The 72,089-nt window shown below is 42.1% G+C and overlaps 1 protein-coding gene, 1 non-coding gene and 1 pseudogene across 4 annotated transcripts; 1 reads left to right on the forward strand and 2 right to left on the reverse strand.

The window, feature by feature from the left end:
- Positions 1-26,654: 26,654 nt before the first annotated feature.
- Positions 26,655-55,541, reverse strand: LOC135965573 (POTE ankyrin domain family member B-like). 3 transcript variants are annotated; one of them, XM_065522634.1, is made up of 13 exons: positions 55,295-55,541; positions 54,760-54,922; positions 50,236-50,350; positions 49,903-50,076; positions 46,966-47,072; positions 45,498-45,635; positions 42,987-43,057; positions 37,234-37,304; positions 35,817-35,861; positions 34,628-34,794; positions 27,613-27,733; positions 26,811-26,957; positions 26,655-26,702 (listed from the first exon to the last, which is right to left on the reverse strand). In XM_065522634.1, exons 1-13 carry the CDS (start codon positions 55,539-55,541, stop codon positions 26,655-26,657), a joined length of 1,614 nt encoding a protein of 537 aa, XP_065378706.1. The 3 variants fall into 3 exon arrangements, with proteins under 3 accessions (XP_065378706.1, XP_065378705.1, XP_065378704.1); XM_065522633.1 differs by having other exon boundaries at positions 54,760-54,885; positions 55,147-55,541; XM_065522632.1 differs by having other exon boundaries at positions 26,655-26,681; positions 26,781-26,957; positions 54,760-54,885; positions 55,147-55,541.
- LOC135965792 (U6 spliceosomal RNA) lies at positions 44,166-44,272 on the reverse strand. The gene has a single exon (XR_010578905.1). It is a non-coding gene; the product is annotated as a U6 spliceosomal RNA (small nuclear RNA).
- Positions 55,542-59,522: 3,981 nt separating the features above from the next.
- On the forward strand, positions 59,523-59,894 carry LOC135965356 (cyclin-dependent kinase 2-associated protein 2 pseudogene; annotated as a pseudogene).
- Positions 59,895-72,089: the final 12,195 nt, after the last annotated feature.

Consider the following 72,089-nt stretch of genomic DNA (forward strand, 5'->3'; position numbering starts at 1 on the left):
TACTCAAAGAAATAAAGAGTGCCAGGGAAGATATAAAGATATGTAGCCCAATTATTTTACATTGCTCTAAAGATCATGGATTGTCTAAATTTTTTTTTAAAAAAGAGTAACTTCACATCATGGAATTCATAATATTTGAGACTATAGTGCATGACATAAATAGTGTAAAGGAGTGAGGAAACAGAAATATACAATTTAAGGTTTTTATGCCATAGTTGATGTAATATAAACTGTAGGTTACTGTAATAAGCTAGAATAGGTATTGAACTCTCTAGAGAAACAATGAACATTTTTTTTTTTTTTGAGACGGAGTCTCGCTGTGTCGCCCAGGCTGGAGTACAGTGGCCGGATCTCAGCTCACTGCAAGCCCCACCTCCCGGGTTTACGCCATTCTCCTGCCTCAGCCTCCCGAGTAGCTGGGACTACAGGCGCCCGCCACCTCGCCCGGCTAGTTTTTTGTATTTTTTAGTAGAGATGGGGTTTCACCGTGTTAGCCAGGATGGTCTCGATCTCCTGACCTCGTGATCCGCCCGTCTCGGCCTCCCAAAGTGCTGGGATTACAGGCTTGAGCCACCGCGCCTGGCAACAATGAACATTTTTAAAAGATTATATGTGCATTAATGTTTTCATAGAACTTCTAGCTTTTATTATTTGTTTTTATTTTATTTATTTATTTATTTATTTATTTATTTATTTATTTTTGAGACGCAGTCTCGACCTGGAGTGCAATGGCGTGATCTCAGCTCACTACAACCTCCGCCTCCCGGATTCCAATGATTCTCCTGCCTCAGCCCCCCGAGTAGCTGGTATTACAGGTGCATAGTGTGTGGATATTTTCTTCCATTCTGTAGGCTGTCTGTTCAATCCCATGATAGTTTCTCATGCTGTGCAGAAGAAGCTATTTAGTTTAAATAAATCCCACTTGCCAGTTTTCATTTTTCTGGCAATTGCTTTTGAGTACTTACCCACAAATTCATTGCGAAGTGCAATGTCCAGAAGAATATTTCCTAGTTTTTCTTCCAAGATTTTTGTAGTCAGAGGATGTAATCTTATGCCAATGGGTCTTATTAATCAAATGACTCCACAGTGAGAATCATTACTCTGAAAAATCAATTTTGTTATAATGATGGAAATTTAAATACTTGAAAGTAAAAACAGATGCCACCTTATTGCTAGAATTCTACAAGGCAAATTGCTATTAGAGAGGCAGAGGATATATATATATATATCTCCAAAATATAATTTGCAGTGAAATAAATAGAAGCACATTATAAATAAACTTACCTGATTTTACAAACTAACCTGTAAAGGGATTTCTACTCATTTTTCTATTGCCTGCATTGAGCTTTCTTCTAGATCCAATTTATAATTTTGTACATCACCAATTTGTCTTCACCAGTGTGTTCTTTCCATAAGCATCTTAAGATTTAATATTTCTTCTTCCAACATATTTTTATCCTCCTCAAATTTTTTACATTCCTGTTGTACTTTTTTCATAGATAGTAACTCCCATTGAATAACTTGATTTTATTTAGTCAAATAGACATATTTTGAAGATACAGCTCCCAGCTGTGTTGTAATATCATCAAACTACATTAATAAAATAATACAGCTTGATAATGAAGGAGGCTTAGAATAATCTCATACAAAACCAGTAACAAAATTTGAAATATATTTACTTGCAATAAAATGTTATCTATAACATACATTCTTTAAATGTTAACCCTTAAATTACTCAGAAATTCAAGAACAAAGTAAAAGCCACCATGAGTCACAATCATATACTCTTTACTATCATCTTTGCCACAGAACTTCTGCACTTGATCTTTCTTTTATTTTTCTGATAATTTGTGTTTGTTCCTCCTTAAATGGCTCCAAGTTAACTCTTATTAGAAAGTTTTGAACCCCCTTCTCTCATCATCATGCCCCAAAATTTGTCAAAAAAAAGTTTCTGAGATATTATATTGAGTTATTTAGGCCAAAGTCAATAAATGGATCTTAGAATAAGACTTTGAAAATAATGTACTACTCTATGCTAGGCATGGTGGCTCATGCCTGTAATTCCAGCACTTTAGGAGGCTGTGGCAGAAAGATCACATTAGGTTGGGAATTTGAGACCAGCCAGAGCAACATAATGATACTATACTCTCAACAACAACAAAACCACATTTAAAAAACTAGCCAGGCATGGTGCCTTATGCTTGCAGCTCCAACTAATTGGGAGACCAAGGCAAAAGGATGGATTGGACTCAGAGTTCATGGCGGTGGTGAATTATGACAAAATTACTTCACTTCTGCCTGGATGAGAGACAAAGACCATATCTCAAAAAAACACAAAATAATCATATAAATAAGGATTCTAATGCCATAAGCCTTTTCCTAGGCTGTAAATGTTTTATGCTCATTTGAATTGCATTTTAAAACATGAAGTCCTCCTCAAGATGGCTTGTGGAGGTAACCAAGAAGCCCGCAGTGCCATACAAGCCCTGAGGCATGGACTGGAGCCCTAAAGCAAGTACACACCCTGCCACTGAGCCTGCTGCTCATTTCCTCTGTCTGGCTCCATTTGCAGCACAATTGTTGCACTGAGGCTTGTGCATACCTGGCAAGGCCAAGCTGGATCAAAGAGCAATGAGCCAAATCTGCAAGGGTGTGCCAGGAGCCGGTGGACCAGCACACCAACCTCACTCACTGCCGTTCAGGATACATCATTTCTTCTATCCTAGAGGTAGGGCTTCAGTGCCATCTGCTTTCCTCAGGCCTCTGCTCCAGCAGCCATCAGGTGGCAGACACTCAGGCTGTGGGAACCTGACCATCCCTGCTTCCTTCAGTGTGTGAGGTTGGTGACTGGTCCAACTGCTACACGCACACCCTTGCCAAGGTGGCAGGCTGTTCTTTGAACCAGCTTGGCCTTGCCTGTCATACACAGGCCCCAGCTACCCACGTACCGCTCTGAGTGAGTTGTCCTGCCTGAGGCCAAATTCTAAGTCTGGAAAGGGCCACAGAAAGCCTAGACCCCTGGATTGCAATCCTGGCTGCTTTCTTCACTTGAATAGAAAGTTCTCCTTCAGATGGCCTGTGGTCTGCTTCTTGACAACAAAGAAGCCCGCAGTGCATTCTGAGCCCTGGGGAATTGACTGGAGCCCTAAAGGCAGCGCACACCCTGCTCCTGAGCCTGCTGCTCCTTTCCTCTATATGGCCCCATTTGTAATACAATTGTTGCACTGAGGTATGTGCATGCCAGGCAAGACCGAGCTGGCTCAAAGAGCAACCAGCCAACTCTGCAAGGGTGTGCCAGGAGCCCGTGGACCAGCCACCAACCTCACTCGCTGCTGGTCAAGGTACATAATTTCTTCTACCCTAGTGGCAAGGCCTCAGTGTCATCTGCTTTTCCTCGGGCCTCTGCTCCATCAGCCATTGGGTGGCAGCCACTCAGTCTGTTGGAATCTGGCCATCCCTGCTTCCTTCAGTAGGTGAGGTTGCTGGCTGGTCCACCGGTTCCAGGTGCACCATTGCAGTGGTGGCTGGTTGTTCTTTGAGCCAGCTTGGCCTCACCTGGCATGCAGAGGCCCCAGCTACTGAAATGCTCCTCTGAGTGAGCTTGTCCTGCCTTGGGCCAAATTCTAAGTCTGGTCAAGGCCACTGAAGGCCGAGTCCCCTGGGTGGTAATCCTGGCTGCTTTCTGTTTTGGAACATGAAGTCCTTCTCAAGAAGGCCTGTGGTCTGCCTCTTTAAAACCAGAAGCCCGCAGTGCCATACGAGCCCTGAGGCATGGACTGGAGCCCCAAAGGCACTGCACACCCTGCTCCTAAGCCTGCTGCTCATTTCCTCTATATGGCTCCATTTGTAGCACAGTTATTGCACTGAGGCTTGTGCATGCGGGGCAAGGCCAAGCTGACTCTAAGAGAAACCAGCCACTTCTCCAAGGGTGTGCCAGGAGCTGGTGAACCAGCCACCAACCCCACTGACTGCCGGTCGGGTACATCAGTTCCTCTACCCTAGAGGTAGGGCCCCAGTGTCTTCCGATTTTCCTCAGGCCTCAGCTCCATCAGCCATCAGGTGGCAGACAGTCCGGCTGTTGGAACCTGGCCATCCTTACTTCCTTGAGTGGGTGAGGTAGGTGGCTACTGCAACTGATCCAGGTGCACCCTTGCAGAAGTGACTGGTTGCTCTTTGAGCCAGCTTGGTTTTCCCTGGAATGCACAGACCCCAGGCACCAACATGCTGCTCTGAGTGAGCTGGTCCTGCCTGGGGCCAAATTCTAAGTCTTGCCAGGGCCACAGAAGGCCTAGGCCCCTGGGTGGAAATCCTGGCTGCTTTCTGCACTTGAACATAAAGTCTTCCTCAAGATGGCCTGTCATCTGAGCCTTGGCAGGAAAGAAGCCCAGAATGCCATCTGAGCCCTGAGGAATTGAGTGGAGCCCTAAAGGCAGGGCACACCGTGCTCCTGAGCCTGCTGCTCATTTCCTCTATATGGCTCCATTTATAAGACAATTGTCACAATGAGGCTTGTGCATGCAGGACAAGGCCAAGCTGGCTCACGGAGCAACCAACCACCTCTGCAAGGGTGTGCCAGGAGCCCATGGACCAGCCACCAATCTCACTGCCAGTCAGGGTACATCATTTCTTCTACCCCAGGGGTAAGGCCTCAGTGCCATCTGCTTTTCCTCAGGTCTCTGCTCCATCAGCCATCAGGTGGCAGTCACTCAGGCTGTTGGAATCCGGCCATCCCTGCTTCCTTGAGTGGGTGAGGTTGATGGCTGCTCCACCTGTTCCGGGTGCACCCTTGCAGAGATGGCTGGTGGCCCTTTGAGCCAGCTTGGCCTTGCCTGGCATGCACAGACTGCAGGTACCAAAGTGCTGCTGTGAGAGAGCTTGTCCTGCCTGGGGCCAAATTCTAAGTCTGGCCAGGGCCACAGAAGGCCGAGTTCCTTGGGTGGAAATCCTGGCTGCTTTCTGCACTTGAACATAAAGTCCTCCTCAAGACGTCATGTGGTCTCCCTATTTGCAACCAAGAAGCCCGCAGTGCCATCTGAGCCCTGAGGAATTGACTGGAGCCCTAAAAGCAGTGCACACCCTGCTCCTGAGCCTGCTACTCCTCTACACTATACGGCTCCATTTGTAAGACAATTGTTGCACTGAGGCTTGTGCATGCCACACAAGGCCAAGCTGGCTCAAAGAGCAACCAGCCACCTCTGCAAGGGTGTGCCAGGAGCCAGTGGACCAGCCACAAACCTCACTCACTGCCGCTCATGGTACATCAGTTCTACCATAGAGGTAGGGCCCCAGTGCCATCTGCTTTTCCTCAGGCTTCTGCTCCATCAGCCATCAGGTGGCAGCCACTCAGGCTGTTGGAAACTGGCCATCCCTGCTTCCTTGAGTGGGTGAGGTTGGCAGCTGCTCCACCTGCTCCAGGTGAGCTTGTCCTGCCTGAGGCCAAACTCTAAGTCTGGTCAGGGCCACAGAAGACCTAGGCCCCTGGGTGGAAATTCTTTCTGCTTTCTGCACTTGAATATAATAAAGTCCTCCTCAAGATGGCCTGTGGTCTGCCTCTTGGCAAAGAAGAAGCCCGCAGTGCCATCTGAGCACTGAGGCATTGACTGGAGCCCTAAAGGCAGCTCATACCCTGCTCCTGAGCCTGCTGCTCTTTTCCTCAATATGGCTCCATTTGTAAGACAATTGTTGCACTGAGGCTTGTGCATGCCAGGCAAGGCCAAGCTGGCTCAAAGAGCAACCAGCCACCTCTGCAAGGGTGTGCCAGGAGCAGGTGGACCAGCCACCAACCTCACCCACTGCTGCTCGTGTACCTCATTTCTTCTACCCTAGAGGTAAGGCCTCAGTGCCATCTGCTTTTCCTCAGGCCTTTACTCCAACAGCCATCAAGTGGCAGCCAGTCTGGCTTTTGGGACCTGGCCATCCCTACTTCCTTGAGTGGGTGGGGTTGGCGGCTGGTGCAACTGCTCCTGGCACACCCTTGCAGAGGTGGCTGGTTGCTCTTTGAGCCAGGATGGCCTTGCCTTTCATGCACATGCCCCAGCTGCTCCGAGTGATCTTGTGCTGCCTGGGGCCAACTTTTAAATCTGCCCAGGGCCACAGAAGGCAGAGACCTCAGGCCTCTACTCCATCAGCACCTGCTCCAGGCGCACCCTTGCAGAGTTGGCTGGTTGCTTTTTGAGCCAGCTTGGCCTTGCCTGGCATGCACAGACCACAGACACCGATGTGCTGCTCTGAGTCAGCTTGTCTTGCCTGGGGTCAAATTCTAAGTCTGGCCAGGGCCACGGAATGCCTAGTCCCCTGGATTGCAATCCTGGCTGCTTTCTGCACTTGAACATAAAGTCTTCCTGAAGATGCCCTGTGGTCTGACTCTTGGCAACGAAGAAGCCCGCAGTGCCGTCTGAGCCCTGAGGAATTGACTGGAGTCTTAAATACAGCGCACACCCTGCTCCAGAGCTTGCTGCTCCTTTCCTCTATATGGCTCCCTTTGTAAGACAATTGTTGCACTGAGGCTTGTGCATGCCAGGCAAGGCCAAGCTGACTCAAAGAGCAACCAACCACCTCTGCAAGAGTGTGCCAGGAGAAGGTGGACCAGCCACCATCCTCACTCGCTGCCAGACATGGTAAATCCTTTCTTCTATCCTAAACGTAGGGCGACAGTGCCAACTGCTTTTCCTGAGCGCTCTGCTCCATCAGCCATCAGGTGGCAGTCACTCAGGCTGTCGGAACCTGGCCATCCCTGCTTTCTTGAGAGGGCGAAGTTGGTGGCTGAACCACCTGCTCCAGGCGCACCCTTGCAGAAGTGACTGGTTGCTCTTTGCGCCAGCCTGGACATGCCTGGCATGCACAGGCCCCAGAAACTGACACTGCTCTGTGTAAGCTTGTCCTGCCTGGGGCTAAATTCTAAGTCTGGCCAGGGCCACAGAAGGCCTAGGCCCCTGGGTGGAAATCCTGGCTGCTTTCTGCACTTGAATATAAAGTCCTCCTCAAGACGGCCTGTGGTCTACCTCTTCACAATGAAGAAGCCCGCAGTGCCATCTGAGCCCTGAGGAATTGACTGGAGCCCTAAAGGCAGCACACACCCTGCTCCTGAGCCTGCTGCTCATTTCCTCTATAGGACTCCAGTTGTAAGACAGTTGTTGCACTGAGGCTTGTGCATGCCAGGCAAGGCCAAGCTGGCTTGCAACCAGCCAACTCTGCAAGGGTGTGCCAGGAGCCGGTGGACCAGCCACCAACCTCACTCACTGATGGTCAGTGTACCTCATTTCTTCTACCCTAGAGGTAAGGCCTCAGTGCCACCTACTTTTCCTCAAGCCTCTGCTCTGTCAGCCATCAGGTGGCAGCCAGTCCGACTGTTGGGACCTGGCTATCCCTACTTCCTTGAGTGGGTGAGGTTGGTGGCTGGTGCAACTGCTCCAGGTGCAACCTTGCAGAGGTGGCTGGTTGGTCTTTGAGCCAGGATGGCCTTGCCTTGCATGCACGGGTCCCAGCTGCTCCAAGTGATCTTGTCCTTCCTAGGCCCAAATTCTAACTCTGACCAGGGCCACAGAAGGCTGAGTCCCTTGGGTTTAAATCCAAGCGCTTTCTGCGCTTGAACATAAAGTCCTCCTCAAGATGGCAGTGGTCTCCTCATTTGCAACAAGAAGCCCGCAGTGCCATCTGAGCCCTGAGGAATTGACTGGAGCCCTAAAGGGAGTACACACCCTGCTCCTGAGCCTGCTACTCCTTTCCTCTATATGGCTCCATGTGTAAGACAATTGTTGCACTGAGGCTTGTGTATGCCAGGCAAGGCCAAGCTGGCTCAAAGAGCAACCAGCCACCTGTACAAGGGTGTGCCAGGAGCCAGTGGAGCAGCCACCAACTTCACTCGCTGCCCCTCATGGTACATCAGTTCTACCCTAGATATAGAGCCCCAGTGCCATCTGCTTTTCCTCAGGCCTCTGCTCCTTCAGCCATCAGGTGGCAGTCACTCAGTCTGTTGGAATCTGGCCATCCCTGCTTCCTTGAGTGGGTGAGGTTGGTGGCTGTTCCTGCTGCTCTGGGCGCACACTTGCAGAGGTGGCTGGCTGCTCTTTGAGCCAGCTTGGCCTTGCCTGGTATTCAGAGAACGCAGGTACCAAAGTGCTGCTCTCAGTGAGCTTGTCCTGCCTGAGGCCAAATCCTAAGTCTGCCCAGGGCCACAGAAGGCCTAGGCCCCTGGGTGGAAATCCTTTCTGCTTTCTGCACTTGAACATAAAGTCCTCCTCAGGATGGCCTCTGGTCTGCCTCTTGGCAATGAAGAAGCCCGCAGTGCCATCTGAGCCCTGAGGAATTGACTGGAGCCCAAAAGCAGCCCACACGCGGCTCCTGAGCCTGCTGCTCTTTTCCTCAATATGGCTCCATTTGTAAGACAATTGTTGCACTGAGGCTTGTTCATGCCAGGCAAGGCCAACCTGGCTCAAAGAGCAACCAGCCACCTCTTCAAATGTGTGCCAGGAGCCAGTGGACCAGCCACCAACCTCACTTACTGCCGCTCATGGTACATCAGTTCTACCCTAGAGGTAGGGCCCCAGTGCCATCTACTTTTCCTCAGGTGTCTGCTCCACCAGTCATCAGGTGGCAGTCACTCAGTCTGTTGGAATCTGGCCATCTCTGCTTCCTTGAGTGGGTGAGGTTGGTGGCTGCTCCACCTGCTCTGGGCGCACCCTTGCAGAGGTGGCTGGTTGCTCTTTGAGGCAGCCTGGCCATGCCTGGCATGCACAGACTCCAGGTATGGACATTCTGCTCTGAGTGAACTTGTCCTGCCTGGGTCCAAATTTTACGCCTGGCCAGGGCAATAGAAATCCTAGGAACTTGGGTGGAAATCCTGGCTGCTTTCTGCACTTGAACATAAAGTCCTCCTCAAGACGGCCTGTGATCTGCCTCTTGGCAATGAAGAAGCCCGCAGTGCCATCTGAGCCCTGAGGAATTGACTGGAGCCCTAAAGGCAGCCCACACCCTACTCCTGAGCCTCCTGCTCCTTTTCTCTGTGTGGCTCCATTTGTAAGACAATTGTTTCACTGAGGCTTGTGCATGCCAGGCAAGGCCAAGCTGGCTCAAAGAGCAACCAGCCAACTCTGCAAGGGTGTGCCAGGAGCCGGTGGATCAGCCACCAACCTCACTTGCTGCCGGTCAAGGTACTTAATTTCTTCTACCCTAGTGGCAAGGCCTCAGTGTCATCTGCTTTTCCTCGGGCCTCTGTTCCATCTGACATCAGGTGGCAGCCACTCAGTCTGTTGGAATCTGGCCATCCCTGCTTCCTTGAGTGGGTGAGGTTGGTGGCTGCTCCACCTGCTCCAGGGGCACCCTTGCAGAGGTGGCTAGTTGCTCTTTGAGACAGCTTGGCCTTGCCTGGCATGCATAGAATGTAGGTACCAAAGTGCTGCTCTGAGTGAGCTTGTCCTTCCTGAGGCCAAATTCTAAGTCTGGCCAGGGCCACAGAAGGCCTAGGCCCCTGGGTGGAAATCCTGGCTGCTTTCTGCACTTGAATATAAAGTCCTCCTCAAGACGGCCTGTGGTCTACCTCTTCACAATGAAGAAGCCTGCAGTGCCATCTGAGCCCTGAGGAACTGACTGGAGCCCTAAAGACAGCGCACACCCTGCTCCTGAGCCTGCTGCTCATTTCCTCTATATGATTCCATTTGTAAGACCGTTGTTGCACTGAGGCTTGTGCATGCGGGACAAGGCCAAACTGGCTTGCAACCAGCCAACTCTGCAAGGGTGTGCCAGGAGCCAGTGGACCTGCCTCCAACCTTGCTCACTGTCGCTCGTGTACCTCATTTCTTCTACACTAGAGGTAAGGCCTCAGTGCCGTCTGCTTTTCCCCAGGCCTCTGCTCCATCAGCAATCAGGTGGCAGCCAGTCCGGCTTTTGGGACCTGGCCATCCCTACTTCCCTGAGTGGGTGAAGTTGTACGCTGGTGCAACTGCTCCAGGTGCACCGTTGCAGAGGTGGCTGGTTGCTCTTTGAGCCACCATGGCCTTGCCTTGCATGAACATGCCCCAGCTGCTCCGAGTGATCTTGTCCTGCCTGGGGCCAAATTTTAAATCTACCCAGGACCACAGAAGGCAGGGTCCTCAGGCCTCTGCTCCATCAGCACCTGCTCCAGGCGCACCCTTGCAGAGGTGGCTGGTTGCTCTTTGAGCCAACTTGGCCTTGCCTGGCATGCACAGACCCCAGGTACCGATGTGCTGCTCTGAGTGAGCTTGTCCTGCCTGTGGCCACATTCAAAGTCTGGCCAGGGCCACAGAATGCCTAGTCCCTGGATTGCAATCCTGGCTGCTTTCTGCACTTGAATATAAAGTCCTCCTCAAGACAGCCCGTGGTCTGCCTCTTGGCAATGAAGAAGCCCGCAGTACCATCTGAGCCCTGAGGAATTGACTGGTGTTTTAAAGGCAGCACACACCCTGCTCCTGAGATTGCTGCTCATTTCCTCTATATGTCTCCATTTGTAAGACAATTATTGCACTGAGGCTTGTGCACGCCGGGCAAGGCCAAGCTGGCTCAAAGAGCAACCAGACACCTCTGCAAGAATGTGCCAGGAGCCGGTGGACCAGCGACCAATCACACTCGCTGCTGGACAGGATATATCATTTCCTCTACCATAGAGTTAGGGCCTCAGTGTCATCTGCTTTTCCTTAGGCCTCTGCCACATCAGCCATCAGGAGACAGCCACTCAGGCTGGGGGAACACGGCCATCCCTGCTTCCTTCAGTGGGTGACATTGAAGGCTGGTCCAACTGCTACAGACGCACCATTGCAGAGATGGCTCGTTCCCCTTTGAACCAGGTTGGCTTTACCTGGCATGCACACACCCCAGCTACGGACATGCTGCTCTGAGTGACCTTGTCCTGCCTGGGGCCAAATTTTAAGTCTGGCCAGGGCCACAGAAGGCCAAGTCCCTTGGGTTTCAATCCTGGCTACTTTCTTCACTTGAACATAAAGCACAGGCCACCAACTTCACTCACTGCCGCTCATGGTACAGCAGTTCTACCCTAGAGGTAGGGCCCCAGTGCCATCTGCTCAGACCTCTGCTCCTTCAGCCATCAGGGGGCAGCCACTCAGGCTGTTGGAATCTGGCCATCCCTGCTTCCTTGAGCGGGTGAGGTTGGTGGCTGCTCCACCTGCTCCAGGGGCACCCTTGCAGAGGTGGCTGTTTGCTCTTTCAGCCAACTTGGCCTTGCCTGGCATGCACAGACCTCAGGTACCAAAGTGCTGCTCTGAGTGAGCTTGTCCTGCCTGAGGCCAAATTCTAACTCTCGTCAGGGCCACAGAAGGCCTAGGCCCCTGGGTGGAAATCCTTTCTGCTTTGTGCACTTGGATACAAAGTCTTCCACAAGATGGCCTGTGGTCTGCCTCTTGGCAATGAAGAAGCCCACAGTGCCATCTGAGCACTGAGGAATTGACTGGAGCCCTAAAGTCAGCGCATACCCTGCTCCTGAGCCTGTTCCTCTTTTTCTCAATATGGCTCCATTTGTAAGACAATTGTAGTACTGAGGCTTGTGCATGCCAGGCAAGGCCAAGCTGGCTCAAAGAGCAACCAGCCACCTCTGCAAGAGTGTGCCAGGAGCAGGTAGACCAGCCACCAACCTCACTCACTGCCACTCCTGTACCTCATTTCTTCTACCCTAGAGGTAAAGTCTCAGTGCCATCTGTTTTTCCTCAAGCCTCTGCTAAATCAGTCATCAGGTGGCAGTCACTCAGGCTGTTGGGATCCGGCCATCCCTACTTCCATGAGTGGGTGAGGTTGGTGGCTGGTGCAACTACTCCAGGCGCACCCTTGCAGAGGTGGCTGGTTGCTCTTTGAGCCAGCATGGCCTTGCATGGCATGCACATGCCCCAGCTGCTCCAAGTGATCTTGTCCTGCCTGGGGCCAAATTTTAAATCTGCCCAGGGCCACAGAAGGCAGAGTCCTCAAGCCTCTGCTCCATCAGCACCTGCTCCGGGTGCACCGTTGCAGAGGTGGGTGGATGCTCTTCGAGCCAGCTTGGCCTTGCCTGGCATGCACAGACCGCAGGTACCAACGTGCTGCTCTGAGTCAGCTTGTCCTGCCTGTGGCCATATTCATAGTCTGGTCAAGGCCACAGAATTCCTAGTCCCCTGGATTGCTATCCTGGCTGCTTTCTGCACTTGAACATAAAGTCCTCCTCAAAATGGCCTGTGGACTGCCTCTTGGCAACAAAGAAGCCCACAGTGCCATCTGAGCCCTGAGGAATTCACTGGAGTCTTAAAGGCAGCACACACCCCACTCTACAGCTTGCTGCTCATTTCCTCTAAATGGCTCCATTTGTAAGACAGTTGTTGCACTGACGCTTGTCTATGTCTGGCAAGGACAATCTGGCTCAAAAGCAACCAGCCAACTCTACAAGGGTGTGCCAGGAGCCTCAGGCCTCTGCTCCATCAGCCATCAGGTGGCAGCCACTCAGTCTGTTGAAATCTGGCCTTCCCTGCTTTCTTGAGTGGGTGCGGTTGGTGGCTGCTCCACCTGCTCCAGGCGCTCCCTTGCAGAGGTGGCTGGTTGCTCTTTGAGCCAGCTTGGACTTCCCTGGCAGGCACAGGCACAAGAATCCAACACTGATCCATGGGAGCTTGTCCTGCATGGGGCCAAATTCTAAGTCTGGCCATCCCTGCTTCCTTCTGTGGGTGAGGTTGAAGGCTGGTCCAACTGCTACAGGAGCTCCATTGCAGAGGTGGCAGGTTGCCCTTTGAGCCAGCTTGGCCTTGCCTGGCATGCACAGAATCGAGGTACCGACATGTTGCTCCGAGTGAGGTTGACCTGCCTTGGGCCAAATTCTAAGTCTGGCCAGGGCCACAGAAGGCCGAGTCTCTTGGGTATAAATCCTGGCTGCTTTCTGCACTTGAACATAAAGTCCTCCTTAAGACGGCCTGTAGTCTGCCTCTTGGCAACAAAGAAGTGCCATCTCAGCCCTGAGGAATTGACTGGAACCCTAAAGTCAGTGCAAACCCCGCTCCTGAGCCTGCTGCTCATTTCCTCTATGTGGCTCCATGTGTAAGACAGTTGTTGCACTGAGGCTTGTGCATGCCAGGCAAGGCCAAGCTGGCTCAAAGGGCAACCACCCACCTCTGCAAGTGTGTGCCAGGAGCCGGTGGACGAGCCACCAATCTCACTCACTGCTGGTCAGGGTATATATATCTTCTACACTAGAGATAAGGCCTCAGTGCCATCCGCTTTTCCTCAGGCCTATGCTACATCAGCCATCAGGAGGCAGCCATTCAGGCTGCAGGAACCTGGCCATCCCTGTTTCCTTCAGTGGATGACGTTGTCGGCTGGTCCAACTGCTACAGGCGCACCATTGCAGTGGTGGTTGTTTGCCCTTTGAGCCAGCTTGGCCTTGCCTGGCATGCACAGACCCCAGCTACTGACATTCTGCTCTGAGTGAGCTAGTCCTGCATGGGGCCAAATTGTAAGTCTGGCCAGGGCCACAGAAAGCCGAGTCCCCTGGGGGGAAATCCTGGCAGCTTTCTTCACTTCAACATAAAGTCCTCCTCAAGAGGGCCTGCGGTCTCCCTATTTGCAATCAAGAAGCCTGCAGTGCCATCTGAGCCCTGAGGAATTGACTGGAGCCCTAAAGGCAGCCCACATCCTGCTCCTGAGATTGCTACTCGTTTGCCCTATATGGCTCCATTTGTAAGCCAATTGTTGCACTGAGGTTTGTGCATACCAGGCAAGGCCAAGCTGGGTCAAAGAGTAACCAGCCACCTCTGCAAGGCTGTGCCAGGAGACAGTGGATGAGCAACCAACCTCATTCACTGCTGCTCATGATACATCAGTTCTACCCTAGAGGTAGGGCCCCAGTGCCATCTGCTTTTGCTCAGGCCTCTGCTCCATCAGCCATCAGGTGGCAGCCACACAGTCTGTTGGAATCTGGCCTTCCCTGCTTCCTTGAGTGAGTGAGGTTGGTGGCTGCTCCACCTGCTCCAGGGGCACCCTTGCAGAGGTGGCTGGTTGCTCTTTGAGCCAACTTGGCCTTGCCTGGCATGCACAGACCTCAGGTACCAAAGTGCTGCTCTGAGTGAGGTTGTCCTGCCTGAGGCCAAATCCTGAGCCTGGCCAGGGCCACAGAAGGCCTAGGCCCCTGGGCGCAAATCCTGGCTGCTTTCTGCACTTGAACATAAAGTCCTCCTCAAGACGGCCTCTGGTCTGCCTCTTGGCAATGAAGAAACCCGCAGTGCCATCTGAGCCCTGAGGAATTGACTGGAGCCTAAAGGCAGCCTACACGTGGCTCCTGAGCCTGCTGCTCTTTTCCTCAATATGACGCCATTTGTAAGACAATTGTAGCACTGAGGCTTGTGCATGCCAGGCAAGGCCAAGCTGACTCAAAGAGCAACCAGCCACCTCTGCAAGCGTGCCTCTGGAGCAGTTGGAGCAGCCACCAACTTCACTCGCTATCGCTCATGGTACATCAGTTCTACCGTAGAGGTAGGGCCCCAGTGCCATCTACGTTTGCTCAGGCCTCTGCTCCATCAGCCATCAGGTGGCAGCCACTCAGTATGTTGGAATCTGGCCATCCGTGCTTCCTTGAGTGGGTGAGATTGGTGGCTGCTCCACCTGCTCTGAGCGCACCCTTGCAGAGGTGGCTGGCTGCTCTTTGAGTCAGCTTGGCCTTGCCTGACATGCACAAGCCCCAGAAACAGACACTGCTGCATGTGAGCTTGTCCTGCGTGGGGCCAATTTCTAAGTCTGGCCATCCCTCCTTCCTTAAATGGGTGACGTTGAAGGCTGGTCCAACTGCTACAGGCGCACCCTTGCAGAGGTGGTTGGTTGCTCTTTGAGTCAGCTTGGCCTCGCTTGGCAATGCACAGACCCCAGCTATGGACATTCTGCTCCGAGTGAGCTTGTCCTGCCTTGGGCCAAATTCTAAGTCTGGCTAGGGCCACAGAAGACCGAGTCCCTTGGGTTCAAATCCTGGCTGCTTTCTGCACTTGAACATAAAGTCCTCCTCAAGATGGCCTGTGGTCTCCCTATTTGCAACCAAGAATCCTGCAGTGCCATCTGAGCCCTGAGGAATGGACTGGAGCCCTCAAGGCAGTGCACACCCCGCTCCTGAGCCTGCTGCTCATTTCCTCTATATGGCTCCATTTGTAAGACAATAATTATACTGAGGCTTGTTCAGGGTAGGCAAGGCCAAGCTGGCTCTAAGAGCAACCAACCACTTCTGCAAGGGTGTGCCAGGAGCCAGTAGACCAGCCGCCAACCTCACTCGGTGCTGCTCAGGGTACACCATTTCTTCTACCCTAGAGGTAGGGCCCCACTGCCATCTGCTTTTCCTCAGGACTCTGCTCCATCAGCCACCGGGCAGCAGCCACTCAGGCTGTTAGAATCTGGCCATCTCTGCTTCCTTAAGTGGGTGAGGTTGTCAGCTGGTCCAACTGCTACAGGTGCGCCCTTGCAGAGATGGCTGGCTGCTCTTTGAGTCAGCTTGGCCTTGCCTGGCATGCACAGACCCCAGCTACCAACATTCTGCTCCAAGTGAGCTTGTCCTGCCTTGGGCCAAATTCTAAGTCTGGCTAGGGCCACAGAAGACCAAGTGCCTTGGGTTCAAATCCTGGCTGCTTTCTGCACTTGAACATAAAGTGTTCCTCAAGATGGCCTGTGGTCTCCCTATTTGCAACCAAGAAGCCCGCAGTGACATCTGTGCCATGAGGAATTGACTGGAACCCTAAAGGCAGCGCACACCCTGCTCCTGAGCCTCCTGCTCATTTCCTCTATAAGGCTCCATTTGTAAGACAATTGTTGCACTGAGGCTTGTGCATGCCAGGCAAGGCCAAGCTGGCTCAAAGGGCAACCAGCCACCTCTGCAAGGGTGCGCCAGGAGCCGGTGGACCAGCCACCAATCTCACTCGCTGCCGGTCAGGGTACATAACTTCTTCTACCTGAGAAGTAAGGCCTCAGTGCCATCTGCTTTTCCTCGGGCCTCTGCTCCATCAGCCATCAGGCGGCAGCCACTCAGGCTGTTGGAATCTGGCCATCCCTGCTTCCTTCAGTAGGTGAGGTTTGTGGCTGGTCCACTGGTTCCAGGTGCACCCTTGCAGAGGTGGTTGGTTGCCCTTTGAGCCAGCTTGGCCTTGCCTGGCATGCACAGACCCCAGCTACTGACATTCTGCTCTGAGTGAGCTAGTCCTGCATGGGGCCAAATTGTTAAGTCTGGCCAGGGCCACAGAAAGCCGAGTCCCCTGGGGGGAAATCCTGGCAGCTTTCTTCACTTCAACATAAAGTCCTCCTCAAGAGGGCCTGCGGTCTCCCTATTTGCAATCAAGAAGCCTGCAGCGCCATCTGAGCCCTGAGGAATTGACTGGAGCCCTAAAGGCAGCACACATCCTGCTCCTGAGCTTGCTACTCCTTTGCTCTATATGGCTCCATTTGTAAGCCAATTGTTGCACTGAGGTTTGTGCATACCAGGCAAGGCCAAGCTGGGTCAAAGAGTAACCAGCCACCTCTGCAAGGCTGTGCCAGGAGACAGTGGATGAGCAACCAACCTCATTCACTGCTGCTCATGATACATCAGTTCTACCCTAGATGTAGGGCCCCAGTGCCATCTGCTTTTCCTCAGGCCTCTGCTCCATCAGCCATCAGGTGGCAGCCACACAGTCTGTTGGAATCTGGCCATCCCTGCTTCCTTGAGTGAGTGAGGTTGGTGGCTGCTCCACCTGCTCCAGGGGCACCCTTGCAGAGGTGGCTGGTTGCTCTTTGAGCCAACTTGGACTTGCCTGGCATGCACAGACCTCAGGTACCAAAGTGCTGCTCTGAGTGAGGTTGTCCTGCCTGAGGCCAAATTCTGAGCCTGGCCAGGGCCACAGAAGGCCTAGGCCCCTGGGCGCAAATCCTGGCTGCTTTCTGCACTTGAACATAAAGTCCTCCTCAAGACGGCCTCTGGTCTGCCTCTTGGCAATGAAGAAACCCGCAGTGCCATCTGAGCCCTGAGGAATTGACTGGAGCCTAAAGGCAGCCTACACGTGGCTCCTGAGCCTGCTGCTCTTTTCCTCAATATGACGCCATTTGTAAGACAATTGTAGCACTGAGGCTTGTGCATGCCAGGCAAGGCCAAGCTGACTCAAAGAGCAACCAGCCACCTCTGCAAGAGTGCCTCTGGAGCAGTTGGAGCAGCCACCAACTTCACTCACTATCGCTCATGGTACATCAGTTCTACCCTAGAGGTAGGGCCCCAGTGCCATCTACGTTTGCTCAGGCCTCTGCTCCATCAGCCATCAGGTGGCAGCCACTCAGTATGTTGGAATCTGGCCATCCGTGCTTCCTTGAGTGGGTGAGATTGGTGGCTGCTCCACCTGCTCTGAGCGCACCCTTGCAGAGGTGGCTGGCTGCTCTTTGAGCCAGCTTGGCCTTGCCTGGCATGCACAAGCCCCAGAAACAGACACTGCTGCATGTGAGCTTGTCCTGCGTGGGGCCAATTTCTAAGTCTGGCCATCCCTCCTTCCTTAAATGCGTGACGTTGAAGGCTGGTCCAACTGCTACAGGCGCACCCTTGCAGAGGTGGTTGGTTGCTCTTTGAGTCAGCTTGGCCTCGCTTGGCAATGCACAGACCCCAGCTACGGACATTCTGCTCCGAGTGAGCTTGTCCTGCCTTGGGCCAAATTCTAAGTCTGGCTAGGGCCACAGAAGACCGAGTGCCTTGGGTTCAAATCCTGGCTGCTTTCTGCACTTGAACATAAAGTCCTCCTCAAGATGGCCTGTGGTCTCCCTATTTGCAACCAAGAATCCTGCAGTGACATCTGTGCCATGAGGAATTGACTGGAACCCTAAAGGCAGTGCACACCCTGTTCCTGAGCCTGCTGCTCATTTCCTCTATATGGCTCCATGTGTAAGACAATTGTTGCACTGAGGCTTGTGCATGCCAGGCAAGGCCAAACTTGCTGAAAGAGCAACCAGCCACCACTGCAAGGGTGTGCCAGGAGCCGGTGGACCAGCCACCAACCTTACTCGATGCCGCTCATGGTACATCAGTTCTACCCTAGAGGTAGGGCCCCAGTGCCATCTGCTTTTCCTCATGCCTCTGTTCCACCAGACATCAGGTGGCAGTCACTCAGTCTGTTGGAAACTGGCCATCCCTGCTTCCTTGAGTGGGTGAGGTTGGTGGCTGCTACAGCTGCTCCAGGGGCACCCTTGCAGAGGTGGCTGGTTGCTCTTTGAGCCAGCTTGGCCTTGTCTTGCATGCACAGACCACAGGTACCAAAGTACTGCTCCGAGTGAGCTTGTCCTGCTTAGCCCCAAATTCTACGTCTGGCCAGGGTAACAGAAGGCCTAGGCCCCTGGGTGGAAATCCTGGCTGCTTTCTGAACTTGAGAAGAAAGTCCTCCTCAAGACAGCCTCTGGTCTCTCTCTTGGCAACAGAGAAGCCCACAGTGCCATATTAGCCCTGAGGAATTGACTGGATCCCAAAAGGCAGTGCACACCCTGCTCCTGAGCCTGCTGCTCCTTTCCTCTATGTGGCTCCATGTGTAAGACAGTTGTTGCACTGAGGCTTGTGCATGCCAGGCAAGGCCAAGCTGGCTCAAAAAGCAACCAACCACCTCTGCAAGGGTGTGCCAGGAGCTGGTGGACCAGCCACCAACCTCACTCTCTGCCGCTCATGGTACATCAGTTCTACCCTAGAGGTAGGGCCCCAGTGCCATCTGCTTCTCCTCAGGCCTCAGCTCCATCAGCCATCAGGTGGCAGCCAGTCTGGCTGTTGAAACCATCTCTGCTTCCTTGAGTGGGTGAGGTCAGTGGCTGTTCCACCTGTTCCAGCCACACCTTTGCAGATGTGGCTGCTTGCTCCTGGAGCTAGCTTGTCCTTGCCTGGCATGCATAGACCCCAGCTACCACCATGCTACTCTGAGTGAGCTTGTCCTGCCTCGGGTGAAATTCTAAATCTGGCCAGGGGCACAGAAGGCCGAGTCCACTGGGTGGAACTCCTGGCTGCTTTCTGCACTTGAACATAAAGTCCTCCTCAAGATGGCCTGTGGTCTCCCTCTTTGCAACGAAGAAGCCCACAGTGCCATCTGAGCCCTGAGGAATGGACTGGAACTCTGAAGGCAGCGCACACCCTGCACCTGATCCGGCTGCTGCTTTTCTCTGTGTGGCTCCATTTGAAGCACAGTTGTTGCACTACAGCTTGTGCATGCCAGGCAAGGCCAAGCTGGCTCAAAGAGCAACCAGCCATGTCTGCAGGGATCCGCCAGGAGCAGGTGGACCACTCGTCAACCTGACCCACTCAGGGAAGCCGGGAATGCGTGTTTGTACCATGCATTTCACTGCAAGTACCTTTCTCTGCAGTTGGTGACCTAGGTTTTCTTCTATAGGTTTTTTATGGTTTTAGGTTTTGCATTTAACTCTTTAATCCATCTTAATATAATTTTTGTATTAAGTGTAAGGGAATGGCCCAGTTTCAGTTTTCTGCATACGGCTAGCCAGTTTTCCCAACACCATTTATTGATAGGGAATCCTTTCCCCATTGCTTGTTTTTGTCAGGTTTGTTAAAGATCAGACAGTTTTAGTTGCATGGTGTCATTTCTGCGGTCTCTGTTCTGTTCCATTGGTCCATATATTTGGATTGATATGAGTACTACGCTCTTTTGGTTACTGCAGCCTTGTAGAATAGTTTGAAGTCAGGTACTGTGATGCCTCCAACTTTGTGCTTTTTGCTTAGGATTCTCTTGGCTGTGTGGGCTCTTTTCTGGTTCCATATGAAATTTAAAGCAGTTTTTCTAATTCTTTGAAGAAAGTCAGTGGTAGCGTGATGGGAATAGCACTGAATCTATAAATTACTTTAGGTGGTATGGCACTCAGGCACAGAAATGTCCTTGAGTAGGGCAATACCATTCAGGACATAGGCATGGACAAAGTCTTCATCACTAGAACACCAAAAGCAATGGCAACCAAAGCCAAAATTGACAAACGGGATCTAATTAAACTACTGTGTCTGCAGAGCAAAAGAAACAATCATCAGAGTGAACAGGCAACCCACAGGATGAGAGAAATTTATTGCAATCTCTCCATCTGACCAAGGGCTAATATACATAATCTACAAAGAACATAAACAAATTTACAAGAGAAAAACAAAGTACCCCATCAAAAAGTGGGCAAAGATATCAACAGACACTTCCCAAAGAAGACATTTATGCAACCAACAAACATGTGAAGCAAAGCACATCACCACTGGTCGTTAGAGAAATGGAAAGCAAAATCACAATGAGATACAATCTCATGCCAGTTGGAATGGCCATCATTAAAAAATCGGGAAACAATAGATGTTGGAGAGGATGTGGAGAAAGAGGAACACTTTTACACTGTTGCTGGGAGTATAAATTAGTTCAACAATTGTGGAAGACAGTGTGATGATTCCTCAAGGATCTATATAACTAGAAATAGCATTTGACCCAGCAATCCCATTACTGGGTATATACCCCCAAAAATATAAATCATTCTAATATAAAGACACATGCACACATATGTTTATTGAGGCACTGTTGACAACAGCACAGACTGGAACCAACCCAAATGCCCATCAAGGATAGACTTGATAAAGAAAATGTGGCATATATGCACCATGGTGTACTATGCAGCCACAATAATGGATGAGTTCATATCCTTTGCAGGGACATGGATGAAGCTGGAAACCATCATTCTCAGCAAACTAACACAAAAACAGAAAACCAAACATCACGCCTTCTCACTCATAAGTGGGAGTTGAACAATGGGAACACATGGACACAGGAAGGGGAACACCACACACCAGGGCCTGTCAGGGTGGGGAGCTAGGAGAGGGATGGCATTACCAGAAATTCATAATGTAGATCACGGACTGATGGATGCAGCAAGCCAGCATGGCATGTGTATACCCATAAAACAATCCTGCATGTTCTGCACATACACCACAGAACTTAAAGTATAATTTTAAAAAAAGGAAATTTGCTTTTAAGTAAACTTTTAATCATAGAACTTTAAAAAAAAAAATCCTTTTGAATCTTTTACTACCACATCATAGCTTGGACAAACTGCTGATATTTTAAAAGTAACACAAACATCAAACAGAAAGAACTAGACTTAGGAACCAAACTCAGGTTTCTGTAGTTAACAGGCAGAATCTTAACACTGGGTCACCAAGACTACTCCTTCAGCCTGGCCTTGGCTAGCAAAAGATGGCCTTGTTATGTAGGTGAGCCCGCTTATGTACAAACAAAAAAAATAAAAATAAAAAATATTTTCTGATAACTGGAATTTTTTTTTTTCATTTTTGCAGCCACAGGGCTTTTAGCCAATTCAGATGCCTTGCTCCCCACAATTTGGAACATTCCCTTGGATTTGACCAAGTCAGGAAGAGATGGGAGAAAAGTGAAACAACAACAATAAAACCCCAAACACAAACACACACAAAGAATTGAGCAAAACAAACAAATGCACCATTTATATGATTACTGAGTGTTCTCATGGTAAGGAGAAATTAAAAGTAGCTGGTGGATAATCTTAAATTTTAGTCATTAGAAAAAATTTTAAGACAAAAGTCTAATTCAGTTACTTACCTGGAAATAAGGCTCAGGCTGGTGATCGTTCTCTGCCATCTGAGAAGCTGGAAAAAACTGACACTCACCTTTCCTGTCAGAAGCAAGCCGAAACTCAGGAAAGGAGGTGCCTGCTCTCCATCGCCATGGAAGCAGGAAAATTTGCCTTCGTTGTTGGAAATGAGTAAAACTTCAGAAAAGGACTTGTACAGCAAAATCAACTTTAGATCTTAACCAAATTTTGGGAGATCAGGAACTCTCTGCAGGGGAGAAGCTCCCCAACCTCAGCAAATTATCCTATTGGTTTGGGCAATAAAGATAGCCCAGGTTGGTATCAATCAATAATGAGATTTATCAAAGGTCAGGACCACCTTTGTAATCTCCTTCTTTTTTTTTCTTTTCTTTGAGATGGAGTCTCGCTCAGTCACCCAGGATGGAGTGCAGTGGCACGATCCCAGCTCACTGCAAGCTCCAACTCCCAGGCTCAGGCCATTCTCCTGCCTCAGCCTCCCGAGTAGCTGGGACTACAAGCACCCGCCACGTGCCCGGCTAGTTTTTTGTATTTTTATTAGAGACGGGTTTTCATCGTCTTAGCCAGGATGGTCTTGATCTCCTGACCTCGAGATCTGCCCACCTCGGCCTCCCAAAGTGCTGGGATTACAGGCGTGAGCCACCGCGCCCGGCCCTTTCTTTTTTTATCTTTATTGCTATAGTTCGTTTGGTCAGGAACTAGGAGTGCAACACTTGCTTTTTTCTGTTTTCCATTTGATTGAAATATTTTTCTCCATTCTTTTATTTTGAGCTTATGTATGGCACTGTATGCAAGATGGGTTTCTTGAAGACAGCATACTCAAATGGGTCTTGGTTCTTTATCCAGCTTGCCCCCGTGTCTTTCAATTGGAGCATTTAGCCCATTTCCATTTAAGGTTAATCATGGTATGTGTGGATTTGATCCTGTCGTCATGCTGTCAGCTGGTTATTTTGCAGACTTGTGTATGTGGTTGGTTTTTGGCATCACTGGACTGTGTACTTCAGTGCGTTTTTGTACTGGATGGTGATGGTTTTTTCTTTCCATATTTAGTGCTTCCTTCAGGAGCTCTTGTAAGATAGATCTGGTGATAATGAATTCCCTTAGCATTTGTTTGTCTGAAAAGGATCTTATTTCTCCTTCACTTATGATGCTTCATTTTGCTGGACATGAAATTCTGGGTTGAAATTTCTTTTCTTTAAGAAGTTGAATATCTTTTCTGGTTTGTCGGGTTTCAGCTGAGAGGTCTGCTAAGTCTGATGGAATTCCCTTTGTAGGTGACCTTGCCTTTCTCCCCAGCTGCCTTTAACATGCTTTTTTTTCATTTTGACCTTGGAAAATCTGATGACTGTGTGTCTTGGGGATGATCTTCTCATGACATATCTTACTGAGGTTCTCTGGATTTCCTGAATTTGATTGTTGGCTGTCTGGTTAGGTTGGGGATATTCTCATGAATGATATTCTGAAGTACGTTTTCCAAGTTGGTTCCATTCTCCTCATCCCTTTCAGGTACATCAATTCGTCACAGATTTGGTCATTTATATCATCCCATATTTCTCGGATATTTTGTTCATTGCTTTTCATTCTTTTTTTTCCCCATTCTTGTCTGCCTGTTTTATTTCAGAAAGCCAGTTTTCAAGATCTGAGATTCTTTCCTCTGCTTCGTCTGTTCTGCTGGGTGGTTTTGCACATGAGATGGAGCTGGTGAGACCTCTGCCGTCCTTACTCTGTTTGCCTCTCCCAGGGCTCCAGCTTGGGCACACCTGCTTACAGGGCACTCTCGGGTGCCCACACACACTACAATAATTTTCATAATGCCATCACACACAATCACCATGTGACTGCATTATGAAAATTCTTGTAGTGTGATTTACAGCTCTATCAGGTCAGTTATGTTTTTCTCTGTACTGCCTATTTTGTCTGTCATCTCCTGTAGTGTTGTACAATGATTTTTAGCTTCCTTGTATTGGATGACAACGTACTTCTTTCACTCAGTGAACTTTATTCCTACCCATATCCTGAACTCTGCTTGTATCATTTCAGACATCTCAGCCTCAGCCCAGTTCTGAACACTTGCTGGAGAGCTGATGCAGTCATTTGGAGGGAAGGAGGCATGCTGACTTTCTGAGTTCTCAGTATTCTTGCACAGATCCTTTCTCATCTTTATGGGCTTATCCTCCTTCAGTCGTTGAGGTTGCTGACCTTTGGACAGGATATTTTTCTTTTATTATATCTGATGACCTTGAGGATTTGATTGTGGTGTAAGGCGGACTCAGCCAACTGGTTTTGTTTTTGGAGGATTTTAGGGGGCCAACATGCAGCTCCCAATTCCTGAACTGTGTGCTTTAACTCTGGGGAACGTGTATTGGGCCCCATCTTTGTTCTCTCGCTCCTCCAGGTTTGGAGTCCACTGCACTGAGGGGATCCAAGTGCGGCAGCTGCAGCGGAATGCTAGCGGATGCAGGAGTCCCTGCCTCCCTGAGAGCGTTGACAAGGGGGTGGAGGCAAGACAGCTGGGGTGTGGGCCAGGGGGCCCCTGCTGACTCTGTGTGCTGTTACACTGGAGGCAGTGCTGGTTCGGGGTGGACTGCTGGCCAGTGCACCTCTGGGTGCCTTCTCTGAGCCCCCCCTCCCCCAAAACAGCAGTGGTCGCTCAGGATATAAGAAGGTCCCTTTTTCTCTGCACAGCATTACCTCAAGGGTGAGATGTTGACAGGGATGGGGTTTTTGGCTCTGTTCCAACCACAGCTTCGTCTTCAGTGGCAGTTGGTGTGGGTTGGGGTGTGTGCTGCACTCCCATGTGCTATCAGGGCAAGTACAGAAAAACCCACCTGTGTAAACAGACACAGCAAAGGGATGTGAGAAGTTTCCATATAAAGGGCTGCAGTATGGAGAGGTGATGTGCAGGCTGGTTCATGGCTGTAGGGGCCACCTTGCTGCAGCTCTCCACTAATCAGGCACGGTCCACTGGTACAGAAGCTATGGTGTGTGCACCCGAGAGTGTCCTGTAAGCAGGTGTGGCCTGGCTGGGGTCCTGGGAGAGGCAAGCTGACTAAGGGGTGCTGAGGTCAGACCAGCCCCACCTGATGTGCAAAACTGCCTAGCAGAGATCAGGTCTCAGAGAACTCTCTCAAAAGTGAACCCCAGCACAGCACAACTGCTCTACACAAACATGGCCAGACTTCTTTTTTAAGCAACTCCCCTTTTTAAAGAAGGTAACTCTTAGACCTGATCTGTGCTGGGCAATCTTGCACATGAGACAGGGCTGGTCTGACCGCAGCACTCCTTAAGTGCTGGGATAAAGTGTCTCATAAGAGCAAGCAGAGCTAGAGAGATAGCTGTCCCTGCCCTCTGGGCTGCATATCATCTGACTTGTTGCTCTACAACTTTGTCTCCTGGAGGCTCCACCCGAGAGAGATGTAAGTTAGCAGTTACTTAATGTAATCACCCCAGGATGGAGGGTCTGTGCTGTGAGCCCAAGTCAGGGTTCCCTGTCTGGTGATGAACAGTGCAGGGTGTGTTATACCTGTGGTAAATGGACTGGTGTGTTCCTTGGGTCAACTGCAGCTTGTTGGAGGTGTCGATATGGCACTTAGGGTCTTTGCTCCCTTGATATTCTGAGGGAAGCAAGGGCAGTTCCACTGCAGAGGCAGCGGCAGAGAGGATTTCAGTTGCTCCTGGAAGCTCAGTCCAGGGAATTGCCAAGTTGCTATAGGCTTGATAGTTCCAGTGGGGGGCTGGCTGGAGACCCTGCCAGGGGGGCCTACCCATTGAGGAGATATGGAAATGGGCACCCACATAACAGTCTGGCCACTTTTCTGTGGGGCTGCTGTGGTATGCTGGGGGTCCACTCCAGTCCCCAATGGCCTCCTATTTTCCAGTGCCTGAAGGTATCAGCAGTGAAGTCTGCAAAAAGGCAAAGATGATAGCCTGCCCCTTCCTCTGGGAGCTCTGCACCTCGGAGGTATTAACCAGTTGCCAATCTGTACACACCTGTAGGATGTGGCTGGAGGCAAGTTGAGAAGTCCTGAACAGTCAGGAGGAACAGGAACAGGGACTTGCTTAAAAAAGAAGTCTGGTCACATTTTTGTAGAGTGGCTATGCTGTGCTGGGGGTTCACTTCAGCCCCTGGTTGCCTCAGACACTCTGAAACTTGAAGACTGAAATGGTTAAGTTGTCCAAACGGCAAAGATGACAGTCTGGTCCTTCCCCTGGAGCTCTGACTCAGGGAGGTCTGAAACCTCTGTCAGCCAGAGAACAGCAGTGAAGGTGGCTGGAGACCCTGGTTGAAAGCCTGCACCCAGTGTTTACAAATGTGGTCGGAGACTGACTTAAACACGAGTCTGGCCACATTTTTGGAGTGTGGCTGTGCTGCACTGAGACACCACTTCCACCCCTGGTCAGCTTGGGCTCTCCAAAGCCCATGGGCCAGAACGGCTAGGTACCCAAACAGCAAAGGTGGTGGCCCTCCCCTCTCTCTGGGAACTCTGTCCCAGGAAAGTTTCAAATCTCCGTTGGCCAGGGAACACTAGTGGGGGTAGCTAGAGGCCTCAGGTGGGAGGTCCTGTCCAGTGATGAGGAACAGGATCAGGGCCTGCTTACAGAAGCAGTCTGGCCATGATTTGGTAAAGCAGCTGTGCCGTGCCACAGGATCTCTTCTGCCCTTGATGGGTTTGTAGTCTCCAAAGCCCACACACTAGAATGACTAAGTTGTCTGAACAGGAAAGATGGGGGCCTGCCCCATCTTGTCTCTCAGAGTTTATCCTGTGTGATGCAGCTTAATGTTTAGGCTGTTAATTTTGCTGTCAACATTAGAGTTGTTCAGAAAGAATCTCACTGTTATCTTTTAGGTTAGATATATGAGAATTCATTTTTTTCCTGTAAATAAACCTGTTCATGTTTGTTCTCTGTAAAGAAGTCTCTTTCATCTATTTGACATTGATCACAGTCATGTAGGGCAGTAGTCAGTCTAAAACGACATGATAGGATTTCCATTTCCAGTGTTTCCTAGCTGTGTCTTACATTCTGCAGTTCAGAACTGAGCGTTCTCAGTGGTCAAAATGCTAAGCTGTCCACTCTACTGAAATACTGATTTTTACTCATGCTTCCTCATTCAATTTTACAGCCTTAAGAAGTTTATCATTATTCTCAGTTGTCAAAATGCTAAGCTGTCCACTGTACTTAAATGCTGACTTTTGTTAATGATCCTCCCTTAATTTTACAGCCTTTAGAAGTTTATCATTCTTTGCTTTCACACTTTGAATTTCCTCCAAAAGTTTCTTTTCCCTTAGCTGGCTCTGCTCTTTTATTTTGTCTACTTTCAGTCTCAGCATGGCAATTTCTTCCTGCAACATGCGATTTTCATGCAAGAGATCTTTTTCTTTCTTATTGGTAAGAGAAACCTAAGTAAACAAAGGGAACTTTTAATTAGCACTCAAGAGAATGACATATCATGATTTCTTCTGAAATTAAAGTATGACATTTATATTTGTATAAGGAAAGAATTCCCATAGTGGATATTTAACTGGAAAAAAGTTGGACAAAACTTCAAATCTAAAAATGTGTAAATTCCAAAAAGTTGAAATACTTATTTAAAGACCATGAAAAATAAGTCACTAGAGGATTTTTAGAATTTCAGAATTGGAAAAGCCTTTCTCTGAATTATAAAAAACACAAATGCATAAAATATAAGATTAATAGGCTTGAGTATATTTTTAAAATTGGGTTTATTCTCTGATATCTAATCTATCAACCACACCATTGTAAGAACCTTAGCTATGCATATATTTGGACAGAAGCAATTTCTTAAAGTTCTTTAAGTTCCTTTTTCTGAAGAAAGTTTTATCAATATACTACTTTTCTAATATTTTTACAGTCAGTTATAAGAATTGCATTTATTCATAACTGTTTAAGCATTGTACCCTTCCACAATGTACATGTAGGCATCTAAACATTGCACTTCTGTTTTAAAAATCCTGTGTGCTTTCCAAAATACATAAAGTTGTCTTTTAAATAAATACACATATTAAAACATTTGAAAATGACTAAAGAAAATACCTCAGAATTCATTTTCTTTTCAGCCACTTCCATCTGCTCTTTTTTACCAGTCAGAATCTCTTGTGATATTCCAGCATTCTGTTCTTCCGAAACTTGCTTCTGGGTATCATTTTGTTCATCACTAGAAGAAATTTTGATTTTCATGAAATACTGGAGGTGTCCCTAAAATGATCTACAGGGCAACATGGTGCCATCAGATGTCATTCACACAATGCATATCTGCACATTAATCCAAGACAAGGCAAAGGGGTCTCACATCTCTTAACCCAGCTCTCCCCAACCATGTTGGCACCAGGGACTGGTTTTGTGGAAGGTAATTTTTCTGTAGACCTGAGTTGGGGGATGGTTGCAGGATGATTCAAGCACATAACATTCATTGTGCATATTATTTCTATTATTACTTATATATAATGAAATAATTACATAGCTCACCATAATGTAGAATCAGTGGGAGCCTCAGCTTGTTTTCCTGCAACTAGATGGTCCCATCTGGGGGTGACAGTAGATGGTGACAGATCATAAAGCATTAGATTCTCATAAGGAGTGAACAACCTAGATACCCTGTGTAAGCAGCTTACAACAGGGTTTGAGTCACACTACTATGACAATCCAATGCCACCACTGATCTGACAGGAAGAGGAGCTCAGGCAGTAATGTGAGTGACAGAGAGTGGCTTTAAACAGATGTAACTTTGCTTGCTCACCTGCCACTAGCCTCCTGCTCTGTGGTCCAGGTCCTAACAGTCCAGGGACTGGTACTGGTCCATGGCCTGGGGATTGGGAAGCCCTGTGTTAACCCATACTTTTTATATTTATTTTTGGGAAACACTTTCCACTTATATTCTTGATTCCTCTGTATTTTATAGACAACTCAGAAATTCCTTTTGGAACAAGACAGGGTCTAATATTGTGTTTTTAACATACAACTTTGAATTAATTTTATCTGTGTATGTGACAGAGATGTGAAATAAAGTAATCATTAATCACTTTTGATTTTACTTTTATTTCATGCATGTTAAGAATAAAACTGGGAAGTCCTAGGCAGAGCAATTGGGCAAGAGAAATAAAGGACATCCAAATTGGAAAAAAGAAAGTCAAATTATCTCTTCACCAATGATATGATCTTATCCCTAGAAAACCCTAAAGACTCCTACAAAACACTCCTAGACTTGATAAATGAATTCAGTAAAGTCTCAGAGGCTACAAAATGTACAAATACCAATGAGTAGTACCACTATACACTACCTACAACCAAGTTGCGAGTCACGTCAAGAACCCAGTCCCTTTGACAATGGCTGCAAAAGAGTAAAATACCTAGGAAAATAACGTAACGAAGGAGGTGAGTCAACTATAAAAGGATAACTGGAAAACACCAATGAAGAAAATCAGAGATGACACAAATAAATGAACATACATCCTATGTTCCTGGACTGAAAGCATTGATATTGTGAAAATGATCATAGTGCCCAAAGAAGTCTACAGATCCAATACAATTTCTATCCAAGTACCAATGTCATTCTTCACAGAGTTATTTTAAAAAGCTGCCATTCATGTAGAACCACAACAGAGCCTGAATAGCAGCACACACACCAAGCAAAAGGAACAAACATGTTGGCATCACATGACCTGAAAACTGTAATTATTTTTAATGAGGTAAAAATGCATAAGAATATTACTGTTATTGTACAGAGAAGACAGTGAACAAGAAAAGGAATTTAAAAAGAGAATATCACTACCATATACATATATTAACTGACAAAGAGACTAAAATCTCCTACTGGAGTTTATGTTAGGACTTGAACAAAAGCTTCTAGAAATACCAATAACAGAAACAAGGCAATTAATTTTAAGGAATAAATTATGCAAAGAAATATGTATTTTAAAAAATGTAAATAGATCTTCCTGAGAGCTATTATTAACCAATTCATCGTGACCACAATTTTAAAATGAGGTCTAAAATTCTGGAATACAAAATAGTTTCATTTTGAACATAGTTAATTGAAGGCAACTTTTAAACAGAAAATGTTAGTTAAAGTTGAGTATAACTTAGGAAAGAAATGACCTGTACCAATGGTAACAAGAAGCCACCCAGAGCCAGTTTGAAATCTAATCAACCAATCAATGACCACTGGTCTTGCTCACCAACCAATACAGATGTGAGCAGCTTGCTTCTGAAATACAGCCAAGCAGCAGCACCTGCTCCATCAGAATAGCCAGTGCCGGAGCAGTATTCCTCTTACTATAGGAAGCAAAAAATTTCCAACTCTCTCATTTTATTTCAAATACCAAAGGTTCATAATCCCTTGAAAAGAATTTGTAAGTTCATTAAATGTGCCACCCCAATTTTTTTTTTTTTTAAAGCAGGTGGCCAGGTGCAGTGGCTCATGCCTGTAATCCTAGCACTTTGAAGGGCCAAAGTGGGTGGATCACCTGAGGTAAAGAGTTCGAGACCAGCCTGCCCAACAAGGTGAAATTAGTAGTCTCTACTAAAAATACACAAATTAGCCAGGTGTGGTGGCATGGCGCTGTAATCCCAGCTCCTCAGGAGACTAAGGCAGGAGAAATACATGAACCCAGGAGGCGGAGGGTGCAGTGAACTGAGACCCCACCACTGCACTCCAGCCTGGGTGATAGAGTGAGACTCTATCTCAAAAATCAAATCAAATAAAATACTAGTAAAGTTTGCAATTCCTCTGACTCAGTTTACCATAATTACAATTATGATTACAAATAAAAGAATAAATAATGAATAACCACAATATTGGGCTTTTCTCCCTAAATAAAAAAATTAATATAAAGAATGTAGCTTATTATAAAAAGCCAAAACAATAATTAAAATGCATATAATTACCAGACAAAACTAATAGAATGACCCATGTCAAAATTTTAAAGTGAGAATCAATCAAACAAATACCCAGGATAAACTCCATTCACTCATTTAATAACGATTTATTAGGTAGCTACATCCAATACGCTAGGCCTTTTTCTAGGCAGTGAGGATACAGTAGTGAAAAATAAAATCCTTATTCATGAGAGTGAGATAAACACACAATAACAACAGACAGAGAAGACAAAAGATACAGTATGTTAGAGGAGAAAAACTAAAGCAGGAAAATGAAACGTTTATGTGTTTGATGGGGAGGGTGGTAGGAAAGTTGGGATGGTCAGAAAAGTCTCTGCTGAGAAAGGGGATTTCTTTCTTTCTAATACAAAAAACCTTTTATTTGTATATCAAAGACTCTAAGAAATGATGATATAAGGTTAAGAGTGTTGATGTCAAGATACAAATGGATTTGAAGTTAGAGATGATAAATCACTTTGTTTCATTGAACCTTCCCTTGGTTACATTAGAGAGCCTCCCTGGTACACTCCCAGTTGAATCTTAAGCATGATGCATCTGGGTAGTACATGGTTCTTCCTCAGAAAGTGGTTGTTCCATAATGTGTTTCTTTTTACCCTTTTTCTACTTCTTAGCAGAAAGGAGGTTTTAAATAAAGAACTGAAGGAATGGAAAGAGTAAGCTAGGAGGATATCCGTGGAAAAAGCATTCCGGACAGAGGGAACTGCCAAGTACAGAGGTGTGCTTGGAGTCTTTAAGCACTAGGGGTAGAGAAGGGATGGCAAGAAGTTCAGTGTGGCTAAAGCAGAGCAAGGGAGATAATTAGGAGGAAATTTGATACATACTCAGAGTGAAATGGGAGGCAATCAGAAGGGCTGGGGCACAGGACTGACACAATTTGACTTATATTTTAGGTACATCCACTGAGTTAAGAATTGATGAAAAGGGAAGTTTTTAAAAGCCAGGACTATCAATTACCAGTCTATGACACTCATGTAGACTGCAGATGAGGGTGGCTCAGATGTAGAAGATATGACTGGCTTCTGGACATATTCTTCAGACAGACCTGACAAGATTTACTGAGAGAATAGATGTAAGGTGTGAGAGACGGAGAGAGAGATGAGTCAAGAATGACAACGAGATTTTTGGCAGAGCAACTGGAAGAGTTTCCCTTAACCAAAGTAGGAAAGAATACATGAGGGGTAGATTTCAGGAAGGCCATTAGTAGCCCAATTTTGGGTCTGACAAGTGTGTGATACCCAATAGCTAACCAAATAGAGATATCAAGTAGGCAGGCTCATATGGAAATCTGGAATTAGGGAGAGAGATCTGAGCCAGAGACATACATTTGGAAATCACTAGCATATACACGGTAGAAAAAGTCACGAGGGGCTGGGTGCAGTGGCTCATACTTGCAACCCCAACACTTTGTGAGGCCAAGGCAGAGAGATCACCTGAGGTCAGGAGTTTGAGACCAGGCTGGCCAACATAGGGAAATGCTGTCTCTACTAAAAATACAAAAATTAGCCGAGCATGGTGGCACAAACCTGTAATGCCAGCTACTCAGGAGGCTGAGGCAGGAGAATCACTTGAACCCAGGAGGTGGAGGTTGCAGTGAGCCGAGATCACACCACTGAACTCCAGCCTGGGTGACAGAGTGAAACTCTGTCTCAAAAAAAGAAAAAGTCATGAGAGAGAAGATTGAGGACTGAGCCCTCGGAAAAAACAATGTCCAAATGGAGAAAGATGAGGAGGAGCAAGCAAAAGAGGCCATGATGAATGGATTAGAAAGGCAGGAGGAAAAGCCTGAGGGACTGAGGTCCTGAAAGCCAAGTTGAAGACGCTGTTAGAGAGGAGATGTCCTCCATTGGCTCAAATTCTGCTAACAGATTAAATAAAATGAAGTGTACGAAAAATGCCTAGATTTATTACAGAAAAAAATTAGTGATAATTTTGAGGAAAAACAACGTTGGAGGAGTACTGAAACTGAAGACTTACTGGTGTGAGATCAAGAGAGAATGAAAAGAAAATTGAGTTCATGAGTGTAGACATGTTCTTTTAAGGACATCATACTTAGAAGTCATGGCTGAGAATGTTGTTATTTTCTTCCACAGTCATGGAAAATAATAGACAATTAATTTCAAATTTTATATAACAGGTGTAGTCTTCAAATTTTACATAACTATTATATATTTTAAAAGTTATAAAATTATACACATGTGGCATTAAAAATGCCAGACTGAGGTGTTAAATTCTTAAAAGTATAGAACTAAAAGTCACCTTAAACAATTCTAGATTCCATAAGCTGAATATCACTTTGTTCATGCTTATACATAAAGACCAAGAAACACTAAACGTTTCAAGGAGAGTATTTCTGGCTTGATAAAAATCAGCCAATTCTAGAACAGTTGATACTCATCAAATATACAAAGTAATTGATCACAGTAAACTACTGAGTTCTATTAACAGGAATAAAATGGCAGAAATGCAGAAAATATTCTTATGTTATAAATGAAATTTTAAAAATTATATGAAGTCACTGTGGAAAAATGTGGTGTGGTGAATACTGAAATATATCCTTTTCTAAAAGGAAGGATAATGTCACACATGCCGGACACTTTTATGAATAAGAGTTACTGCATTAGTAGCACCTTCCTTTTAGCACAAGGTCAGCACATTAGCACCTGTGGGCCAAATCCCACTGCCTGTTTTTGTAAGTCAAGTATCTTGGAACCCAGCCATGCTTATTCACTCTACAGTTCACAGAGTCAATTAGCTGGGTGTGATGTTGCACACCTGTGGTCCCAGCTAGCAGAGAGGCTGAGGTGGGAGGATCACTAGAGCCCAGAAAGTGGAGGCTGCAGTGAGCCATGATCACAAAACCGCACTCCAGCCTGGACAACAGAGACCCTGTCTCAAAAATATATATGCAGTCTGCAAAGCCTAAAATATTTACTAACTGACTCTTTGCAGAAAAATCTGACCAAATTCTGGTTTAGTAGATGAAAGATCCTTTGATACATTTTAATAAAAGTTTTACCCAATATACTGAAATGTTTATATTAAATATAGATTCCCATACAATCCCTTGGCAATATTCAGATTGAAGATCCAATATTTCAGCACTCAGGCACTGACAACAAAAATTTAATAACTAGCAATCAAGGTACAGTGTCAATGGAGCATGCAGCTTCCATTTGCAACACAGCAGATATTACAAGAATTCTAACAAAATTATCTTAAGATGTGTTATCAAAGTAAAGGTTTTAAATACATTTTAATTGTGAAATAATCCGTATACTCTAGCTCTAACCTCATTTGTAAAAAATGGTTCCATACTACATTATTTTCTGGGAATGAAAATTGAGCTATTTCCTATTGGTAAGGATTTACTTTTAATAATGATAAATTCCTACTGATAAGGATCCATCTTTTGATATAATGATGCTGTAATAAATGTTCTTATATGTAAGTATATACGTAACTAATCTATACAAGTATCCTTAACATACATATATAACCTTACTATGTTATATATGTGTGTGTGAATATGCTACTCAATTAATGTTCGAAATGCATTTACCAACAGTGTACGACATGTCTTTTTCAATGAGACCATTTACTTTGCAGCAACACAGATGGAGCTGGCGGCCACTATTCTAAGCAAACTAATGCAGAAACAGAAAATCAAATGCCACATATTCTTACTCATTTAGTGGAAACTAAACAATGAGAACTCATGGACACAAAGAGGAGAATAACAGGCAAAAGGGTCTACTTGAGGGTGGAGCATGGCTGGAGGGAGACGACCAAAAAACTACCTTTTGGGTATTTTGCTTATTATGTGGCTGATGAAATAATCTGTAGCCCAAACTTCCATGATACAGTTTACCTATATAACAAACTGCACATGTACCTCTGAAGCTAAAATAAAAGTTCACTAAAATGTAAAGAAATTCCTTTCCCCTCACATTTGCCAATACTCGTTATTTTTCAAATAAATTAATGACTGGAAAAAATGGTAACTCATTTTTTGCTGATTTTCATTTTTCTGATTACCAGGCAAGGCTGAATATCCTAGGAAAAATATAAAATTTTTAATCATGAATATTAGCCCAAATTAGGATTAGTTTGACAGCATATGGCTGTCTCCTATTAAATGTTGTCATAGGCTTACCTGTGATACTCTTCATTCTCAGTGTCAGGAAATTGCTGACTTTCAGGTGTTCTGCTCTTGCTTTGTGGAATTAATCCATCATCACCATTGCCAGCAGTGGCATCATTAGTCAGGTTTTCTGGTAATCCCATATTATTACTTCCGTGCTTCTTCATGTCTTCTTCAGCCTTGAGTGGAAGTTTGATATTAAGGATATTCACTTTATTGAATAAAAAGAACCTTTTTGATTGATTTTATCAATTGACTCAGTTTGTCATTATTGTAGTCATTAAAAATATTTCACACTTAAGTTTGATCATATATACAGAACAATTACCCTCTAATTTTAAGATGTAATTATCATATCATTGTAAAGTTTGCTTCATTTCTGCTTGACTGAATAAAACAGAATTTTTCAAAATTCAAAAAGGGCCCTCCTTCATTTTGTGCTTTTATTCCCAATGACTCTTCAGAATCTTATATATGTATTTATCCCATTTGACTCGTGGGAACACACAAATAAAAAGACAAAGATGCAAAATGTGTCTTCTTCTGTCTTTACCACCTAGATCTCACATTAAGCAGTCAGATTTAGAGGATGAGACACTGTGGGGCTTCAGGAATAGAAAGGAAGATTGCACTTTTCTGCACTGAGATATTCTTCTCCCCCACTGCCTTTGATCATTTTTTTTCATTTGGTCCCTGGGATATCAAAAACATGATGGTTCTCACTGAAACATGGGAACCAAAGTTCGCCACAACACAAGGAGCAGAGTGAAACTGCTGAGGTACAAGCGTGGATGCCCAGAAAATACGATGTTCCCCAAATTTCACATTCGATAGCCGTACAGTTTTCTAGCTGGAAGATACACAGAATAAGAAATTATCTTCTTTAGCCACATTAACTATTGATAATCAGACTAAAACCAAGAAAGATAAAATGATTGATCCAAAGCTCCTAAAGTCGCATGACCTAGCACTTTACGGCACCATTCAGGATTATTCCATAATAATGAAAGAATATTTCTAGGGTTTGTATCTCTTTAAAACTCAATCTACAGAATTCTTTCTGAGTTAAATATTAAATTTTTCACTGATGATTTATGCTACTTACATGATAGGATCATGTGTGCCTATACTTACAACACTTTATTAAACAACATAATGTAAAAATCTAATTCAACAGAAACATTTGAATATAATGGTATACCTCTCTATCACAATCCTTGTTTATTTCTGGTTCTTGAGACATTTCCTGCAAATGCAAAAATAGAAGGTTAATTTGCTTGTTGTATTTCTGTGATGTTTCCTCTTTTGGAATGCATGTTTTAAAAATAATTTTATTTTAAGTAATCAAGTATAGACAATGAAAAATTAGAAAATAATTAAAATTAAAATTTAACTGTTAAAATAAATAATTAATTAAAATTAAAAATTAACTTTTTAATCTACGTTCAGCTACTGCCACATCACTGGCTTCTGACTAACATGAGAAAAATAATTCACCTTAGCCAACGGGAGAAGATAAACATGAACCAGCAAACTTAAGTTTGTCACCATTTGTTTGGACTCCACTTAATTTATTACGTGTTAAATCTGCCAAAAATGCATCAGCGGATGATTTGTAGTGTTGCAAAGTCTTCCTCACTTGAAAAGAGTTTACCTCACCAAACCCTAACCAGTGAGCCTCTACAGATTACTAACTGAATTGTAGGCATGCTTTCAGTTATTAGGAGCTGAAATCAACACCAAACAGAAAGAAATGCAAATTCTTAAATTTTAATTGAAATTATATGTCGTAATATGATAGTGTTATGTATCTAGTTTATCTGCTTAAGTCCAGTTCTAATATATTCTAATGTGTACTAATGACAGTGGATAAAAATTTTAATAATCTGTACTCATTTTCTGCAACTGCAGTAAGTTCAAATGTTATTGTGTTTCTGCACTAACACCAAAGGTCCCACTCTGCAAGATACGATTCTTGTAATAGGCATTTGGGTTGCTTTTATGACCTGGTTCCCTCCCTGAAGAGAAACGCTGAGGTCAATGAGAGATCACAAGGCAGAATATATCTTTCACCTTGCTATCAGTGACTGCAATATAAAACTGCAGATTTTCAATCACTGGCCGTGATTACTCTTCAACCACGAATCCAGCTCAGGGACCATCAGTGTTACTTTGTTCATAATTCTATTGCTTAATAATATAATCCAATAATTGATGTTACTTTCTTTATCATGTCAGGGTGTTGTAAGAATAAAAGAACAAAGTTCTGGAATTTCTTTTGCCTCTATTCCAAAAGGAAAGATTACCTATAAGCTAATCAAAAAGGCAGATAAGAATATTTTAAATAAGAATATTGTAAAGTAAGAGTATTTTAAAATTTATAGTGGTTATGTTTTTTAAGGTAAGTTTCAAATGCTAACTTAGAATCTATTGATTCTTCTGTTAATGAGGTTGCTGAATTTATTAAATTTTATGAATCTATTAAAAAGTTCTTAGAAAAAAGAATCTATTCATCCTCAAAACCTAGTCTGAAAGATAATTTCATTTGGACTACCTAATATTATTAAAGCAAAGAAAACAACATTAAATCAAACATTTAAATGTAAAATTTTCCATGCCTCTGGCTGGCTATTTTCACTGCCTTTAAGCCTTTGTGATTCTTCCTCTGATGTCAGCTTTAAGTCTTGTTCTGTTGAGAAATCCATATATTCAGTTAAAATGAACCACTTAGAACAGTTAAAAACTATTGCCTTTATAAAAATAGATTTAAGACAACATTTTATTTTATCTCATAAATTGAGTGTTTAGTGTTTCATGAAATAGTTACTTAGGAAATCACTCTCTAAGACTTCAACAAACCACTTGGGGAGATGCCTGATGAGATTCACTCACAAAATAAGGTAACACAGAATGTTGTTCTCCACTTCCTAATCATGAAGCAGTAAATGTAATGAAAAGGAAATTTAGTTTTAAAGAGAAACAAGTTTTCATGCACTTAACTACTCTGACTCTAAGGATAGTAACAGGCGGGGCCCAGGTAAGGTTGTGTTGACCCTGTCCAAGAAGCCAGAGCCCACAGGTATGGGTCCAGACATCCCAGAGCAAGGTTCAGAAAACAAATTCCTTTACCGTCTCCCCTTCCCCTCAGCATTTACTCATAGCTATTTGTACAAATGTATATATTTTGCAAGTTCTTCTTTTCCTTCAATGTAGTTGCAAAGTCACAAGCTATGCTGAGGTTGCAAAACTATCACTATATGATTAACTGCCTTTGTTCTGCTTCTGTAAGCTTGCCTTTATAAGCTAGGCTCTGTCTTTGTTCAGGACTCAGCATTTGGATGCAAATCCACTGAACCGGTGTGCACCTAAATAAAATCCTCCTGTTTCACCCACTGGGTCTCTCCTGCCTACTGTTTTCTGCAACAATAGTACCTTATAAATGATTTCCAAAACTACTACTGACACCTTTATTAGTGCACAATGTCTTCCTAATATCTAAAATGTTTCCTCTACTATTCTGACAAATTTCTTTTCTTTTCTTTTTTTTTTTTTTCTTCTTCTTCTTTTTTTTTTTTTTTTTTTTTTTTTTTTTTTTTTTTTTTTGAGCCAGGGTCTTTCTCTGTCACCAGGCTGGAGTGCAGTGGCACAATCTCAGCTCACTGCAACCTCTGACTCCCTGGTTCAAGCGATTCTCCTGTCTCAGTCTCCCAAGAAGCTGGGATTACAGGCATGCACCATCATGCCCAGCTATTTTTCATATTTGTAGTAGAGATGATGTTTCATGATTGGCCAGGATGTTCCTGATCTTTTGACCTTGTGATCCACCTCCTCCAGCCCCCCAAAATGCTGGGATTACAGTTGTGAGACACAACAACTGGCCTTATTTTCATCTTTTAAAACAATGATATGTGAAGTCTTCCTTGATTCTGCATGTCTTTCCCCAGATAAAAAGGTACCTCCTTCTTGAGGCTGCCTTCTGACTTCACTGATTTTTCTACTGCATCTTTACCACCTGAACTCTACGTTATTCCCCCACATATCTGTCCCCTCTGCTCCAAGACTGCAGAGAACAGTCTTGCACATCATCTTTGTAAAAACAGTCTTTATTTTACTCAGAAATTTCTTATTGAGTCCTGCTACATACATGCTAGGCATTAGGGTTTAAAAACAATGAAAATAAAGCATATCAGGGATGGCTTTTCTAGAACACATGCCCAAGCACAGACTGAAATATTGAGGCTAGCCAGATTAAAAGTGGTAGAGGGAAGGAAAGGGTAACAGCATTCCACACAGCAGCAAGAGCAGGAGTGAGGCCTGAAAGAGTGAACGAGTGAGTAGGACATTACCAGCAACTCAGTAATGCCAGAGAAAGGGCGCACAGGGAAAAGGGCTAAAGATGGAGAGTGGGGCAGAAGTCAGATTATGAAACCTGATGTGTAATTTTAAGATGCTTGGACATTAATGTTCAAGAGTGATCCCTGGTCCTATCTGCATTTAGAAAAATATCATTTTAATGCCAAAACCAATATTCCTAGTGAGCCAATAGTCATTAAGACAAGGTGACAGATAGCTCTTGTGGACACAGCTGAGATGTTACTATGTAGCAAATTCTCAATAATTCTCATGAGCACTTGGAAAGTCAATTCTATAATAAGTCAAAGAAATTATAATCAATCACTTAATATTTGGTTTGGGAAGGTGCTTTCTAAAGTTATAGTGCATACGAATATAATTCATAGTTGTGAATTCAGAGATGTGACAATAAAGCAATGAAACTACACTGTGTTTGAGTCAGTAATCTTCAGATTTCTATCTCGTCTTCCTACCCGGTCTGTAAATTCTAAGTATAATCTTGGTACTCACTCTCAAGTTTACGTTAAATACTAGCCTATAAAAAAACACTCTTTCTCTTACTTCTTTTTGTTATTTATATGTTGCTGTTATTAAAGGAAGAACACAAAAATGCCCCACTGAAGTCAAGCAGGGCACTCTAGGACTGAATTTGCTGTGCTTCTTTAATACACTCCTTGCTCTCTTTCTTTTCTGGCGGCCGTGACTCACACAGGTCATGGAGAGTATCATTCCCTAAGAGGAACACAATTCTGATATTCATCTTTATCTATTAAGTTCACCTATCCCAATTCTGTGTTCTGTGGATGCCAACTTTCGGTCACTGATGGTGATACACATGGACAGTTTCATCAACTTTCAGATTCTTTGATCTTTGATAAGTCTTGTTACTGAGAGTCAAAGTAGTAGGATGTGAGATATAAATGCTGGTTATCCAATTACCTACTCAAAATATACTACATGAATATTCCATTAAACATGCATAGGAAAAAAATGGTCATTCCTGCTGACCTGCAGCTCTTTGCTCTTCTGTATTCACCAGAAAATTTCCTACTCCTTCCTCATGTCCAGGTTAAATACTAGTGTACGACCTGGAAACCTGTAAATCATCTGACATTTCTCTCGGTCCCCCAAGCCTTTCTCATTCAATTATCACTAAATCATATGGACTATACCTCTCTTCTGCCTCTGCTTTATATTCCCACTGCCACTGGGAACATAAACTTTACAAAATGGCTTCTATTTAAAAGAAAACCGTCAACTACTAATGTTAGTTCTTACATGAAAAAATTAAGCAAAACAAATAAAAAGGCATAACACCATAAAAACAAAGACCAACATATTAAAATGAGTAACTGAGATTCCTAACTTTATTCCACCATGGATGGGTGAAAACCTTATAATACATTGATACTAGTCCGAGGACGTGTGACGAAAACTATAGCTGACTATTGCAAAAGCTTCCTTTGTCTCCTGGTTTCTTTCCATGGTAACCTTCCACCAATCCCAGGAAACTATAGGCCACAGTCCAAATTAAATCTGCCTTATGGTTTGTAAATAAAGTTTTAAAGGAGCTCAGTCATGCCTGTTTGCTTACATAGAATCATGGTGGCTTTCATTCTACACCAGCAGACAACAGCAGGGGTAAGTTATGACAGAGACCACATAGTCTAAAATATTTCCCACCTGGTCCTTTACAGGAAAAGCTTGCTAACCCATTTTACACCATAACCAGAATGCCTTAATACTCACATCTAATCTTGTGACTCCCCTGCTCCCATGTCTCCAATGAGCCCCTGCAGCAAACATTGTCGACTCCCTACCAATAGCCATTCCTTATTCTTTCTTGCAGAAGAAACACAAGTCTATTGGGTGTTTATTATCCCAATCTCCCTCCTCAGCCTTAGAAAGGGAAACGTTAATTCTAAGCTAATCACGTATTTGCATTCCCAGTGCCTGGTTTGGGAATGAGCAGGTAGTGTAACACAGCCAATGAAATGTTACAGGAAGCCCCTTGTGTACTTCTAAGTTTTCTCCCTGTTTAGAAAACACAGGTGAAGAAAAGAAGCCCTTGAGATGTTGTGTTGTGAGAACAAGATGTTTGGAGCTGTTGCAGATTACCCAATCATGAAAGGAGACATGAATAAAACACTGTCCACAGCACAGAAAGAGGGACAAGAGGGATCCCTAGGATATCACTGAACAAACAAAACAACTCTGGTTCCTACTGTTTTCACCACTGTTCATCAGTATTTGCAGTCCAAAGCATTCTACCTGGTAAACTTCCCATGGCCCACAGGATAAAATCTACTCATTTCTGTAGTATTAAAAAGTCTGTCATAAACTTGCCTTACCTAAGTATTCACCTCATTCCCAACCTCTGGTATCTCACACTTTTGGTGCTAGCAGAACTGAACTGCTCAGAAACCCTGCAAAGTTCACTCAAGCATCTTGTCTTTTGCACTTGCTTCCCTTCCTGCCAAACAGGCAATCTCCTTAGATGTTCCTTCTGGCCAACACACCATCTTGTTGCATGTTCCTTCTGTCAAACATTATTCTTCTGCTTCTTTACCTAGAAAAATTCTTCTCACTCTGCATGCTTCCCTTGAATCATACCTACTTTTTTTTTTTTTTTTTTACCAAAACTTTCCTTCCTCATCACTTATGTCTGGCACATAATCAATATATAATAAATTATAAGCTTCCAGTGGGCATCTAGCACACAGTAAGAACTGAATAAAGTAGTAAAATAAAAAAATAATGACAATGATAATAACAAACTCCTGTCTGTATTTTTAATTGTGTTCTATTGCATTAGAAAAATGCTTAGTATCTAAAAGACATTCAATAGTTATTTGTTAAGTGAAGTGAAAACATAAATGGAAATATTTTCTTTGTAAATTCTATTGAAAAAGCACAGAAATGAAACAGAGACAGCTCTATTATGAGCACCTTAAGGATCAAAACTACATCTGCTTCATCTTTATCTCCTGCAACTTATAAAACCAAACTTATAAAAGTTCTTTGATAAATTGATGGCTAAATTAAAGGTGTTCTCATATCGTTTGGGTTATACAATGTATTAGGTGTCCACAACCAGGTAGCATACTAGCATTTTTGTTATTGTGAAACATTTTTCTAATTTTATTATAATCTTCTGAGCCTAGAGTTGAGAAATTTGTATATTTATTATGACAATCTTTTGGCAAATGGTAGCAGAGCATTTGTTCTAACAAAATTGCTGTTATCATGACAACTAACCAGCAGGTAGAAGAGCACATCTTCCTCCAACAAAGTAAATGTGTCTCTTTCCAACTTCAAATGAGGAGGAATGAAGTCAGTAATAGTGAGACCTTGTTGGGACAAGCATATGTAACATAACTTTGCTTCAGCATTCTTTTGAGATCAAAAGTTCCTTACTTTTACTTTTTTATCTATGGTAGGACCACCCAGAGCAGGGGTCCTCAACTCCCATGCTACAGACCGGTAGCAGTCCATGGATTATTATGAACCACACCACACAGGAAGAGGTGAGCAGTAAGCAAACCAGGGAAGCTTCACCTGTACTTACAGCCAACCAATAATAATGGCTCATATTATTGTCTGAACTCTGCCCCTTCCTAGATCAGTGATAGCACTAGATACTCATTGGAGCATGAACCCTGTTGTGAACTGCCCACCCGAGGGATCTAGGTTGTGTGCTTCCTATGAGAATCTAATGCCTGATGATCTGTCACTGTCTCATGTTGCCCCCAGATGAGACCATCTAGTTGCAGAAAAACAACCTCAGATCTTCCACAGATTCTACATGATGGTAAGTTGTATAATTATTTCATTATATATTACAATGTAATAATAATATAAATAAAGTAGCACAATAAATGTAACATGACTGAATAATCCTGAAACTATCCCCACCTTCCCCCAGCCCATAGAAAGACTGTCTTCCACAAAACTGGTCCCTGGTACCAAAAAGATCAGGGACAACTGACCTAAAGTAATTCACTATCACAAGGGTTACCTGGATTGCTGTTTTCAGAAGAGATTTTTAGCATCTGTTTTTCTTCGTAGTCAGAAAGTAATTGGCAAATTCTATGTATAAAAATGTAATAAACCAAATTACTATTTTAATACTGATGTAAAACACTTACCAAATGTAAAATTCTTAGAGTATTTCAAACAATATCATAATATCAGAACTTAACAGTATTATCCCATCCACTTATGAGTACATTCTACAAACTTCTCTTGAAGCTTCTAAGTAAAGAAGACAAAAATGTAGGGTGAAATGCTCATAAATCGAGAGCAGTGTGACCCAGTAAATTAGCTTGCATTAGCATGACATAATAGAAAGCGTTCCAACTCTGCTTAAGTCCTAGCTCCATAATGAACAGCTGCTATTTGTTCTTGGATGACTTGCTTATCTTCTTCAACAAAGTGAGGACTCTGCTACCTTCTTTCACTAGGTTGTTACAAAGATTTAACAAGATAACATTTTTTAAATGCTCAGAGAAATAGTAAAGCAAAGTAATAATCTGTTCCTAAACATTATAACTAAAATTATCTTGGAATCCCAAATAAAACCCAATGCATATTTTGTTCATAGGTTCTAATATGCAAATGTTATAGTTTTCAGCAAATGTTATTAAGTCTTAATTTTGCTTCTTAGTTTTCCTGCTCCTTAGGGCTTATAATTCTGGGCATCTCAACTACGTCTTAGTTTGTAACTAAATTTACTCATAAATATCTCATTAAAGTAGATAATGTGAGTGTCCACTATTACGGAGTTGACCAATCACACCAACGGCAGAAAAACCAATGGATGTTAAGACCTGGCTTGGACCAGTGATCCTTCTGTACCGACTCCAACTCTGAGCCAGCAGATGTTTCTTAGGATAATGGTTTATATTGATGTTCAATTCCACCTGACATGGAGACCAAAACTCTACCTATATGTTTTTTAGTTTCCATGAAGAAGTTGTAAGTTGACATTCTCTAATTTTTGACATACACACTAACAACATATTTTGCACCAAACACATTATTCAGCTCTGAATCACCTCATAGACCATCTTACATGACTATTTTTTTAGTACAAATCACAATTTCAATATTTTGGTGGCACCCATTTTTTGCTTTGATTCACACTGTTTCCTCAGAGCTAGTCAGCAAATAGTCAAATGACCTTCCAGTGACTGACCAAACTATGGAATGCTTCAAAAATTTGTGCTGCTTCCTTATGCAGAAGCCATGCTAATTTTCTCTGTATTGTTCCCATTTTAGGATATGTGCTGCGGAAGCAAGCACAAAGCCCTATTTTTACACATGATTAGTGATGAGTCATGCACAGGGCTTGGTTCTGTTAAGTCCAACTAACCTACTTGAGATTCTGAGAATTCTCTTCAATGGCTCCCTGTGAGGTAGAATTTGAAGATATTTTAAAATCTTGAGTTACAGATGAAAGTAGCTTGGACGATTTTCATTATCATGTAAAACAGATCACTCAAGGGCCGACCACAACTGGGAGCCACTGCTTGGAGAAGGTTCATATGGGACTTTCTACTGCCTAAGGTTCTATAGAGAATATAAAGGTGCCTCACAGTACAGATCTGATAGCAAAGAAGAAGAAACAAACACTGATCTCTTTCTGTCACATTATTTGAACCCCTCTGACCCTTTAGAACAAGCCCAATTAATATCTGCCAGAGAAAAGACCAACAACGGCCTCAAAGGATTTTGTACCATGAAGGTCTCAGCTAATTCTTGGCTAAGATGTGGTTTCCACATTAGGTTCTGAATATGGGGGCAAGTGTCATTTTGCTCACTTTGTCTGCAGATCAAGTCAGGATGCCCAGCTGCCAGAGCAGGGTGCTGGTGCTTTGGGAACAATGGCTGAGCATAGAAGCATAGATATGGGAACTTAAAGACTTGAGGGATCTGAATCAGTAAGGGCATCTTGGTGTCAAAGGTCAACCATTACCAGGCAACAGGACCAGTTTGAGTGGCAACAACGCAGCAACAGAAACAAGGGAAACATCAGAATGACTGGAATGTCCTTTTTATTCTCCTCCTTCTGACTTGATAAAAGGGACTGTCTTCCTTGGATTTAGTGAATCCCTTCAGTTATTGAAAAATTCAAGGAGTATGTAGGAAATAGTCTCCAGAAGACAGTACAAGGTTTTCTGTTAAGCTGGACATTTCAAGACTCAAATAACTAAACAGAAAAATGAAAGATATGACACTGTTTTTTAATCCCATCCATAGGTGTTATACTTGGATGAAATGAACAATGTTGGGATCTCTAAGTATCAAGGTCTTAAAAGTCCTGAGATAAAGAATCCTGTATCCATTGGTACTTCTAAATCGTCTTGCTTTTTTTTTTATTTCTGGCTGATGCAGGGGACTAACTGACTGCCACTCTAAAACTAGCTGAACCGCACTATGACATCTCACCTGATATGTAAGATGCTATTGTTATAATTATTTTAAACCTCAATTTAGCATTAACTCACCTTTTAATGTAAACACTTACACATTATGATGACTAGAAACAGCATAGTCTCTGGCTGTCTGTCCAGATAGATCTTTAGAAGAGACATCAATATTTTGCTCGAGTAGAAGGCTGACTATACTTGCTGATCCACAACATACAGCAAGTATGAGAGCATTTCTAAAATGACAGAGATAATTTCTCCCTTAGGAACTGTAATAAACTTATTTTAAAAGCTAATTTGATATACTTTATCAACTTAACATCTTACCTGTCCATACAGAATTAAAGATTTACATGCACTAAAACACACAAGCACTTGGGTGCTTAAGTGTTCATCTTTGTAAAATACCAACAAGGTTTAAAAGAAGGGACAACAAGGAAACCTCTTATCTCGGTGAGGTATTGGAAAGTAGAAGACATTAATTTAAAGTCTTTCAATGGGCAAAAAACAATGCTAGGGCCACTTATCTGAAGTGGACAAAGTTATAAGTGAAAATTTCCTTACAGCTTCCCTAGATTGATATGCTGTAATAGAAAATCAGCTAGAGGGTAAGATAAGTAAGACCTCTCTGCTTGCTGAAAGCAGTAATATTAATAATAATGGTAAGAATAGACATAGGAGTTTCAGTTAATGATGCCAATAAGCATGTGCTAGGCACTGAATTAAATGCCATATATATCTTCCTTACTTATGCACAATCAATTTGAAGGATATATTCTCCTACTTTTCATATATGACAACACATTTGGTGGTAAATAAGATTCCCAAGGTCACACACTTACCAAGTAAGAAAGCTAGGGATTAAACCCAGTCTTGTGTGAATTCAAAGCCTAGCTCTTTTCTCTTTATCACCCACCTACGGCTTGCCTTCATTAAAGGAAAAGTGTATCCACTTACAACTATCTTCACTCCCTCTCTCCATACCAATTAAAAATAAAACCATCAAAATACACTGGAAATAAAAAAGGAAAAGCTGTTGGACCCACAGTATGTGGGAATAGCAATTAATTGTCAAGTAGGGATAAGCTAACATTAATATTCTTCAAACAAGGCAACTTAAAGCAGAGTCATTGAATAGAAAAAAGGATTTTCAACTCCTATTTAGGTTTCATGCAGCATATTTAGCAGAAAAGCATATAAGACACAGAGGTTAAAAACTACTAGAAAAGGTTAAGAAGTTCAATACTGGGTCATAAAGTAAACTAAAAGCTAAAGTTCACATTTCATAAAATTAACATGAAATCCCTTTAACTAACATAATCTCATCTAACCAAAAACATCATACAACAAATAACATCAGTCAATACAATAAGAGAAGATGAATCCTACTAAAACTGTTCTTCATGTGGCCCAGTCCAAATAATTGTTTTTCTACTTAACTGATTTGTGTTGATACTCATCACTATGTCCCAATAAGTATAATTTAATCTTACTAATTTATTATTTATGACTTGAGTGACTGCTATCAATCTCGAACAACACACAGATTAAAAGAAATAACTATACCTTCCACATCTGTCACGTGCACTTAAATTAGCTTTTTTCTTGATTAAAAATTTCACCACTTGCTGTTTTTGTCCATGTACACCAAGCAAAAGTGGTGTGAGGCCATGCTGTAAAACAATATAAAACAAAAACAATATGTAATTCAAAAAATTACCTATTTCTCAGCTGAACTGGAAACTTTATATAAGATCCCGTGGACTTACACTCACAGAAAGTAAATCAAATGTAGCTGCTTCCATCTTACTCTTCTGTGCTTTCCCACATGCTGTTGCTTCCCTTGGAAACACCCCTTCGCTGCCTGACCACATCAACTCTGATCATCTCAAAAACTCACTTTCAACATTTACTGCTTCTAAGACTCTTTGCTTCTAACCCAGCATTTGGCATGGCACTTTTGGATGACGATTTTTTTTCCATTTAAACAAAGAGCTTCTTGAGGGCAGGGGATGTATCTTTCATCTCTATATTATCCAACCCTAAGACAAAATTCTTGTGTATAAAGCAAGAATTTGAATGTAAAATATTTCTTTAGTTTCACATGTTTTACCAAAAGTTCAAGCTCCAATGTGCAATAAAAATTGCTATTAATACTCCTACTGCCCATTTGAAGAATTTTTCCATTCATTCATTTAAAATCTATTTGTATTTACTTTTTCCAGATTGTTAACTAAATCATCAGTTCATAGGATTACTGAAACTAACAGAATTCCCGTCTGTATTCTTAATAACTCCATGGTTTTTAGTGTTTAAACCTGCCATCTTGATTATGTCAAAGCTCTGCAAACATAAGAGACATAATGGATAGTCCACAATACAGCTTCAGTTGATTAAAAAAAAGGTTTAGAATTTGCTACAATTCTAACTGAGAAAACTCTGCTCTTAACAATGACTTATTGACCTAAGCACTTGAATAAGTGAACAAAGAGACACAAAATCCTGAGAGGGCCATTCTCTACTTAATGAAAGACTACTCACTGCAAATTTCTAAAGACCTTCTGAATGGCAGGGAATAACTGAAGGTATAAAGGAAAAGGTATTATTCCGTAAGCTGATAGTGCCAATAATATTCATTTTAATGTCTCATCCACATATAAAAGTCAGACTTGGCCAGGAATGGTGGCTCACACCTGTAATCCTAGCATTTTGGGAGGCTGAGGTGGGTGATTCACTTGAGCCCAGGAGTTCAAGGTCAGCCTGAAAAACATGGCATTAACCTCATCTCTACTAAAAAACAAAAAAACAAAAAACAAAAACAAAAAAAACCACTGAGATTGGAGAACCACCTGAGCTTGGGGAGGTCAAGGCTGTGGTAAGCTGTGATCACACCACTGCACTACAGCCTGGGGAACAGATTGAGACCCCATCTCAAAAACAAACCAAAAAAAAAGTTAGATTAATGTTATTGGAAAGGAAAGATTGAAAGGAATTAGCACATACGCAACTCCAACTCTTCTGGAAATATCTTAAGTTTCTGAGACATAAGAATTTACATATTACACTTATGTATTCATGGTTCTTAAGCAGAAGTGTATCCAGATTTTGAGAAATTTGTTGTTGTTGTTGTTGTTAGAGACAGGGTCTCATTATGTTGACCAGGCTAGACTCGAACTCCTGAGCTCAAGCAATCCTCCCACCTCAGACTCCCCAGCAGCTGGGACTACAGCCCTGCAACACCACGCCTGGCTTCAAGGAAACATTTTTAAATGTACATATTAGACTTACTCTATCAAAACCTTCAGGGGAAAGCCTAGACTTGTGGATTATTTGAAAATTTTCCTGAGGTAACTGGAATGCACAACTCTAGCTGGAAGCTAGTGCAATAGATGATTACTTCAGTCTCAGCGCTCATCCACATAACCAATTCCCTTTATCATTTGAGGATTTGGCCAAAAAGAGGAAAGAGTAGGAGAGAGACTCATTTGCTGAAAACATCACATAATTTTCCCCGGTAAGAGTAGAACAAGGTCTAGTAAACTCAAAATCCAACCTGATCTTGCCCCTTATAAGCCCCTTATCACCCACCTTCCCATCAAGATATTCTAGAGTTGAAAGCAGAGTTGAGACTCCAATTGGCCATTTTTACCAGAATAGGACACTAAGTCAGTTAATTACTTGTCGTTCCCTCTGCTCAAGTGTTTCCCACTACATTACCACCTATTCACTGCCTATCTGGATCCTCAGAGGCTTCCTGAAATTGATCTCTAAGCAGTTTACAACCCACTAACTCCCTCTCCCAAACTGAAAACTGTCATTCTCTAAAATTGAAAAGAACCTTGTCTCACCATACAAAGGAAACAAATGAATGATCAACAGCAACACACACACACAGAAAACCTCTTCATGGTCTTTCCCTCCGTTACCCAATTTCCAAATTGGCCTTGATATTTCTGATTGCTGTCTTTTTCCCTTTCCGCTTCTGCCTCATGTGCAATCAGAAATATCTTAAGACTTGTCACTGAGAAAAAGACTTGTCACTGAGAAATCCATCACCTCATATCTATTACTGTTTTTTTTTTTTGCTTTTTTGTTTTTTTTTTGGAACTTGCCAAAGGGGCAGGATTACTATTCACTGAACTCTGTTTGAGTTTTCTTGGAGTTTTAATGTAAAACCTATTTCCAGGGCAAATTTTGTCATTTTACATTTATTAGGGGAAAAAAAACCTGGCATGAAAAAAAAAACAAAGTATTACCTTATACAAATTCAGTGTTTTTAAAAAAAACATAAACCACAAGAGCATTAAAAAAAAAACTGTACCCTCGAATGCTTCTTTAAAAGTAACAATATTTAAAATAAAGTCTTAGATAATTAACTCATTTCAAAATATTTTCATTCAGGTTATGCTTGAGCTTCCAAATATGGAAAACTGGCCCTTACCCAGGTCAACGTTAAAATAAATGCATTTCAGTATTTTGAAGGTGAAATTGGTAGACCCATACCTTGTTTTTTGATTCAATATCAGCACCGTATAAGAGCAGTGCTTTCGCCATTAATTTATCTTCATTGTAGATAGCATAGTGTAGAGCAGTATTTCCATACTCATCTGGAATATTTGGATCAGTGCCATGTTCCAGCAACATTAATGCACATTCATCTTCTTGGCATTGTACAGCCTGTCAGTATTAGACCAAAAATAAATTATAAGTCCTGAGAATTAAAAGTAACATTCCACAGCTTTCACCAACTAGTTCCATTTAAATGAGAAAACTCATTTTTATGCTATGTATTGAAATCAAAGCCATCTCATGCTGATATAGTTGACTACTGCATACCTTGATCAGAGCTGTCCTCTTTTTGTTGTCAAGGACATCAAGTTGACATCGTCTGTCCAGCAGGAGTTTTACTATTTCTGAATTCCCATTGGCAGAGGCCAGATGTAGAGCAGTCCTATGAGAGTGAGAAGACTTTTTAGGAAATTGTAGTGCACTATCTACAGCTACATCAATGATTCATGCAATAGCAAACACAGAATAGCCTGCTATTACTCTGCCTTCAAAACAAACTTAATTTCCCTTTGAAGAAAGCACACTACTTATTACCTCATGACTCACTGTATGAATGAAAGAGCAGCCTATTTGAATAGGAAGACCAGAGCCCTTGAATGGCATTCAACGTGGGCTGGAATCCTACTTGAAGCTCTGATGCTTCCCAGCTGTTGCTTACCTATTTTGGCTCTCAATTTCCTCATCAATAAAATGGGAATGAAAAGAGTCGATTTCTCAGAGGAAACCACAGTAATGCTTAAATAAGACTCTACACGAAAGATATAGAATAGTTCCTAACACAAATAACAGCTCAGTAATTGTAAGATATTATAATTTTTACTAATACCACTAAAGACAACATTTGAATTCAATGAGATGATACAATTATACCTACACTTTCAGGTATGTTTTAAAGATTACAGGTAACGATGTATTTTAGTGATTCTAAGATGATCATTGTCTCTATGTTTCACCATTTCTCACACTGAAATGCCACTTATAATTCATGATTTACTATAACTATAATTGGCAGCATTTAAATAATTCTCTTATTGAGACATACAATAATGGGGCATAATACAATCCCTGGTGCCTTACATTAAGTAGAATATGTTACAATATAACACATCTGGGGCGGTTCCAGTCAGATGACTAGCATTTAGATAAATTTTAGTTCTTAAAAGAAGTATGGAATAAGAGGGCTGAGGTGAAAACACAAACAAATTTCTAAAATAATCTATTTCTTACTTTGGTTTTCAAAAACTTTAAGCCAAAGAAAGCTTGAAATTCAAATGAATGGCATGGGCTCATTTTTATCAATACTTAGATTTATACAATGTATGTACATTAGATATTTCCAATCATTCATATTAGGATTTAAGACTGTTATAATTCTTCTCCTTTTAAAATGAATTTATGAAACTATTTGTGGAGCTTTTTTTCAACGTTTACTTTCAGGGGTACAGGTGCAGGAGGTGCAGGTTTGTTACATAGGTAAAAATGTGTCAAGGGGGTTGGTTGTACAAATTATTTCACTACCCAGGTGTTAAGCCCAGTACCCATTAGTTCTATTTCCTGCTTCTTTCCCTCCTCCCACCATTCACCCTCTGATAGGCCCCAGTGTGTGTCGCTTTCCTCTAGATGTCCGTGCGTTCTCATCATTTAGCTCCCACCTATAAGTGAGACTGTGCGGTACTTGGTTTTCTGTTCCTGTATTAGTTTGCTAAGGATAATGGCCTTCAACACCATCCATGTCCCTGCAAAGGACATGCTCTCGTTCTTTCTTTTATGACTGCATAGTATTCCATGCTGTTTGTGTGCCACATTTTAGTTCTTAAAAGTACTAAAACAGTCTTTACCCAAGACTTATACATTTTCAGAAGGGTAGTTGAGGGTTATCTTTTACTATTGTCTACCTTCAGAAATGCTTTTGTTTGAAAGGAAGGAAGAAAAGTTTCAATTGAGATTACCTCCTAATGCCCCAATTTTAAATCTCTCAACTTGCTCAGGCCCAGCAGGTAAATATGAAGTTTTCAAAGACGGAAGGATCCTGAGAGATGGTAGAATAGGCCTTCCACATAATAGGTGTCTGGCTTATGTTTGATGACTAAACGGATTGAAAGAATGCATAAACACAGCTTGGGAGTTCAATATTTTTAAAGAATGCTCCTGTTGAGTAGAGCAATACATTTACAATAGTAATGGTCATTTATATTTGCTATTTTAGTTTTCATAAATATATAACTAAAATAAAATAATTAATTCATACCTTTTACACATGTTTATATATATAATGAAAAGATAATTTTATAATAAAATGTATATACAATAAAATCTACAGGAACAGGTAAACAGAAACCCTCTACTTCTCAAGAGGGTAAAAGTTCACAGAAGATAGCTATCCACAGGAATAAAAATAAATAACAAAATGTGAGAAATTATTTGTATCTATGCAAGTAGTACATTCCTTCTCTTCCCAAGGATTATTTCATTACTAGTGAAATTTAACTAAAACTTTTCAGATATTCATTGCAGAAATCACAGATAAGAGAAAGGGAAGAACTTCACTTACAAATCCCCAGAAATAAGTTTGATTATGTTTTCTACATGTTTTCAGGTAACACAAGAGCAGATTCTGTTTGTGTAGGTGTATTAACAAACTGATTTTTTCCTCACTTCATATAGCAAAGTACATCTTTGCACATCAACATATCTCTGTATCTACTGACACCTTCAATGGTTACATATTATTCCATCCTATGGATGCACTGAAATTTTTTCATAAAATCTTTATGTGAGCTCTTCTCAATACACTGCTATTTTAAGCAATACCAAGAAAAACATATGTCTCTATTTCATATAGATATTTCAGTATAATAGAGTTGATAGGTAAAAGGCATACACATTTTTAACATGTGGTTCTTATCATCAAAGTGTGTTAGAAAAGTTGCAGCAGCCTAAACTTTCAGCAACTACATAGGTTCCACTGTTCTTCACCCTCACAAACTTTGTGGATAGAAGACAGTATTTCATTCCTTTATTTATTTATTTTTATTATTAATTAATTTATTTATTTTTGAGATGAAGTCTCATTCCATCATCCAGGCTGGAGTGTAGTGGTGCAATCTCAGTTCACTGCAACCTCCACCTCCCTGGTTCAAGCAATTCTCTTGCCTCAGCCTCCTGAGTAGCTGGGATTACAGGTGCATGCCACCATGCCTGGCTAATTTTTTGTATTTTTTAGTAGAGACGGGGTTTCACCATGCTGGCCATGCTAGTCTCAAATTCTTGACCTCGTAATCCACCTGCCTTGGCCTCCCAAAGTGCTGGGATTACAGGCGTGAGCCACCGCGGCCGGCCTTTCATTCCTCTTCTAACTTCAATAGAAAACAGTATTTCATTCCTCTTCTAACTTAAATTCCTTCTCTTACCAGGAACACTACGTTTTCCTATGTGCACAAGTCACTGGTAGATATGCAAAAAAGTACCTTGCCCAATCTTAAATTGAGCTTATTTTATTTTATCTGCATATATATGCTTGGTTCAGTGGCTCAGGCTTGTAATCTCAGCACTTTGGGAGGCTGAGGCGGGTGGATCACAAGGATAGGAGTTCAAGACCAACCTGGCCAAGATGGTGAAATCCTGCCTCTATTGAAAATACAAAAAATTAGCCGGGTGTGCTGGCGGGCACCTGTAATCCTAGCTACTCAAAAGGCTGAGGCAGAGAATTGCTCGAACCCGGGAGGCGGAGGTTGTAGTGAGCTGATATTGCGCCACTGAACTCCAGCCTGGGCAACAGAGTGAGATTCTGTCCCAGAAAAATAAATAAATAAATAAATAAATAGTTGCATATATAAATAGGCTTTTGTGTTTTCTTCTGGTACTTTTCTCCTTTTGTATATTTAAAAATTTTAATCTATACTCCAGGAACTTACTTTTGTGACATAAAAATCTAGCTCGTTTTCTCCAAACAGCATGCATTTCATTTATTAATGATTAATCTTGCTTTATCAATATGAAACATCACCATTATCAAGTGCTAAATTCTTACATATATTTGGGTATTTCTGGATTTCCTATTCTGTTCTATTCATTGATATTTTTTCAGTTGTTAGTAAACAATTTGTGGAAATAGCACATTCACATTTTGATATCTGGAAAAGCAAGTCTTTTTCCATTCTGGTACAAAAAATTAATTTATTACAGCAATAAAATACAGGATGTGCAGTGTAAAAATGCTAAAACTTTGCTATTTTTATTTGGCTTACGTAAAAGTGATAAACACAGAAAAAGCTCACATCTTAAGAAAAACGAATCTTCCTATTCAAGGACACAAACCATCTTCCCATTTCAGTTTCCTTGTAAGGTTCCTCAGTAAAGGACATATTTACATAGGGTACATTGATATCAAATCCATATTGGATTTTATTTGAAAAATATTTAGCCCAGAAGTTGATATATTATGGGACTTAGTTCTCAATATACACCTTTCTATAATGTATAGAACATTGTTTTAAAATGTGTACATTAAAAATAATCTGCTGCATCGACTTGATTTTGCGAGTTAAGTCACTTTCATACAGTCTATTAGTGCTCTATGAGGGAAATTATAATCGGATAGGAAATCAGCTAAAGTTTTGTTTCTGTGTTGCTGTTCATAAAGGGCCTGTGCCCTGACCTCTCTGAGGTTTCCACACCCAGGGTGGTGTGGGGCCTGCGGAGGAACAGAAAGCCAGGATCCCGATCCCGCCAGGAGGGTATGTCCCCATCATCCCCCCACGTCCCGCCTCCTCCCAGCCCAGGCCCGGTTACCTCTTTTGCTTGTCCGTCTTGTTCACGTCAGTGTCCCTGAGCATGACGATGAGATCCTTTCTGGGGACTTTACCCCACCAGGCAGCTCTGTGGAGCTTGTCCAGATCTTCTCCACGGACGTGGTACCTGGGCTCCATGAAGGCGCTGTCGTCGTAGTCTTCCCTAGCTTCCACGTTGCTCTCCCCGCGCCCCTTGCAGCTGGGGACGTGGTACCTGGGCTCCATGAAGGCGCTGTCGTGGTAGTCTTCCCAAGCTTCCACGTTGCTCTCCCCGCGCCCCTTGCAGCTGGGGACGTGGTACCTGGGCTCCATGAAGGCGCTGTCGTCGTAGTCTTCCCAAGCTTCCACGTTGCTCTCCCCGCGCCCCTTGCAGCTGGGGACGTGGTACCTGGGCTTCATGAAGGCGCTGTCGTGGTAGTCTTCCCAAGCTTCCACGTTGCTCTCCCCGTGCCCCTTGCAGCGGGGGAAGCAGTGGCAGCACCACTTGGCCATCTTGCTCCTGTGCGTCTTCATAGCGGAGTCGTCCTGGTCTCCAGAAGGGCCCACAATGCTCTCGCCACTCCCCCTGCAGCAGGGGAAGCAGTGGCAGCACCACTTGACCATCTTGCTCCTAAGTGTCTTCATAGCGGAGTCATCCTGGTCTCCAGAAGCACCCCGGTTGCTCTTGCCGCTCCCCCTGCAGCAGGGGAAGCAGTGGTGGCACCACTTGCCCATCTTGCTCCTGAGACCAAATGGCTTCTTCACAGCGGAGGCAGCGGGTATTGAAGAAACCTCAGCCACCATCTGCTTTGAACAGCCAGGGGAGGCCGGTAGTAGCGAGCACATCGCGTCTACCAACCAGTTTCACCAACTAGCAGGAAATTCTGGGTTTCCAATCTGTTTGAAGAGAAAGGTCAATCCCAGCCAAAACCTGCCAACCCCAGCAGGGGAGCCCGGCCCACCCCACCCGGGAAAACCCACACCCAGCCGGGGAAAGCCCACGCCCAGCCGGGGTGATCTCACGCCCCCCCTCCAGGAAGGGCCAACCCCCGCCCCGCCCCGCCCAAAGGAAACACCCAACCCAGCCAAGGGAATGCCAAGCCCAGCAGCGAAAAGGTCAAGCCCAGCAAAGGAACGCGATGGAGGAAACGTCAATCCAAGCGAGAAACACCGGGCAAAGCGATTAACGCCCAGCCAAGGGAGGAACGCCAAGCCAAGCCAGGAACGCAGAGCCAGGCCTAGCCGTTACAGGCAAGCCAAGCCGTTATGCGCGTGCGCGTGCGGTGTGCGCGCCTCAGGCGGCGTCATTGCACGTGGCACAGACAGTGGCCAATGTGTGCAACCTGCGCACAAGTCTTGGTCCCACGAATATCAGTGACAGCCTTGCGTTCCCGGCAAACTTTGTGGGAACTGGCCGAGCCTTCAGGCTATGGAGGAGAGGCCTCTGGTTGGAAAAAGCCTCTTGAAGCAGGACAGGGGCTAGAGCGCCTGGAACTGGAGGATGCTGACAGGCTCCTCTGAGGAAAGCCCACAAGACACTCGTGGCGGTGCTGTTGCCGGTGGCCACGGCTGCCGCTCAGAGCTCGGGCTTCTTTCTTATATTTGTTTTGGTTTTATTTTGCTACTATTTTCTACTTTCTTGATGTGATAGCTGAAATTTTATTTGAGAAATTTCTACTTTTCCATCATACACATTTAGTGAAACACATTTTCCTGCCAGCACTGGCTTTACCTGTGTTGAATCAAGTGTGATATGTCGTATTTTTATTCAGTTTAATATATTTAATAGTTTCCCTTGAGACGTTTCCCTTAGGAGTGTGCTTGCTGTTTAGCACTATTCACAATAGCAAAGACATGGAATCAATCCAAATTTTCATCAATGATAGACTGGATGAAGAAAATGCGGTACACATACAACATGGAATACTATGCAGCCATAAAAAAGAATGAGATCATGTCCTTTGCAGGGACATGGATGGAACAGGAAGCCATTATCCTCAGGAAACTAATGCAGAAACAGAAAGCGAAACACCTAATGTCCTCACTTATAAGTAGGACCTGAACAATGAGAACACATGGACACAGGGAAGGAAACAACACACAATGGGGCCCCTGGATGGGGGCGGGAGAGGGAGAGCATCAGGAAAAATAGTTAATGCGTGCTGGGTTTAATGCCAAGGCAATGGGTTGATATGTATAGCAAACCACCATGGCACAAATTTACCTGTGTAACAAACCTGCACATCCTGCACATGTACCCCAGAACTTAAAATAAATAAAAATGTAAAAAAGAAAAAACCAACAAAACTAAAATATGTGCTGTTTATCTTTCAAGTATTTAAGATTTTGCTATTATCTTACTTTTTTATTTTTAATTGGATGCCATTTTGGCTGGAGGATACATTCTACATGATTTCAGTTCTTTTAAAACTCTAATGTTTGTTAAAATGCAGGACACAGACCATCTTGGTTTATGTTCTGTGGGTACCTAAATGTTCTGCTGTATTCTGATGCTAGGGGGTGGAGGAGCAGGGGTTTTTGTTGTTTCGTTTTGTTTTTTTGAGGCAGAGTCTCACTCATTTTGCCCAGGGTGGAATGTAATGGCCTGATCTCGGCTCAATGTAACCTTCGCCTCCCGGGTTCAAGCGATTCTCCTGCCTCAACCTCCCCAGTAGCTGGGATTACAAGCACCCGCCACCACACCCTGCTAATTCTAGTATTTTTAGTAGAGGCAGGGTTTTGCCATACTGGCCAGGCTGGTCTCCAACTCCTGACCTCAGGTGATCCACCTGCCTTGGCCTCCCAAAGTGGTGGGATTACAGGCCTGAGCCTCCGCACCCAGCCAAGGGTGGAGTACTTTATAAATGCCAGTGAGCAGCAGCCGCCAACATCAGTAGCTGCTGACGCTGCTAGCGGCTGGGGCGGACAGCGGCCAGAGCTGGGACCCAGGCTTCCTGCCACCTGCACGTGCGGCGCACACCTGCAAGCTGTCCTCCCACAGCCTACACCGGGGGGCACAGCAAAGCTGGGACTCATGTTTGAAGGAAGGAAAAAAATTGAACGAGTAACCCAGCACTGTTCTTTCCAGATCCATCCCGCTGGCCCTCTTGTTTCCCACGTTTTTGAAAACTGGCCACTCTGACCTCAGATCCCTAAATCGCAGCCACTGAGACCTGGCTCTCAGAAGCCAAAGCCCTGGCACTTTCCAGGCTGAGCAGGAGGAGGTGAAGGCAGGCTGGAGGCTGGTCCAGGACAGCTGAGGGCTGACCATGGGGGCTCATGCAGAGGCCACCACTGGGGCCGCTACACGTGACATGGGATTTGGGCCATTGGGTAGAAGGCGTGGAGATGGGGCACTGCCAGTGGAGCCAGGGAGGAAAGAAAACACTCTCCAAATTGTCTTCCAGGGTTTCCGTGAGCATTTTATTAACTCAGAATCTGTCAGGAATAATACTAGGGAGTTACCTTTCCCTGAAGATGGCTCTTGTCAGAGTAGTGAGATAGGCGTGTGGGGGGGGGGGGGGGCGGGGGAGAGGAAGAGGAATGTGAAGCTCAGTTTATACATATTAAGATCAGCAATGGTGTGCCGCTGGCAGGAGCAGAGCGAGCCTGGAGATTTGGGTGGCTGCAGTTGGTAAGTGGTTGCAATCCAGAGAGTGGGACTGAGATCCTCCCTTGTCATGTTAGCATCCCATTTCCTGGGCGTGGCTCTGACATCTTGCAGGTGGTCATTTCACTCATGGAGGCTTTGTCTCTCTTCCATCACCCCAGACTCAGCTTCACACTCCAGGGCTGCACACCACCAGCCACCATCATGTTAACCCCTTCCCAGGTCAATGTGTCCCTCACCTGGAGCCCAATCTGCTGGACGGCCTGGGACCGTCCATTTTCGGGGTGGTGGGCAACCTGGTGGTCATCGTGCTGCTGTGCAAGTCGCACGAGGAGCAGAAGGAGACCGCCTTCTACACACTGGTATGCGGCTGGCCGCCACCGACCTTTTGTTCACTTTGCTGGTGAGCCAGGTGACCATCACCACGTACATGAAGGGCGGGTGACCTGGGGCCAGCCCCTGTGCCAGTACAGCATCTTCATCCTGCTCTTCTTTGGCCAGCCCGGCCTCAGCATCATCTGCACCCTGATATCTACACAGGTAATTTGTGTTCGACATTCTCAGAGGAGTTTCATAAGCTTTATGTTTTATCTGGGTTATAAACAGAGTCCTCAAATGTGTAAAAAAGAAATCATACCAGGATTGAATTTCAGCAGGAATAAGTTTATTTTACCTATTCAAAATTAAAATACTTTTGTTTTGTTTGAAAATGTTTTTGTTAAAGATACGTTTTTGAAAAAATTTAGGTAAATATTTAATAATGTCCCCTTTTCTATCCCAAGAAGTAATTTCATAGTTTATTTAAATGTGTTTAACAAAAATGTAGCATAGATTTTTTAAAAAAATAATTGCATATTTTAACTCAATAAATCCAAAATACTGTGGCAACATGTAATCAATGTAAAAATTACTAGAGATAGTTTGCATTCTTTTTTCTTATGAAATCTTTGAAATCCATTGTGTATTTTACATTTTAGTACGTCTCAACTCAAATGTGAAATTTTCATCGAGAATATCTGAACTGTATTTAGATTAATAAAAACTGCGGTTAAAAAATTTAACATAGATTTAGTACGGGGTGTGCAGCCAGCTTGCAAATCAGATCTCAGCTGAGCGGCCAGGCAGCCAAACCCTGAGGAGCGGCCTGCTGGCTCCGCAGTGCCCAGAAGTTGAGGATGTCCTACAAACCCATCACGCCTGCCCCCAGCAGCACCCCCGGCTCCAGCACCCCTGGGCTGGGCACCCCGGTCTCTACAGGAAGCGTCCTATCACCGTCGGGTTCAGTGCCAGGAGCCGCTGTCCCTTTCAGACCGCTGTTTAATGACTTTGGACCACCTTCCATCGGCTGTGTGTAGGCCATGAAACCACCTGGCACCCAGGGCTGCCAGAGCACCCACATGGAACTGCTGTTGGTCACAGGGGAGATGGGCAAAGGGATCCGGACCACCTTTGCTGGCAGCAAGAGCACCACGGAGCGCCTGAAGAGAGGGATCATCCATCCCTAGTCAGAATGCCTGGCAGAGACAGAGCGGAACCCACACACTTAACAGGAAGCTCCTAAGCCTCTGTGTCTGGACATTTCCTGGCCACTCCAGAGCACCTGCTTCTCCCTGACTCTCATCCCTAGTTGCACTAACCATCCTGCGCTTCCTGTCCTGTGTCCCTTGATGGTGCCCTCCAGGAACCAAGGGGTGGCTCTCACTCCAGGTGGCAGCACTAATGATCCTCCCTTCCCCCCACCCCACTCCGCCAACGCAACGAGAGTTAGCAGCGAGGTCCCCGTGAGTCCCACCCATGACCTGCCCACAGTGTTGCCCACTGGAACTTTCTGCGGCCCCCATAACTCAGCCCTTCCCAGCACTTCTCCCACACGCCCTGAGCCCCCTTCTCCCTCAGCACGGGCTCAGGCCTCAGGCCTGACACTTCCCTGCCTTGTGTCTTTTGCTAAATATGACCTTTCTACATTAATAAAAGATGATTTGGAGTTGTGCTCTCTAAAAAAAGTGTAATATAAAAGAGAAATAAAAGAAAATTTAGCAAAGGAATATATCGATGAATATTTAAATACTTAGATGACATTACTACCAGACATAAGATCATCAGATATTTCATTTACTTATGATTAATATGTTTGTATTTATTTTTTATTTTATTTACGTATTTATTTTTAGTATACTTTAAGTTCTAGGGTACATGTACACAACGTGCAGGTTTGTTACATATGTATACATGTGCCCTGTTGGTTTGCTGCACCCATTAACTCCTCATTTACATTAGGTATTTCTCCTAATGCTATCCCTCCCCACGCCCCCCACCCCATGACAGGCCCCTGTGTGATGTTCCCCGCCCTGTGTCCAAGTGTTGTCATTGTTTAATTCCCACCTGTGGGTGAGAATATGCAGTGTTTGGTTTTCTGACCTTGTGATAGTTTAAACAAACTAGCAAGTTCAGAAGTCACTTTATAAGAGAAATAATGAAAAATAAAGTATTACTGACACTGGTAAGAGAATAAAAGAGTTAGATAAAGTATTAACAAATAAGCTTATTTATTTAAAAGAGAAGGGAAAATATTAAAAAGGATTAAATGATGTCTTGTCAACATGAAGAAAAACTGTATTATATATAATTCATTTGTTAACTTATTATTGTGTTTCCTTGTATAATTTTCACTTGGTTTGTCAGTTTTACTACTTGCTTCATTAGTTCAAAAACTGCATCTTCATAGACCATTTCAGCTTTTGGTGTGTGGGCAGAATTATAAAACCCAGTTTCAAAATTTCAACTGAACGTTGTCAGCATTTTTCTTTGGGCTTTTTATTAAAAAAACAAAAAAAAACCCAAGTAATTGTGTATGTGTGTATTTTAGCATTATCATGAATGTAATAACAATAAAATCAAACAGAAGCAAATGGATAAGCAATATGTTGGACTAGCATCTCAAGTATGAAAATGGCATTGCCAACAGTGATATGATTTTTTCAAAATGGTCAACTTTTTAAAGTATAATCTTATTTTAACCTAAAATCTTACTATCGGAAAGTGTAGTGTACATTAAAATGTTCTGAAATGCCTTTATTCACATATATTAAATGGTCGTACTCATTCAGTTATCTACAAATTGGTTTTTCACTTCTGTAATTGTCTTATAGAATGTTCAGAAGTTATGCAGAATGTGAGATAATTTTCTATTGAATATGATCATTTTATCATTGCAAGACATCAAACATCCCTGTTGCAAGACATCAAACATCCCTGTTTCCTACCAAATAAATGTACAATAGCGATAAATGTAAAGATGTTTTTCAAAAAAGACACATTTTCAAGTTATAAAACAAGGATTTTAAAACTTGAATTGTTACAGTGAATATGTCTTAATATAGGCTACGGTCACTTTAGATAAAAAAATTACCTCACATCTATTTTCAGTATTACTTAAAGGTATTTATGTAGTGGCAAAGATTTTTTTTTTTTTTTTTTTTTTTTTTTTGCCTAGAGGCAGATATTTTTCCACATGGCTATTTATGGTACAAAACTGTATTTAAATGCATGTACACATATAAAAGCTGCCACTGTGGCTGTAAACTATTAAAAGTTATAAAGATTAAAAAATAAATAAAAAATAATTGTTTTTCTATGAAATGTCTTTATTCAAGTCCAAATTTAGAGTTTTAAATGCTTGAAATGAATAAAAGTGAGTGTTTCACATATTTCAGTCGGAATGGCCTTTGTCCTAGTTTTATTAGTGAAGAAGCAGACTGCATTTTTTTTTGCTCTCATACACCTTCAAAAGCTGGAGAGAAAAATTTGATAAAACTTCTAGGACATTATGTGATGAAACACATTAAACACTAAAGGAGAAATACCACCTCACTGTTTATAAAAGACATATAAGAAGGAACCCTGCATACATATATCTATCAGTTTTGGATTTTCAAAAAATATTTGCCTTAAAATGAGCTTCATTAGAATATGTGTTCTCCCACAAAGCCAAGGAAAGTACGTTAGACACAGGATCTGGAAGTCTACATGTGTGATGTAACTTCATTAAATACATTTCACAAATAAGGCAGAAATGTATCCGTGTGACCCAAAATATTCTCTAAATTTTCTCAAAGCAATGAGGCCACATCTATTATCTTTTACCATGACTAGTGTTCATTCCATGCGTTTGAACATTACCTCGCCCATTTGCAGCCTCCTATCTCTGCGATTAATTATGGCTAACATTCTCAGCAGTCAAACATCTTGCAAGTGACAGCTTGAAAAGGCCTACCAGCATGATGTTCACTCAGCCACCTGACTAGCTTGTCTTCCATCTACACATTGCAGTATTTAGAAGAGCGCTTTAGTATTGTAAATTTGATCCAACATGTGTTCAACGAGATGAAATCTTCAATATTGCACTACCTGTGAATCGGGAGAATGTTAATTTGCTTCTGTAGTTTTAAGTGTATTCTCAGAGGTAGATGAAGCCATATTGTATCATTGGATTCAAGAAGTAAAGTAAATAGAAGAAAAAAAGATGTTATTCTAGTTTGCTTATGTTTATATCTTAAGTTTTCTTTTCCAGATATATGAGAGCCTACTAAATACACTGAATAAAATGTGGTAGCCGTGGGTTAAATATCATACTTTATGTTTTGCTAATTAATTCCAAGATAGAGTAGAAAAATATGCTCTCTTATATAATACAAAAATGATATGGGGGAAAGAGGTAAAAAATTAACTTAGAGACATCATTAATTAATTACTTTTCTAAATGAAACACTAAATAATTTCTATTTGTTTTGACAAATAGAGAATATATTTAGAATCAATGCTTTATTACTTGGAAAGTGGAGTAAAAATTTTAAATGTATTATTCAGATTGTATTATTACTGTTCACTACAGATCACATACATTTGTCTTTTCTTCGTATTAGACATTAATTAATGGCAAACGTCCCTTCGAGGCCTATTTAATATGAGTAGTAAAGTATCTGGAATTTCTGAAATAATAAAAGTGACCTAAATCACCATGTTTGGTATATTCACAACATTCAAATGGCAGGAGGGGAGTGGTGGAGGTAGGGAGGGGAATGCTCATGTTCTCATTATTCCCAAACGGATTCTTACAAGTCTTCTCACTGGGCACATGGATGCATCTCAGTAACACACAACGTCTTACTTAGCCACAACTTTTGCAGTTTTTAACAAGGTACATTTCAACATTATTATTCCTTGCCAACTCAAAATCAGATATTTTCTCATGTCATCTTTTACTTCTGAAGAGCTGAATTATTGATTCATAAACTGAATCCATAGTACATATCTGTGGATGTTTTTAAATTATGTGAAAATTTTGTATATGCTTTCTTCTGGGGAAAGTATCAGAACCTGGCGATTGTAACAAAAACAGTCACTCGTGTTAATATTTAAGTCTTAATTAGTTCAGAAAAATCTGCACACACCTTAAGGTCAGATATTATTTTGTACCCTACATATAAAAACTTTTTTTTTTTTTGAGACGGAGTCTCACTCTGTTGCCCAGGTTGGAGTGCAATGGAGCGATCTCTGCTCACTGCAAACTCCACCTCCCATAAAATTAATGATCACTGATCAAAGATCACCATAATAAATATAATAATAATGAAATATTTAAAAAATTGTGAGGATTACCAAAATGTGAAACCAAGACACAAAGTGAGCACAGGCTGTTTATTAAATGGTACCAATAGACTTGTTTCACCTGGGTTGTCACAAACATTTCATTTGTAAATAAAAGAAAAAACGGCCATATCTGTGAATAAAGAGAAGTGCAATAAAACATGTTTGTGTTAATTTGGTTAACTTTATTCCAACTTAATGTAAACTAGTTTATTTTTATATTTATTTTTTTATTTATTTATTGAGATGGAGTCTGGATCTTGCCCAGGCTGGAGTGCAGTGGCGCATCTCGGCTCACTGCAAGCTCTGCCTCTCATGTTCACACCACTCTCCTGCTTCAGCCTCCCAAGTTGCTGGGACCACAGGTGCCCGCCACCACGCCTGGCTAATTGTTTATTTTTTAGTAGAGACAGAGTTTCACCGTGTTAGCCAGGATGGTCTTGATGTGACCTCGTGATCCTCCCACCTCGGCCTCCCAAAGTGCTGGGATTACAGGCGTGAGCCACCGCTCCTGGCCGTAAACTAGTTTTAAGACAGTTTATAAAACTCTAAAATGAACCTGGCAAATTTAGAGCAATAATAAAATGATTTATTATTTTTTTAGAAGTATTTTTTTAAAAGGATAAATAACAAATGTCTCATTGGAATTATTCAAGTTGTTTCAAGCTCAGCTCTGAGGTTCTTAGAAACTAAAGTAAAAAGTATGACCAGTTTCTGAAGTCAAGACAAAATCATACAATCTTTAACTTAGAAAATTATCTTCTGTGTTGTGTCCTAAGCATAAAACAAATGTAAGGACTTGCCCTGACACTCTGTAAGTCGTTCCACTCCCATACGCACTGCAGAAATGTTTCCTGGCAAGAACAGCAAGTCAGAAGCCTTTTCAGCACAATAAGGAGGGACATGCTACATATAAAAAAATAGATGAGGAGGGAAAATAGCACCTTAGAGAAGTGAGAAGTCTCAAAAGAGACATGTATAAGGAGAGAAGTTGCAATTATAAAGAGCAAAATATGGAATGATGAAAAAAGATACTGCAAAAAAAGTTTTCCTCAGTACTTTGCAATGCTCTTGCCACCTTCTGAAGAAAGCTGGCTCCTCCTGGAAACAGGGTATTTGGACCCAGGCTTTGGAATGGAGTGACCATCTGCATCGAACTACCTTAAACTCAACTTTGTGAGCATAGGGTAAGAATAATTGGGTTACATAAAAGTCAATTTTAATCTAAAATGTCATTCGTTAGTTTGACCAACTTTCTTTACCACTGGCCACTTGATTATATACACAGTATATAATGCATACAATGTATGAAGTATGTGTGTATGTGTTAATTGACTATTTATGTTATCAGTAAGGTTTCCAGTCAGCAGTAGGTTATCAGTAGTTAATTTTGGGGGGAATAAAAAGTTATGCATGTATTCTGAACTGTGTGGAGGGTCAACACCCCTAATATCTGCATTATTGAAGGGTCAACTGTATATATTTTACTCAGCATAAAAGCCTATATGAGGAAATGAAGACCCAAAGAGGTGGTTAAGAGTCCAACTCGTTATTTATTGAATTAAACATGAGTGGGTGTGAAATGTGGTGAGTCAAAGGGGCTTGGGTTACAGTAATTTATTGGTTAGAGAAGTGACTAAGAAGAAAAAGGTTAGTTTAACAAGATTTATTTGTGCAGATTTTCCTCAGCTTTACCTTCCAATCATTAATGGCAAGAACGCGACTACTTTTGGTATAGAGAATATGTATTACACATGGTAATTTCATCTCTTGTTTTTTAAAAAAACAGAGTTAAACTAAGAGTGATCTTGAACCTGCCTTGGGTTTTTTTGTTTGCTTGTTTTTTGTTTGTTTGTGTTTTTTTTGGTTTTTTTTTGGGGGGGGGGGAGGGGCTTTGTTTTTATTGGAAATAGTCAATATGCCAGAGTAGCATATTTTCTGGTGGAATCTTTTCAACTCCTTCACTGACTTAGCAAGATTCTTGTTCAAACTGGGTTCTACAAGGACAGAGAAAAGTCTGAGGTCAGGACTAGTTAAGAAGGACTCAAATACCTGACTAAAGGTTTACTCAAAGGAAAGAGTCTTTGTCACAGGTAGGTCAAGAGAAATTGTATTAGTAAGAATCCTCTCTATTCCTTTATTTCTTCCTAGATTAATCGTTTATGTAGCAAGGATATGTTAGGAATACATTATTTTTCAACCACAAAAAGTATGTTACACTCAGGGCCATCATTAAGACACATATTTAGATTTATAGTTTACAAGGACTGTGCAGTCTGTCTGTGTATATATTTTTTCTGTCTTTATATTAACAATATTAGATTTGGCTGAAAGTTTCATATTGTAGTTTTATAAACATTAAAGAATTTAAGCATTTTAAATGACAAGTATTGCAAATATATCCAAAGTGATGCAACTATTTAGATACTTCCTTCCTTCCCCTCCAAATACACAGAAAGTATGATATATAATGTGATGTATTATAGTTTCTAAACCTGCTCCTATATGTGAAGAAGAGGGAAATACAGTATCTTTATATGAAGAAATTCCATAGTTTTTATCATATAGTAAATATCTGCTTTCCAAAAATATATCCTATGTCACCAGTAACCAGTTTTTGTTTTTGTTTTATTATTAGATTATATGTTCTAAGATTTCAGGACAGTAGTAGTCTCCACTTATCCATGGAGAATATGTTCCAAGACCCTCTGTGGATGCCTGAAACCATGGATAGTACTGAAAGCTATATATACCTGTACTATGATTTTTCTTATACATACCTATGATAAAGTTTATAGATTAGGCACAGAAAGAGATTAACAACATTATTTAATATAAAATTTGCCAATTATAACAATATACTCCAATAAAAGTTATGTGAATATGGTCCCTCTCTCTTAACATTTCTTTTTTTCTTTCTTTTTTGATATGGAATCTTGCTCTGTCACCCAGGCTGGAGTGCAGTGGTGCGATCTTGGCTCACTGCAACCTTCAAATCCTGGGTTCAGGTGAATCTCCTGCCTCAGACTCTTGAGTACCTGGGACTATAGGCGGGTGCCAACACGCATGGCTAATTTTTTGTACTTTTAGTAGAGATGCGGTTTCACCATGTTAGCCAGGATGGTCTCGATCTCCTTACCTCATGATCCGCCCGCCTTGGCCTCCCAAAGTGCTGGGAGTAAGTGGGTGTGAGCCACCATGCCTGGCCTCTCTTAACATTTTCTATTGTACTATAGATCTCAGCAACCTCAGTGTATATATGTTTTTCTTTTCCTATTGAGAATTTTGACCTTTTCACTTTAAGGAAACACTTTACAACTTCTCTTTGACATATCCTAATTGCTGCACAACACTGCTCTTGCACTTATTAAATAGAATAAGGGTGACTTGAACACAAGCACTGTGATACCAACAGTTGATCTGATAACCCAGCTAGCTCCTTAGTGATTCACCCACAGGAAGCGCAGACAGCATGAATTTGTGGGACAAAGGGATGATTCACATTCAGTTCCACCTGGGATGGGGTAAAAATCTCATCGTGCTATTCAAAACTGTGTGCAATTCACAACGTAGAAATTGTTTATTCTTGGAACTTTCCATTGAATAATTTCAAACTGCAGTTGACCACTGGTAATTGAAAACTGTGGAAAGTGAAACTGGGATAAGGAGGGCTACTGTACTACTGTTTTTCTGTACATTTTCAACTCATTTTATTTCAGAAGTAATTCTATTATAAATTTATTCCGATTTTGTTTTTGCTTTGGTAGAACACCTTAGGAAAACTGAGAATGGTGGTCAAAAGTATAATGGTTTTAGTTGGTTACTGGGACAGCCAAAAACAATCAACCACTTACTCCTAAAGATCCTTCTACTATATACAGGTCCCCATAGTTCAAATCACAGATATTCAGTTTACAAAACTTTGGTTGACATTATGATTAAGAGTATAAAAAGTATAAAATACTATGTTAACATTTGAACACTCATGTTCCAACAGGCTATGGAAAGGAAATGGAACATTCATACAGACAGATAAATCTTAATTTTAGTCATTGAAAAACTATAGCTAATCAGTTATCAGTCATGTTGGAGACAACTATGAAAATATATACTTAAAACACCTGTTTTTTTCTTTTCCATTGGTATAGAAGGCTCCATTTTTAAAATATTGAAATAAATCATTAATTTATATGGATTATGAATTATATGTATTTGCATTCCAAAAGTAATTTTTAAATTAGGTAACTTTCAATTTTTTAAAAAAGTTTCTAATTAAAAATAGACATTAATTTCAGTTTTTCCAGCTCCTCTTTGGCATAAATAAGTTTTATACACTGTCATTTGACTCTTTTCTATGTACTAATTTATTAAGTTATTTAATGTTTATTATATTTTAATCTCATTACATTAGTGCATTTTTTATAAAGAATATTAGACAAAGTAACTTGTATATTTGCTTATAAAGCCAATATAAACTAAAATACTTTTCAGAAAATATGATAAACTTTACACACTAATTTTGAGATTTCAGATGTAGCCTGAAATTAAGTTTCATAAAAACTTTAAAAGTATTTTTTAGGGCCAGGCACGGTGGCTCATGCTTGTAATTGCAGCACTTACAGCGGCAAAGTTGGGAGGATCCCTTGAGCCCAGTAGTTGAAGACCAGCTTTGGCAACATAAGAATACCCTGTTTTTAGAAAAATTAAAATAAAATAACAAAAAATTAGCCAGATGTGGCAGCACATGCCTGTAGTCCCAGCTACTCAGGAGGCTGAAGTAGGAGGATTGCTTGAGCCCAGAAGGTCTAGGCTGCAGTCAACCATAACATCACTGCACTCCAGTCTAGGCAATACAGCAAGACTTTGTCTCAGAAAAATAGTATGTTTTCCTTTACTGATCTATGTAACATAATTGTTATTAAAATGTAAAACAATGTGTGTTATATTAAAATGACATCTTATTTACAACATATTGTTCATGTGTTATAATGACAGAAAACTGTAAAAATGTCCTGCCAAAAAAATAAAAGCAGAAGTATAGAAATACTTTGTTTTTTGACCAGAAAACTTCAAATAATTTTTTATTTCTAAGCAAGAATGTCAGCATTAAAAAGCGTACTTGTTTTAGACTTTAACATTAAAAAAAAAACGAAACAGTAAAACTTTATAGGATAAAGTTAGTTTCTGAAGTGAGATTGTCTGAGTTCAAATCTTATCTGTGCCAATTATTAATTGTGTGAACTTAAATAAATTATTATGCTATTTGTGCCTCAATTACTCATTGAAAAAATTAGTATAGCAAATGTTCTTACATAGAGGTTTTGTGAAATAAGATTTTTTTTAAATGACCAACTTAGTATTAATAATATATTGATATTAAGAAAGAACATAGAAAAAATATGAGTGTGAAACCCTGTTTGAACTATAATAAGAACTGGTAGTGTTAAGTGATACTTTATAATATCTATGTAGCTATATTCCTAACTTTCTAACCATCATCAGGGTATGTATCTATATTCTGTCTCCTAGATTGCAAAAAATTTAAATAGAAGAAAATAAATAGTAGGAAAAATACATTTTTAATTGATTGATAGGGAGGATGAAGAGTAATCAATAAGTTGTAACTTGCTTGGCTTAGTATTGTTCAGTTTCTGTTTTTGTTTCAAGAAAGATCCTTCAAGATGAAGAACACATTTTGGACACACAATGCTATTCTATAATAAGAAAATTCAAGGAATTGTAGATACATGCTAAAAAATGTATCTTTTATGTATCTTTCAAAATTTTTTGTTGCCATGCCTAGAAGTTTTAGATTCCAGGATTTATCTTTTCTTGAGCATTTATTCAGTAATAGCTGTAGGAAATATGCAATGGTTTGTTTTGTTATAAACACTTTTTTTAGAAATTCATGAAAATCAGTTTAATATGAATAACTGAGACAATAAAACCCATATACCATAATTTATATTATGTTAAATCTTAAAAATCTTTCTTCTCTTTTATTGTACTTCCTATATGTGCTTCAAATGAAAAATGAAACTTTATATGTAAATCAGAAATGGCTTTGATTATAAGTAATGGAAAATCCAACAGATGGCCGAAAAGCAAATTTAAAGGAAATTCATTTGTGTCACATAATAAAATGACTAGAGCGGAGCCATTTTCTCTGAAACATTCTTAATCTTTTTCTCATTGTAACAAGATGTCTGTCATCACTTCAGTCTTTAAAGTCTAGGCAATATCAGGAAAGAAGCTTTGCCAACCACTTTTATCAAGGAAAACATAATGTTCTCAAAGGTTTCCAAGAGACCTTTGCTTACTTCTCACATGATGAGTTCTAATTTACAGGAATCCTGAGATATTGAGAATTGGCATTTTCAAATTGATATGTACATACAAAAAGAAGAAGGAGGATAAATTAATAATTCATCAAACATCGTCTAAACAAGGATATTCTGTACGTTTTCAAAATTCATAGATTTAGCTAGTAGCAGATTAAGAAAAAAAAATGTATCTTGGAACTTCAATATAACTATTTTGTTAGTCTGTTAATATAATAATATACCTCAAGTTACCACTACTGGAATCAACAGAAAATGGTTGGTGTATTGAAAAATAAAATCTTACAAATTTAAAAAAAAATGCAGAAAAAATTTAACATTGTTGATTAACTTTATTTTCTTGACATTAATATAGATGATTTGTTAAGCATTAAAATTATACTACCCTGAATTGTAGTAGATAAAAGAACCTGAAAAAAACTAGTGAAAGTCAGTGATTTTGCCCAATACATGATGCGTTTATTTTCTTGTAGCATTACTTTTTAGTTTATTATCATTTCAAAACGTCCTTAAGCTTTTTCATAACTGTTTTGTTAGCATAGAATATTGATTGCTCTATATTTCCAAAGAGTGTAGCTTTCTATAACTATACCTAAAATGACAGAAAATATTGATCCAAAATATAGAATATATATGTAAAATCAACAAGAAGAATGCATTCAATTGAGTATTCAAACATTTGATATTACTATATTTTAAAATGTGCTATTCTTCAATAATGCAGATATGTTCACATGTACATAAATCTCATAAATGACTCTTGATCCATGATCTTTCATAAGTAAATGTTGATGAAAGTGATTACCTCTTTTCTACTCCTGACGTTACCTTACTTTTTGACAGAATCTCCACTGCCTGAGAATCCTGGCTTCTACTTTGTCCTCACTCATGATGTAATAGTTGATATATAAACATTTACCTAATTGGCGAATTTTGAATAAGATACTGACCATGAGTAGTTCAATCTTACCTTGGATGTTGTTTTCATTTTCTTTCCTCCCACTACAGGACCTTATTTCCAAGAAGACATGCACTATGCTTTGTTTCTTCATGCCTTAAGTTAGATACATTTATACCACAGTATAACTATATGCCATTGTCAATTTCATCACAGTTCTTTGATCTTCGATAACTAAATCCTGTGATAATTTTAACTCTTTATAAAGCAAAGCTAGAGGCATTACAATAAATGATTTTAAAATATGTTACAAAACTATAGTAATCAAAATAGCATGATACTGGCATAAAAACCGACATATCAGCCAACGGAACAGGATAGACAACCTAGAAATAAATCCATGCATTTAAGGCCAACTAATTTTCCTCAAACAAAGGCAAGAGCACACAGTAGGAAAAACATAGTCTCTTCAATAAATGGTGTTGGAAAAACTGAATGTCTACATGCAGAGGATTAAAAGTATACCCTTATCTTACTCTATACACAAAAATTAAGTCAAACAGGAATAAAAACTTAAATGTAGAACCTGAAACAGTAAAACTGCTAGATGAAAACATAGGGAAAAAAGCTTTACAACACTAGACCAAGTAATGACTTTTTTCTTTCACTATGTCCCCAAAAGCAAAGGCAACCAAATAAAAAAATAAATAAATAAAGAAGATTGCATCAAACTGAGAAGCTTCCATACATCAAAAAGATCAATTGACATAATAGACAATCCACAGATTCCCCTTCTAGAAAAACATTTGCAAAATATGCATCTAATAAGGAGGTAATACCCAAAATATAAAAGGAAC

This window comes from Macaca fascicularis, chromosome 10 (genome assembly GCF_037993035.2).
Source record: "Macaca fascicularis isolate 582-1 chromosome 10, T2T-MFA8v1.1".
NCBI lineage: Eukaryota > Metazoa > Chordata > Mammalia > Primates > Cercopithecidae > Macaca > Macaca fascicularis.

Excerpts from the sequence above, each read along its gene's own strand:
- LOC135965573 (XM_065522632.1), bottom strand. The coding sequence starts at position 55,541 with ATGGTGGCTGAGGTTTCTTCAATACCCGCTGCCTCCGCTGTGAAGAAG. Across the intron at positions 43,058-45,497 it reads GTTTCTAGTCATCATAATGT|AATTTGCCAATTACTTTCTG; the intron begins GTAAGTGTTTAC and ends TTTTATACATAG. Across the intron at positions 34,795-35,816 it reads ACAAGGATTGTGATAGAGAG|GCTGAAGAAGACATGAAGAA; the intron begins GTATACCATTAT and ends CTTCCACTCAAG.